A 72089-nucleotide genomic window follows, 5' to 3' on the forward strand; every position below is an offset into this window, starting at 1 on the left:
AACTCGCGATTATTCCCTAAATCGAGAAGGACATTTAAATACCCACGACGCATGAAGAGTTATCTCTAAATATAGATAATGCTACGTAGATGACTTTATTTATAGGACGGGTATGTCCAGCTTGTTATAACAAAACATTTCACATTTTACGTTTATTTCATGCATAGTTTTTCCTAACATAGACTGGAGACCTGCAAGTAGACGTTTTTTCACATCTATGGTCACTGTCGCCATATTGCACGAGAAAAGTTAGAACGATAAAAAACACAATTAATCGCAAGTGCATCTCGCACGCCTTTTTGAAAGATGTACTGTAGACAGTGTGCATCAATATTTTTCAATCTATAAAAATGTGTCCAATAATCACGCTGTTGATGGAATACCCAAGAAATTCCATTGAGTCATTTCAATTTAGTTGTTTCAAGTCAAATCTGAGCCATAATTAACAGAACAATAATGAAACAAAATACGTATGAAAAAATTAAATTATTTAAAATGATAGTACTTTATTTTTTAAAACATCGCCACTAAATAATAACATTAAATATATGTCTTATTAGTTTTAGATCACAATATCAAGGAAAACAATTTAATTCTGCATGCATTTAAAATATTACCCATTAACTTTCTGACATTCTCTCCCTCTCTCTTTCAAGAGAGATGCTACATTGTACTAAAATTTTATATAAGAAAAAAACTATGTGTATATATATCAGCCATTCCCGGATTCGAACCCATTCTCAGGAAAAAGAATTTTTGCACAGAGTCCACACGCTTTACCACTAGACCAGCTCCGAGAGTAAAATATCATGTGCTATTTTATGTGCACATTTTGCATTTCGGATGGATAATAATTTTTATTCGATTTTTTTGATTTTCAAAAAAATGCCTCTTTGAAACAAAAATCAGAAATGGCAGTTTTGAAGAAAAATCTTGTCTCTTAATGCGTATATCAAATTCATTCTGTTTCAAGGAGGCAATTTTTCAGAACAATGGGGATTCCCTATTTGAACAACAAAAAACTTGACTTATTTTACTATGTGACTAATTTACACTTCATTTAATGGCAAATTGGGAGTCGATATGCAGTTTCTAAATATTGTTCTACATTGTGCCGTATATACCGTTGTATCTGAAAAAAATTAAGACCGTTTTCTGTTACTTAAAATTTTTCTTTTAAACTGCTACAACTTTAGGGAAAATAACAAAAGAACTGCAACACCCTCTTTGAAGCCCTTCACCGGTATATGGTGACGTCTCTATATGAGTGAAAAATTCTCTAACGGGACGTAAAACAACATACAATCAATCAGTTTTTGAAAATCAAAATGAATCTGCACTACCTGATGATGATTGTATATAAATGTCACTAATCATGACCCTGTTCTTCTTGGAAATATCTAAGATCACCCGAGTCACTCAGATGACCTATTGCTACCTGTTTTTGTCCGTTGTCGTGCGTCTTGCGGCAGTTGTAAACTTTTAAACATTTTTAGCATCTTCTCAAGAATGGGTGAACCCATTTCAACCAATATATCGGCCGGGAAAGGGAAACAAAAATTATAAATTTCATAATCTCTGCTACTAGGGGCCTGAGGGATGGGGCCAAAAACCATAAAAATCAATGCAATCTTCAAAGTGGGCCTCAAGCAGTCAAACTGTTGGCATGATTATAATAAGCATTGAGCCCTCTACCTAAATTGATGAAATAATTAAAATTCAAGGTTAGCAGTTCGCGCTAGGGTGAGGCTCTTTTGCTCAGAAAGTGAAAATGTATTCATTCTTTGAAAATCTTTTCTCCTCCTGGGAGCTGAACAGACAAACTAAAATCATGGTTCTGAAGACCAAGGGTGTGTCTTCCAAAATTGTGAAATTCATGGATGCAGGGTCAGGGATTTGGAGTTAGGATGGGACTCTTTTGATTATTTAGAGAAATGCATGAATTATATGAAAAATCTTTTCTTCTGGGCATCTAGGAGGCAAACAGAGTTCAAAATTGTAATGAGCTAGGGCGTTTTTATCAGATTTTGTGAAATTCTTGGTCAATGGGTCAAGGGTTCCGCTGCTGGGCAGGCATATTGATCATGTAGGGACATTTGTAATCTGAGATAATGTATTCCCCTTTGCTATTCATCTATGACACTAGTAAATGTAATTGTAATTGAGAGATCAATCGAATGAAAGAATTATACAAGAATTCAAATGTATTATACAAAAAGTGCTTTCGTAGTTTTTAATGGTCATGTAGGCTTTTTAATACCTGTTTATATTTGTACATTAAATGTTTTTTCAAAGACTAAGAGAAGCCAAAGTTACAGGGTGTGTGTTAATTATGAATATATAATGTTATTGTGTTGTTTAGTTTGGTTATTGACTAATGAGAGTGTACTGTCACATACAGGCAAGTCAAACGTTTTACTCTACTAATTTTTGTTGAATACCACGCTATTTAGTTGATCCCTGCTCGTCATATTTCTCTTGTTTTTTGGACATGTATCTTCATCTATCATTTTAATTTGTTTTATTATATACCTATTAAATTGCCATTCTGTGGATCTTTTACAGGGTTGTATTATACTCAGCTGACGATCGATTAAGTCCTTTTGCCTCTTGTTAAGATTTTTCCCCTGTATATTCCCATACAAAACTTTGGATCCCTATTTCCTGAGGATGCTTACATCTTAATATATCTTCAGGAGACGAAAACGAAAATGTTAAAATTTTACAACGACGACAGACAATGGACAAATTTTGATCAGAAAAGCTGACGTGAGCCCATTTTTGCAATCTCAATTGCAAGGTATTTTGATATCTTTCCATCATACAAACGTTTTTGTAAAGGAACAAAGCCTTGACATTGTGAAAATGCATTCAACCGTGAGCTATAAATTATGCTTTCAAAATGCATTGATTATATCATAGATCGATTATATTTTCACTAAATAATATCCGGGCTCCCAGGCTCATTAAGAAATTTCTTAAATAAATAAATAATCTTCTTAGAAAAGATTTTGTTAGGAAATAGGTTCCTTTTGACCTTGGCCTTATTTTATTTTTCTCTCCAGTTCAAATATGACCTACTGAGGGTATTTATATCCTCTGATGAATTTGATGAAAACCTTAAGCACATATCATAGAGATAAAAGTCGATGTGCTTCCACTGCGAGACTGGCATCGTTGTAGAGGTTATCATTCATCAATGTCGGCAAATGAAGGGACGAATAATTGAACAGATAATTTTCTCTGACTCTTTCTGCAGTGCAATATGATGAAAAAACATTTATTCTTGTTATAAGACGTGCAAATTATGTGACAAATATTAAATGATGAATTTTGTTTCAATGTCAAACAACTAACAATCATGTAAAAGTGCCGAACAAATTACCACCAGTATTTCCAATTATTCATAGTGAATAATGACAACAATAAAAAAGATTCCAAAATAAAATTCATTGATTTACAGCATGGTTCGATTATCTTGTCACTTGATAATATCCGGACTCATTCGGAGATTACGTTTCCCATTGAAAACAGTTTCGTTAGAAATTAGATTCCACGGATATTGTATTTTCTATAGATAGTGGTTCCTGTCTTTAGGGTTGTCGTCGGATTCGGACAGTCCCCTGGAGCTTGTCCGGGCGATGGATTTCTGGTAGCTGTACAATTGTTTTTCTAGGGCATAGTTCTCAGCCTGCAGGGCCATAATCTCTCGCCTAAAAAAGATAAGTAAATCAGTACATGTACATACTGTCATTACATTTATACATGTATCTGTGAGTAATACTGATACATGTATAGTATAAATGAGGTTGACTATTGTTTGAAAGAAGATTCATGCAAATGAAGAAACTAATTACTTCAACTAAAAGTTTAAGGAAGTGGGTTACGTGTCTGCAAGACATGTAAAAACTTGATATATTTGAGAAAAAGAGAAATGGGGAAACAAAAGAATTAAGAAGAAAAGAACTGATCGTACATTAAAGACGATTTGCAATTGATTCCATTATGCATTTTGCCGCTTTAAAAATGTGAACTATGTTATGACCCTAATGATAAAGTTCTTTTCTTGATGTTTGTAGTCGTTAAGTAATTGTAGTCCTAAAGTTTTAACATATCATCCGCCGCACGCATTCTTGAAAGATTAAAAATCATAAAAAAAATGCCACTGATTGATTAGAATACGTGGAAATGATTATAATGGATTGTCAGGGGTATGTCCTGTCAACCATTCAAATACGGGTGCAGAAATCACGAAAAAATGTATCAAATTCACTATCTGCAATTTTTTTCTAAAAGAATAGAGTACTTTTCAAAAGGATAAGGTTTTGATGATACCCGGTTCACTGACCAAGTTCGTTTAATCGCAAATTCGAAATTTTCTGGTTACTGCGCATGAATAACCAACTTAGGCCCCGCCCACTCCAGGTGAAAAACACACGAAGGTGAAGGTCGCGACAAGTGCTTGCAGGACACTGATGACTGCTCGAGTCAAGAATGTTTTTATTTAACGAATACATATTGAGAACTTAGCTTTGGCCTGCTGGCGTTTGAATCACGGATACCATGCATGCAACCTGAGACCAAAACAGAAAAAAAAGTCATATTTATAATGACAATCCTGAAAGTATAACGATGACCCACTTAATTTTTATTCCCCCTCCATGAAATGGTGGGGCGTATATTGTTATCCATAATTGTCATTCCGTCATAGTCCGGAATTGGCTATGCTCTCAAATAATGAGTTGATTATTGGTATACATGTACGTCTTTATATTGATGACTCACAGGAAAAGTTCAAGGTTTCATGTTGATTGACCAATTTTAATAAAGTTACTACCCTTCGACATTGCAAATTCTTATTTTTCACTTTTTATATACATGTATATTTATTTTTTCTTATTTTCCCTGGCTTAGTTTTGCTGCTCAGATAATAAACTGATTTCTGATACGTGTCATTATATTGACGACTTACAAATTGACCAAGTTTCACGTCGATTGATCCATATTCAAGAAAGCCTTCCAAAGACTTTGAAAGTTTATAATTTTTCACTGTTATAAGGACTTGTTTTTTGCTGTGCTTAGCTGATTTTTGGTATATCTCTTTATATTGATGACTTTATCACGTTTAAGTTTAAAGTCACTTGACCCATGTTCATGAAAGTTATTGCCCCTTGACGTTGAAACTTTATATTTTTTCACTGTTTTCTATGCTTTTTTCTTATGGTTGTAGATAAGGCCATATTTAAAATAATGTTTGTTTGCCCTCTCCCGACTCAGGGTAAAAATATTGGGTCGGTAGTTAGGTGTGGAATTTTTTTTCCTAGAAAATTTCAAAATACATATTGTCAGGATGACAACATCCAGGAATAAAAAGAAAAAGAAATGATCGTTTCCTGGAGGTTAAAAAAGTTTTTAGTCGCACCCTGATTTTAGGCAGCCGGTCGGAAGAGGGCAAACAAACATTTTTTTAAAGATGGCCTTATTTGCTTTATATTATTGACGCACGCATCAAGTTTGAGTTACCTGTCGATTGACACATTTTCACAAAAGTTATTGCCCTTAGTTTTTGAGAATTATTAATTATTCACTGTTTTCATTTCTTTATTTTTTTTTACGCAGCTCAAGTATGTTGTAGTATAGACAACTTTTTCAAGACAAGAGGCCCCATCGGCGGCATCGCTCACCTGAGCACACTGGCTAGGAAGAAGCAGAAATCAGTTCAGTATTTTGAAAAGTTTTAAGGGGGGCAAACTTAAATTTACACTAGCTCAGGATGCTTCTTTATCAATATTACTAATCATGGCTTTGCTGTTCTTTAACAGAAAAAATTTAAAGATTTTTTCCCCCATGTATTCTGTGTAAAACTATGATTGGTCATTGTGGTCCCACCCTACCAACCGTAAATTTGAACAAATTTGAATCTACACTACCTGTGGATGCTCCTATAATAATATGACTAATCATGGCTTTGCTGTTCTTGAGCAGCAGATTTTTTCAAGATGATTCCTATATATTCTTATGCAAAACTTTGACCCTCTGTTGTGCCCCAACCCCTGGGGGGTCATGATTTAAATAAACTTGATTCCCATTCCCACCCCCTAGGTTCCCATTGATAGATAAGAACCAGTTGTCTCAGTCTTCTTCAGATTTACTACATCGAGAACGTAAGTACATGTCATGGCCGAAGGAACCGGGGGGGGGGGGCACGGGGGGCCGTGCCCCCCCCCAATAATTTTGCCAATATATAGAATACTATAGAAAACTTAGTTACTATATGCTTGTGCCCCCTCAATAAAAACGGCTGATGACCTTTTTTTTTTTGCTTGTCAAGGAATTTTGGTAGTTGATAGTGCCCCCCCCCCCCCCGACTGAAAATGTTTTGCTGTGCCCCTCCCCCCAACTGAAATTGCTTCCTACGGGCCTGCATGTACTTAAAAAAGATTGCATTGATGTCTAGGGAGAAATTTTTTAAAAATAAAAATTCAAATAATAAGAATATCAACTAGATAAAATCTCGTTGCTCGCAACGAGTAGGTCTTCCGTTAGATTTCTGATAAGATCTTGATTAGGAAATTTTGATTGATAAAAGAAAGTAAAAAATCTTTAAATGAAAAAAAAATATTCATGTCAATTCTTCAAAATATGTTTAGCAACACATTAAAGAGTGAAATCTATCAATTTCAAACAACTTCCAGTCTTTTTCATTCACTTCCGGTATGACCGGAAGTGCTCAAAATGACTTTTAACTCCTCACTGAGTGTGGAGGAATCATCCCTCAAAGTTTCGAGGAAAAATGAGCATTTTTTCGACTACTTCCGGTTTGGAAGAAATCACTTCCGGTGGAAATAATATGATTCGAAACAATCTATTTGCCTCTATTATAAACATTTCAAAAGAAAAAAATTGCATATTTTTAAACTACTTTTTAAACAAAAACAAAACAGGTTTCTCAGATCTACGAGTCACAATCTATCATCCCTGAAAGTTTCAAGACTCAATCTCAAACCGTTTTTGAGAACACTCGCGGACAAAATGCCACTTTAAAAATGGAAATTTGGCTGTAACTCGTGACCGGAAGTGACGACGGCAAAATAAAAAAAAAACGCATAAAGTTCAGATGATTTGCCATCATTGCTTCGCGGATTATAAAGCGTAAACTGACCCAAACCAGGTTATACTCGAATAATTTGGCCAAGAATTAGAGTCATTCCTAAAATATACTGAATATTCAACACCTACACATCTGTTATGTATTCAATTTCATTGAATCTTTTGCTATTAGGATGGAATACCTTAACTTCTTTATTGCTGATTCATCGTCCAACTTTTTCATCTACTTCTGAATGATTGACTTTCTCAAAGCTTTGCCTTAAGGAAGCTCTTAACACTAATGAAAAATTGCTTTTTGGACTTTGAGAAAAATGCATCATATAAAGCTGCTCATATTTAGTGTATCTATTTCATTTTCAACATAGGGTGCCTGCCTTATTTCTCCAGGAAAAATGTTAAAAGATGATGAACTATTTGTAAACAGAAATCACTTTTGTTCACTTACAGTGGAAAAATTAATGGAAATAATAAATTCAATTACTTAATCTTGGTCTAGTACAACGTTAAGAATACTTTTATTCATTACAAATTGCGTCATTAACAGCAGATTATAGTTTATTATATTTTTCTTCTAAGGGCAGATCACTCCATCTAAATAAAACTACCTTACAAATAGAACTCTTTAGTTAAATAATTGCAGTGTTTAGAGCTTCCTTAAATACCCTAAGTCTAGCCCATTTCAAGGGTTGTCAGGTCATTCCACTATTTGAAGTCTTCAATGCGTTTTACTCCGATGTCCCTTAACCATTACACATATATATTCATATGTAAACCTTGACCCACTGTTGTGGCTCCGCCTTACCCCCAGGGGTCATGATTTGAACTTTAATCTACACTACCTGAGGATACTTCTTATGAATATGTCTAATAATGGCTTAGCTGTTCTTGAGAAGAAGATTTTTAAAAGATATTTCCTATATATTCCTATAGTAAACTTTGACCCTTCCACCTGTTGTGGCCCTGCCCTACCCCCAAGGGTCATGAATGGAACTTTAATCTACACTACCTGAGGACACTTCTGTATGAATGTGTCTGGTAATGCCTTAGCTGTTCTTGAGAAGAAGATTTTTAAAGATATTTCCTATATATTCCTATGGTAAACTTTGAACCCCCCCCCCCCCCTGTTGTGGCCCTGTTCCACCCCAGGGGTCATGGTTGGAACAAACTTGAATCTACACTACCTGAGAATACTTCCGTAATAATATGACTAATCATGGCTTTGCTGTTCTTGAGAAGAAGATTTTTTTAAAGACATTTCTTATATATTACTATGGTAAGCTTTGAACCCTCTATTGTGGCCCTGCCCCACCCCCAGGGGTCATGGTTGTAACAAACTTGAATCTATGCTACCTGAGGATACTTCTGTAATAATATGACAAATCATGGCTTTGCTGTTCTTGGGAAGAAGATTTTTTACAGATATTTCTTATATATTCCTATGTAAAACTTTGACCCCCTCTTGTGGCCCCGCCCTACCCACGGGGGTTATGATATAAACAAATTTGAATTTAGAGTATGTATTGAAGCTTTCAAGTAAGTTCCATTTTTTCTTGCTAGTGGTTCTTGAGAAGAAGATTTTTAAACGATGCCACCAAATTTTCACGAATTCTTAATTATCTCCCCTTGAAAGAGGGCGCAGCGCTTCCTGTGAACAAACTTGAATCCCCTTCACCCAAGAATGCTTTGTGGCAAGTTTGGTTGAAATTGGCCCAGTGGTTCCTGAGAAGTAGTCGAAAATGTGAAATGTTGACACACGGACGCCGGACACTCTTTGATCAGAAAAGCTCACTTGAGCCTTCGGCTCAGGTGAGCTAAAAACGAAAAGTCACAATATATTATTTTTTTTGTTTCCACCTTTAATATTTCATCTCCTAAGACTTTCTAAACCGATTTGAAATACGTCCTCTATAATCAAAATCTAAAATTCAATTGGAAACCTTAAATTTGCGAACATTCATTTCGATGACCAAGTACATTTTTTTCAGATTCAAAATATTTGTGATTTCTTTCGTTTAAAGGATGCATACATGTACTTGGTCATTGAAATTAATTTGGTCATTGAAATAAATTACTTTTCGGGAAATTTAAGACTTCTATTCGAATTTTTGATTTTGATTGTAAATCAGGTATTCCAAGTTAGTTAAGGAAGGCATATACGGCTATTTTGACATTTGTTCTATTGAACAAAACCTGTGTATGATAATTAGTTTTTTTCTAATAAACTTGTACAACTTATGTCATTAAAGCGGAGCATTGTCGTTGATTAGTCCACAGCTGTGTTTGTCGACTCCCCCACTTTTGAAACCGAAGGGGGATATAGGTTTCCTCTTCGCCTGTCATGTAATCATTTCAACTTCAGATTGAAAATTAATAAACGACGGAAGTACGGGAAGGTTGTGAAGTATGATCAAGTATTTATAGCAGTATTTTTTCCCACCAAATGAAAGGTTAATTATCAGTTATTCTTTATATTTAAGGAAAAGAAAGAATGCAAAATAAATTATTATTCTTAATAATTTAGAAATTTATATTTATTATGTATGACAGAAATCATTATTAACTGATCAATAAATTCAATTAACTTTTCGAAGAACTATTTTCTTAACAATAGCAATTCCCTGGATATTCTTCTTTGGTTGATTTTCATTTGCATATTTGCAGAACATTCAAAGTGATTCATAATTTAACAAACAGTTGATAACAGTTTGCCAAAAACATGTCCATTACTTCAATAATGCAACGAAAATATGCATTATTTGCCACATTCGATTACGAACAGAACTAGAATAGTTGTTTTTTCAATGCAACAAAAGTAGACAGAATGGAAGAAAAAAAATCTGGAAAAAGTACATGTGATCTCTAAGATTTCTGCTGAATGTAATAACTCTTCTAAACAGAAAAGTTACAATTGATTACGTCTTTGAAGCTGGGATCTTAATTAAGGGTTCTCGATGATTAGAGAGAGTACTCTGAACTAAATTGTTACTTTCTGAAATAACTCTCTTCTCATCACTCAATACAGCAAAGACAATCAAAATGCTAAGTGAAAACAGTAAAAGATATGGCGGGAGTAACCAAATTATCGACATTGTTCGTTTTGCTTTTTCAAAGAAATTAGTTTGCCTTTGGAGCGGTTGATTTTAATGTGAATATCGAAAAAAGGAAAACACGTATTGAAGCTTGCTGTACTCCAGGGGACCAGAAAAACAAACAGTGAAGTGTTATTTATCAAAGTTCCACTTGTTTAATAATTCAAAATTTCTGAATTTGTAACGTTAATTACATAAAGTCCTGGATCGCCATAGTAACGATTCCATATCGTGAGACTCTACCTGTTAGGGACTTTACAAGGAAAGTGTGTCTCTAGTAGAAACTGTATATTCCAAGTACGCAAAATATTGTGGTACATTGTGAACGTTTTTAAATTACTCCCTGTATAAAGCTTGCGTATAAGGTGGACCGGTACCATTATGCATACTTTTATTTTTAAACTGCAGATATTCACTAAATTTTTTTTTATCCTCAAGACTTACTGTTTTTTTACTCTTCTTGGAGCATTTAAAACTTTTAAAATATTCTTTTTTTCTTATTGCATCAAATACAATTACTTTTTATTTCTCCTAAGGTATTCTTGTTATATTGTAACAAAAAAAATTTAAAATAATGTATTTATGTTTTATTTTTAAAAGAAAATAAATTTAAAATAGAGAGAAAAAAAGCTACGGAAAAGGGCTAAAAGAACTGAAATTAAAGTTGGAAAAGCCAAGATTAAATTTGGAATGGAATGACCAACTTTAAAGTTGAAAAAGCCTATTTTACCAGTTGTCCCGTCGATTTCAAATACACATCAATTTGACCACTTCACACGTTGATTTCGAATACACGGATGATTGAAATTTGGATACCACACATCATCTCGATTTCAAATATTAGTATATGTACACATGACACTAAGATACTAGCTATCTAACAATTTACTGCAGTTTTGCATTATGATACCAGTTGTAAGGTGAGTATCAAATGCATACATGTAGGCAAATTTCAAACATACAATTTTATTTTTACTTTGGAGTAATTTCAATTTTTACATTTTTTTGCATGTAAAAATACATGTGTTTTAAAGATAATAAAACCTCCATGTACAAACTGTTTTGAAAATTTCTATAGCATATATTATTAAGCATTCTATGTCCTTAAGTTTTGCATTGAGGTACCACTTCAAACTTTCATGTCAAATAGAGTTAGTAAGTTTAATTTCAATGAAAGAGCAACAATAGACAGTGCATGGGCATGGAATCCATGTAATGTAGATCTATACTGAATCTTCTTAAGGTGTCGCCTATTTTTTTTATTCATCGATATAGTAGACATTGTTTTCATGACCCCATCTTCGTTCAATCATTATACAAGTACTCTAATTTGATATACTAATATGACCTAGGTCTGACCTACAACCTCTCTATAACCCACAATGGACAGCACCTAGGGAATATTAGCATAGAGCTCTCGACTGTTTATATAATGTCATCACAATCGTATACGATTCATCAGAACTAATGATTCAATCCAGATTGTTTTAGACGATAGGTCGATAGGGTCTGTGGAGATGTAGTTTGGAAATGGGGACACCCTAGGTCTAATTACGTCAAATCAAACTTTCAGTATGGGAAATTCTGTTTGAATCACAACATTCTTAAAAAAAGATATATACGTTAATCCCTCATTTCTTAAAAAATCGCTTGTCTTTGCAAAAGTAAAAGAATAAAATCCATGCACCCAAATGGAACAATTAATTTAACAAATTTCACTGCATGTAAAGTAATATGTGGGACTCCTTAATCTAATGAAAGTTCTTTTATTGATTTAGAAATCTATTTTAAGGATATTATTTTCAGGTGGTGCATTAAACAAATTGGAATTACAACGTGGTCTTTAATAACGTGCCAAGAAGCTAATATTAGTGTTACGTGAAAAGGTAATTATCATCGAGAAAAAATTTGCAAATGTATTGTAACCTTCTGGTTGGGACACTTCAACAAACAAGAGTTATCCCAGAAATGTAAACAGAGGTTGCATGTAAAATCAAATATCATTGAAAAACAGCCCTATCTGTTACAGACAACTGTTCTTCAAATTTTTGATAAATGAATATGCATAATTCTCTTTCCCTATAGTGAAGTTACTAGTACTTTCATAAAAGTTTATCTAATTTTGTAATACTTTCGTGTATTGCTTCAAGATCTAGAGGTTCTTTAATTTTGTAATCCTACTGAATGATAGTCTGTTAATTGATTTGAAATGGGTTAAAAATTAAAGAAACGTTATATCTGCAAACTTTACATAAAGAAGGGAGTTAAAAAAAAATAAAAGACTAGATCTGCAAAATCAATATGAATACCCCTTACCCCTCCATTATTCAAGTAAAAATTGCAGATTTAGCGTTTCTTAAATATTTTCAGTGATTGTGTTCGAGTTTCTCCCTTTTCTGCCTGGGATTTGCACGGAGCAGTCTTATTTTCGTGCTAATTATACCAGGTAATTATGACAGTGATTGTCAGTGTATGATGCGACGACCAGAAAGCGAGTAAAAATGCATGTCTGGTATTTCAATTAATAATACACGTCCAGTATACCCTGCTCCTAATCAATAGTGTAAGCATGATCGACTTGACATCGAATCCTGGAAACAGGGCTGGGATTTCTTGAACTTCCGCAGGCTCATCAATCTGTTTTATCTCACGAACATACACGATTTGTGTCGGCAGTGGGACTGATTGAAACATTCACCGAAGATGAATATATTGGTTTATATATCGTGTGATATTCCACGTCTCTAGTTATTCAATCCTCTACATTATGTAACAATCAGCTGCATGTATATCAATATTTTACTTGAAGCTTCATCAATAGCATTTTAGCCCCAGATCTTTATTGCTTCATTACTTACATCATTTGGTGTTTGTGTAATCTGCTTACGTCATCTAGGCTGTGGTAAGTGGGCGTGGTCAAGAGATGAGAATCTATCCAATGGATATGGACCGTCACTTTCTGATCCTCTGCAGAGAGAAACTCGCACCGAGGATCTTGAAGCTGAAACATTAAAAATTAATAACATTGTAAATAAAACTGCCACTCACAGATGGCAAAACGTAGTTAGTTAAAGCTGGAAACATTAAATAGAATTCCTTTTCAGTTGTTTGAACCAAGAAATATGGTCAGGTTTAAGACTTTTGAAGTTCAGTTTTAAAGGATGCTTGTAGATCATAAGAGTAGGTGTCATAAAATTAATATCACTAATAAAGTTACGATAAAATTAGACAGCGTTGTTGCTCCATTGTAGCAAACTTTTATCTTGGTAACGTGAATAAACATTGACCAGCCTTTGTGATTCACATTTTAAAGGCTTTAGTAATGCTAAAGCTTTGTTCAAGCCATAGGGATCATGGTATGAATCATAATGATATGAACACAAATAAAACATATTTTAAATTTGTCCAGCAGTAAAAAAAAAACTTGAATATTTTAAATTTGTCCAGCAGTAAAAAAAAAAAAAAGAAGAAAATGAAGACTTTAAATTGTCCAACAGTAAATTTGTTGTTCTGGAGATTTGTTGTTCTGGAGAAGACAGAAAAGGGTCGTCTTGTTCAATGAAACCTAGATGACAAAATTACTACCCAATACCGTAATATTTTCACAATTTTTTAATCATCCTATGTTTTAAAAGATGGATACGCTCTGCCAAAATGTCTAAAATTTGGAGAAAAAGAAGAAAAAAAAGAACGTGGAATGTTTCTTCAATGGGCCAAGTATTTGAGTAAACAAAACTTTATTTTGAAAAAAAAAACGAGCTGTTAGTATTGCTGCTTAATTGTACAAGAAATCATGACTGAGAATAATTTATTGCTGGCTGTAGTCTCTAGGGAATCTACTACTTCATATGTAAGCCAGAAATCAACAGCTATGCTCAGGCAATTGTGCAATAGCAAGTTTGAAGAAACTTTGTAATAATACGTGCCATGTCTCTTATAATATAAGAGTTAAAGTAACTACAGGGAATGGCTCTTAAAATAGGTCTAGATTTAACCAATTATCAAAATTTGAATTTATTTGAGTTTATTCCAAACTAGGAATTAAACAGCAGCGGTTAAATTCAAACACAATTGTTGTATTATGTTTAAACAACTAGGCATATTCAGGTGAAGATGTTTCCATATATGACAAATCATGGTTTTGCTGTTCAGCACTAGGAGATTTTTAAAGATTTTCCCTGTATATTCCTATGTAAAACTTTAATCACCATTTATGGCCCCGCCCTTGCCCCGGGGTCATGGTTTGAACAAACTTGAATGTTTACTATGTTATGAAGCTTACACATAAATATAATTTTTTTCTGGCCCAGTAGTCATTGAGAAGATTTGTAGAAGATACCATTAAATTTTCGCTAATTTCCAATCATCTCCCCTTGCAAGAGGCATGATCCTTCTTTTAAAGAAACTTAAATCCCCCTTCACCCAAGGATGCTTTGTAGCAATTTTGGTTGAAATTGGCTCAGTGGTTCTAGAGTAGAAGTCGAAAATTGTGAAAAGTTTTCAGACGACACACGACGGACGGTTGCTGTATACGTACCTTCGATCAGAAAAGCTCATGAGAGCCTTCGACACAGGTGGGTTAACTAGGTTTGTTGATATCATATACAACTTCTTTTTCAATAAAAATGGAACTCAGAATTTTTCGTATCTTGTAATTAGTTATCTACAAAATTATACTTTGTATGTTAAAAATCACCCTGATTTTTCACGTAGGTACTCTGTGGTTGATATTCAACTCGGATAAATCGACGACGTTTTATAAATTAACAATAGTTACTATCATTCAAATGTCAACTCGACATATCCCAATGAATTCGAAATAAAAGACACTCAGAGTCTGCCATATCTCTATCATATCTGGATGTTTTACTGACAACAGACGATAATAATCTAACTAATAATGCTCTTGCTAGCAAATCCAAACTGTCATTGGGTCGTATTTTGACTGATATATTTCATCGGATCCCTGGTCGACAGGGATTCGTACACCTCCTAGATCCAACCTTTAGAATTTCTAGGGGGATGTTTTTTATGCCTTGTTCTGTTCACAGATTTGTATTGTTTGTAGTTTTGTGATCTGGGATAGATCAGTTCGTTATATTCACCTATTTCAAGAGATTCATTGTGTGACACACTGGATGAATTTATTTTTCCCATCGTCATCCTCCCCTATTTATTTCTAATAGTTATAATATTTTACTACTAAAATGATGTTTATGGTATTAATGTCTTCCAACTAATTTGTTCTGAGAACGATCAATATTTAAACCGAGGCAAGCTGTTGACAAATGAGTTGATGTAGCAGGACTTTCAACAGTCTCGTTTTAAGTCAGCATTTCGCAAATTCTATGGTGGTTATGACGCCCTTGTTTCAAATACAGCCTATCATGAGGTTGAATTTTTACATTTCTTTCATTCAAATTCTTATGCCATTGTTTTATTATACTAATTTTGACTACTTAATACTGTGTTTACATAATCAAGACGGGAGGTTCATCGCGAGCGATACTAGTCGAAAGGAGATGCTTACTCCTCATAGGCACCTGACCCCACCTCTGGTGTTTCCAGTGTTGTATGTTTTTTCCTGTTCATGATTCGTGTTGATTACAGAGCTTCTTAGATTGGTCACTTCTTTTTTCTTCGTCTTTTCATATCGAACAAATACTTGAATGTTAATTTAACCTCTTCAACGTTTAGTTATGGAGTTTTTATTTAGTTCTAAGATATAGAAGCTTACCGTATTATATTATTGTAGTAAGAGACACAGGCATATTAAAGTGAAATAGTCATATACTAAATGCAAGATTACGTGAATTTATTCCTTCAAAAGATTCTTATCCGGACAAGTTCTATATGAAGACACTACGTGAAAGAAATGCACGAATAAGAATTAAGGGTAAAACAATATGTCTCTCTCGACGAAAGAAAGGACATGATTGCCTGAAAGAGTGCAATTGATGCACATAACAAGGACTTCTCGCAGATTAAAACACGCGCCGCATTGGCTTAAACGCGATGAGATTCGACATACGGATCATTTCCCATAATGGGAAAGCAAATTGAATGTTGTAAGAACAAAAGTTTTAGGACCCATGGGTCTTATTACTCATTATACTAAATACGTAGAAATCGGATGCTTAATTCGGGGATAATAGACGGGAGATGTTGTCTCAAATTACCTCCTTACATCCGGGCCCGCCGGGGAGCTGTTATAGTAACGGACGTTGTCACTTGGCAAATAACTTGTTAGCTTTACTGTAAACGGCATAGAGAATACGGAAGACAGGACCTTCAACAATCACAGATTTTGGGCCATTTCCAAAAATCTTTTCTCACTTGTCAAAATAATGCTCAAAATGCAACTATCCCTTCAAAACAATAACCTCTATATAAAATTTATTAAAAGATAAAAAATACTTGCAAACAATCAGTCTCATTAAACTGGAATTAGCTTTCTTTCAGACAATCCGCCGAAAGATGGCTGAAATATTGCCAACTCAGCGCTAAACAGTAATCAATCAATCAATCAGTCAGTTAATGAGACAAATAATTATAATTTAAAATTATAAATTTTGTTGCATGCAAAGGATAAGCAATTTGTTACTGTTCAATCCTATGCTTTATTATAGTTAGTCCAATTCAGACAACAAATATTACGAAAGCTTTAGTTTTCTGTATTTTCTATTACTACAGCTTTAGTTATCCGTGTTTTACGGGACTAAAATTGGCAGTGGCACAAGATGACGGATTTCTACAAAGTCTTTTAACATTTTATCTCAGAGTTTTTAAAACAGTTACAGAATAGCATTCCTTCCATAAATCATCGAAGTTTTTTCCTTGAAATTTTGAAAGCTAATACGGTTTCATTTCTCTCCTTTTATGAACAATTAGCGCCTGCTCATCCTGCAGACAATCGTCGATCCCCCATTATAACCACGCATGAGAACTGCGCATTGTTCAGATCGATTTTATGCAAACCCAAAAGCATCTTCATATTTGACGATATCCAAAAACTAGTTGAAAAGACGCAAGAAATAAAAAAAAATACTTGTTTTAAAATGAAGTCTTTCCACCTTTAAAATACCAGATATGTTAACCTCGTGATCGTATTACATAAACCTAGGAGTCAACGTCTTTAGGGAGCTTGAAGTTTGAGTAAACTTTCTGGTCTATACTTATACCACTGTCCACGTTGTATATCTATGGGAAGTAAGGATTCATGTCTAATAACCATTATTTGGAAACATCAACAAAAGCATTATCATGACACCCATTTTGTACGCATTTTCCTGAGATATGTACACTCGCTCACTTTCAACTTTTTAGTTTAAGACTTTAAGCAACTTAATTGGCTTTTGGCACTTTTTTGTATGAATAAACCCTTATTCCTCTGATTTTTTTCAGCCAAAAATACAAGCACTACTCATTATTGAAATGAATTTTTATCACTGGCTGTGAGGAGATTTATTAATGTAATACATGTGTATTGTATTTCAAAACACAATTTTTAAACTGGATTTTAAGCTCGAGTTTTTTTTCTGGGTTTGATTGAAATCACTGTCTCGCAGGCAGTGGCCTAGTGTACATTTTAGTCTCATTCGTTCGAGTCATTCGAGTGTCTATCTCTCTCTATTCTTAAATATGTATAATAGATTCTGGGAATGAACATACTTGCTGAAGTCGGGAGTAGAGCAAACATGGACCTCTAAAAAACATCAGAGGTGGGATCAGGTGCCATGGAGGAGTGAGCATCCCCTGCCGACCGGTCACATTCGCCATGTGCACCTTGTCATGATCGGGAAAAACGGAAACAATCTGTAGACAATTCAGTGTGTAAATAATGACCAAACAATAAGTATGAAAAACGTCAGTCAGCATTTGACTTAATGATTGTTGTGACTTGATGATAGGTTGTATTTGCTGACAAGGTCATTATGTCGACCATAAAACTTGCGAAATGATGACTTCAAACGAGACTGTTGATATCCTTGTTTCATCAACTTGTTTGCCAATAGCTTGTCTCGTTTTAGAAATTGTTCACAATTAGAGCATGCTCTTGCATATCGAATTAATTGGAAGACAAAAACCCCATATGCAGGTGATAAGGCTAATTGCTACATAAGTAACGGAAGTTGACGATTGAAAAATTAAAGTCATCATGTTTATCATAAAGCTTTGTTGTTAGATTACCATTAATGTCTTTTTCTAATAAAATATCCAAATATGAAACATGTGTCAGACTCTATGGTATCTTTTATTTCAAGCTCACTGTGATATATCGAGTCAACATATAAATGGAAGTAACTATTGTTAATTGATAATACGTTGTTAGATTACCATTAACGTCTTTTTCTAATAAAATATCCAAATATGAAACAGATGTGCCAGACTCTGTGATATCTTTCTTTCAGGCCCACTGTGATATATCGAGTCAACATATGAATGGAAGTAACTATTGTTAACTGATAATGCCGAGTTGAAGGCCACAGCAAGTGTTTTCTTCTTCTCATGTAGAAGTTTTCGAATACATTCTGCTTCATATGAATACAAAAATACGTCTGAGAGTACTTGTGTGCACAGTCAGAATGCTTTTAAACAAAATAATTTTGCAAGTGACCAATGACAAGGTAAGTATATTTACGAGTTCTATTTTTATTGCAAAAGAAGCTGTCTATGATGTCAAAAATCCTGGACTTTTATTTCTCGTGGGGAATGGTCATATAAAGTGTTGAAAAGTCGTACGTTTTGATGTTATTGATTTTGTTAAAATTTTGTGATTTCAAATTTTTAAAAAGTTCCTTTAAGTTCTTAAATGACTATGATTTACACTACTTCTCGAATATACTGTAGTACAGTACTCCCGAAGTTTCTCCTTCACTGCTGTTAATATTTTAGTGAGGAGTAAAGAAAGAGGCTCGGTAGAAGATTTACTGGAACCCGCTATGTATCTCTGTTTTAAAGGATTTTTACTGAGTTTCGAAATCCAGTACAGGTATTGTAATTCAGATTCATTTTGATTGTTGGAAATATTAAAAATATTTACAACTGAAATATGGTTTTAAAGAATTTCCTCCTTAGAAAGGGAGCTTTGGGTATAAGTTGTTTTACCACTTGCAGAATTTAATCCCAGTTCCTCTATAATGAACCTTACAAACAAAGACAATGTTGTTACCTGCTTTGGCAGCGGGGACCAGTACATACTGATCGTGTAATCCATCTAAATCATGATTCACTTCTCCATTCAAAAAAGATAAATTGTTTTCATATTGCCCCTCAATCGCTTAATGCATGAATAAGGGACCATGAGTTAAAACACTTGGAGCTGAGTGTACAATCGCAATCGGTATTACTTAATCAATTAAAGTATTTACATCCGTTAAAGACAAAATACGAAATTATGGTACCATAATACAACACTAGAAAGGCAAAGTATACAGTCGGATCCTCGAGGATATTCGGGATGAACTGTCCCGCTTTTCCATGGACCAAATCGGTGAATACAAAATGATGATAGTGACATATAATTTGAATATAGGATAATACATATATTATGGAATGTCACTAAATTTTTATATTCACACATGGAATAAACCTACGAAAATTTCGTAACACTTCTTTAACGTAAAAAGTTTAAAAATAATAATTAAATTTTAATATACATATCTCGGTTTACATTCCCCGATCATTTCATTCAAAAAGAATATGTATAATTGCTGCCTTTTTACGAACCTACCTCTCTAACCGGGATATTTGTGTGCATTTTGAATCCTTCGTCTAGGTCTTCTTGTACATAATAGCGGCTGAACGGACCGTTACTAGCTTTGATTGTAGGACGGTCAACGTCAATAGATATCACCGCCAAGTCAAAGCTGACAAGCCGGGTGCATTTTCTGGGAACATGTGACACGTCGGTATAGTAGAGTTTGAAGGCCAGATATTTTCCCGAGATGTCAGATTCTAACATCCAGGCCTGCTTATCCCTATCGTACATGTGGACCCGATTGCGGTTCTTGTTTAATACTGGAAGTGCTGCTTCGCTGATAGATACAACAGAAAACATGTTCACACGGACGCGAACCGTAGAGCGGCCCCTGGATAGTATATGTATAGTGGATCCTATAATGTAAGGTTCACCGTTCCCACTTCCGTCCAGCCACTGTTCTATGTTACCTGACTCAAATGCCTGATTTTCACCAATTCTAATGTCATACTGAACCCGACATAAATGGTCAAAGTTAGTGTGCCTGTGAAGTTGAACTGCTACATTTCCCTCCGTGTCTTGGGTGGGTGTGTTCGGATAAAGTGAAATACTCCAATCAAATAATCCAAAACTGAAATAAGGCGTTTCAAGTTTAATGTTACTTGCGTATCGTGCCTGGTAGTCTTTTGGAATTCTGACGAAGCATTCCATCGCTGTAGTTACGTGTCTCAGTTCCAGCTCCACAAGGAAATCTCCAGTTTGTTGTATAAATGTCCTTGTCACTAGGTCCTCTAACGATATAAAAGTTTGGCGCCCTCTGGTGTCGCATTCCTTGGTAAACTCGGACCCTTTTTCGATGAAGGTTTCGTTTTTGGTGAAATGCTCGGTGTTTACCATGGTAAAAGCATAGTCAACTTTGCATACCACGTGAACAGACGCTGTTTGGAGCCGCAGAAACGCACCCAAGTGCCGCTCACTCTTCACAAAACTTGCAGTCCATTTTTGATAGCCATAGATAAAGTCTTTCGAAAAAGAAGAGGGAGCATTCTCTTTAATTAGCTTTGCTGGGAGCTGAAAAGTGAAGACTTCTGTATTGAATCTGTCGGGCAGTTTCACTATTCGGAATAACTTTGCCATTATCTGTAAAATTGAAAAATAATTGTCAGATTGGATTGTCTTTTAGAAATACATACTAAAAGAAGTTAAAAAGCTGTATGCGAACAATATGTTTTTCCATTTTCACTAAATCGGAAGTGATAAAAGAATTAGAAAGACTATATAAACAATACGTTATGGTTCACGCTTTGTTTGTAAGGTTCATCTCACAACTGTATATTAGAAGAACATGGTTTTAATTCTTCATCTGGAAATCAGCTTATCCTCAAAGTCACCTCGTCAGGATGAAATTCTTCAAAATCACATTTCAGTCTTTTAAACTTTTTAACATTCCAGTCAACAAAAATGAATTTGATCTGCCCTACCTTAAATTTTAATTGCTGTGAAGGGGAAACTTCACAGAGATATTCAAGAAGCGATGTAAATAAAATTTGGATTTTCAAAAACTCAAAAGAACTTCTAGAAAATTTAAAATAAAAAAAAAAACTTTTCAGAAGCCAGCAACATCAAAACCTATGCCTTTTCGAAACTTTATACAACCATTCCTCACGATAAATTAAAACCTAGACTCTGATATCATAGACAAATGCTTTTTCAATAAAAATAGAACTCGGAAATTTTTTTATCTTGTGATTGGTCATATACAAAATTACTTTGTATAAAATCACTCTGATTCTACACATAAGTAATCTGAGGTTGAGACTTAAATTCCTTATTGACAATATCTATGTACTCTTTGAAAACCTGGTCTTCCAACAATTTGTTGGAATTCCCATGAGCCCTAATCAGCTCCTTTATTAGCCGACCTGTTTTTATATTCCGATGAAGCAGAATTTATTCAAAGAACTTTTACATGAGAAGAAGAAAACATTTGCTGTGGACTTCAACAGTTATTTCCATTCATTTGTCGACTCGATATACCCAGTGAACTCGAAATAAAGGACATCAAAAAATATACCACATCTGTTCCATATTTTGATGTTTTACTGACTATAGACGATAAGAGCCAATTAATAACTAAACAGTACCACAATCGAGGCTACTTTAGCTTTTTTATCGCCAACTTTCCTTATTTATGTAGTAATATTCCAATAATTCTTGCATTTAGTGTTTATGTTTCCCAACTTTCTCAATACTCAAGAGGATGCTCTGAAAACAATCAATTTTTAAACCAAGCTAGGACAGGCTACTTACAAATAAGTTGATCCTATAGGGATTTCATCAACCTTGTTGAAAGTTAGCTTTTTAAAAATTCTATGGTCGTTAGCAAATACAACCTATCCATTGGTCGTATTTTGACTGAAACATCTCATACCAATTTATAGGCCTTTGTTTTAATATTCACTTTCACAACGGAATATTCCATCTCCTTCATTAATACATGGGCCTCACGGTGGCTGTGACCGGTCAATAGGGGATGCTTACAACTCTTAAGCACCTGATCCCACCTCTTGGATTTCAGGGGTGAGTGTTTTATGCCCTGTTCGCAGATTTATATCGTTTGTAGGATTGTTGAGATCGATAACTGTTCGTTATCTTCATCTTTTTCAATTTAACATTTTAGGCAGTAAAATTCCTTAAATATTAGAGTTTAATCGTTTCTTCCTATTACTTATCTTCCACTGATAGACAAAAATGAAAGGCCATTGAACCTATTTAAACTTCTGACGTTACACATTTCTCATAAGGCACTCTCCTTTTGTCTTGATGTTACGAGGATAAAGAGGGTGTTGCAGTTCTTTTGTTATTTTCCCTAAAGTTGTAACAGATTAAAAGAAAAATTTTAAGTGACAGAAAACGGTCTTAAATTTTTTCAGATACAACGGTATATACAGTAAAATGTAGAACAATATTTAGAAACTGCATATCGACTTCCAATCTGCCAAATGAGGTGTAAATTAGTCACATAGCAAAATATAAGTTTTTCAAATAGGGAATCCCCGCTGTTCTGAAAAATTGCCTCCTTGAAACAGAATGAATTTGATATACGCATATAGAGACAGGAATTTTCTTCAAAACTACCATTTCCGATTTTTGTTTCAAAGAGGCATATTTTTGAAAATCACAAAAATCGAATAAAAATTATTATCCATCCGAAATGCAAAATGTGCACATAAAATAGCCCAATATTCTTCGCTGTCGGAGCTGGTCTAGTGGTATAACGTATGGACTCTGTGTAAAGATTCTTTTACCTGAGAATGGGTTCGAATCCTGGACTGGCTGGTACATATTTTTTTTTTCTTATATAATGGAAGTACAAAGTAACATCTCTCTTTAGAGATTCAATATTTAATTATTAAGTGGCGATGTCTTAAAAAAATAAAGTACTATCATTTAAAATTTTTTTTATATATGCATTTCGTTTCATTATTGTTCTGTTAACTAGTGGTTCAGATTTGACTTGAAACAACTAAAATGAAATGACTAAATGGAATTTCTTGGATATTGCATCAACAGCGTGATTATTGGATACATTTTCATATATTGAAAAATATTAATACGCTGTCTACAGTACATCTTTCAAAATGATGTGCGAGGTGCACTTGCCATTAATTGTGCTTTTTATCGTTCTAACTTTTCTCGTGAAAGATGGCGACAGTGACCATAGATGTGGAAAAAAGACTTACTCAGGTCGCCAGTCTATGTTAGGAAAAAAAAATTGCATGAAATAAACGTAAATTGTGAAATGTTTTGTTATAACAAGCTGGACATACCCGTCGTATAAATAAAGTCATCTACGTCGTATTATCTATATTTAGAGATAACTCTTCATGCGTCGTGGGTATTTAAATGTCCTTCTCGATATGGGGAATAATCACGAGTTCCTGCAACAGCCTCTTTATATTCTTTTAAGAAGAGAAAGGGAATAAAGCAACAGCCGCAACCAAAAACAATTTTTGCGAAAAGTGTGACATATTGCACTTCTTTAAGCATTAAAGAAACAAAATACGCTTCATTTTAACGTTGGGAAATCTCTCGTTAAAAGCATTCAGAATACTCCCTTAGAGACTATATGTTGTTGAAAAATTGAAGCCATGAATACCAAGATTAGCTTGAAAAATGAAAATGATGCGTATTCTCCTACAGCATTAAAATTTAATTTTGTCTTTTATCTGAAGTTTTTTGTTGCTATTTTCCAATAATTTCTATAATGAAAATTTATATCATCTTTACCCACATCAACAAAATGAACGTTTAAAGATAGAAACTAGTCAGATGCCCCATGATCCTCATATATGATGCCCAGTACAGATTCAATTCTCATCGAATCTCATGCTCGTTAATGTGCTGTAGTGTTACAATTAATAGAGCCTTTAATTGAGCCTCAATTGATCAGGACAACAATGAATTAAAACATTTATGTTCATTGGAACATCATATTATTAATTTGTATGCATCATCAGGATCAATGATGTCGATTTACGCTTGAATACGAGTTAGGTAGGGCCTAGCTCGAGTTCTTCCTAATCAATAGGTGTTGTTTTAATCCTAAGGTCCCTTTGGAACCATTGATATCAGGGAATGCACCATGGACGGTGGATAATTTCTAGTTTGTGCAGAGCTGTCCGTGTTGGGCATTACCATGTCTGGAATATCAATTTTAGGATTCCAAGAAGAAACGTCTGACACAGAACAGATATCTCATGATATTTGTTGTTCTTTATAATCTCAAAAGTGAAATCGGTAACAAACATGTTCTTTGTGGTCTCAAACAGTGAGATCGGTAAAACCTTTTTGCAGGATAACGTATGCAAACAGAGGAGACTGATAAAAAAAATAGTAGGCTAAATAAACAAAATACAACAAAATTGCAATTTTTACGCTTAAATGCGTAATAAAGTTTGATATTTCTATTCATATTTTCTCTCATTTAATCTTTATCATTTCTGATTTATGTAACACTATAAGAATAAACAGAAAAAGCTTTAGTAGCACTATTCAAATGTATAATTAAAGTGCCATCTTTTTATGTGTTCAGAGTATTATGTACCAACATGCAAAATCCAAAGGTTAATTGTGAGCAGATTTAGCACGTGATACACAGCATTAGTTGTCCCATTATTTTTTTTCCAGGAATGAATGTCGAATTTAATTTTCAATTGTTTTGAAATTGATGCCAAAAATCCATATCTTTAATAAAATTTTGTGATTCCCAAAGGGATAAAATTTGAATTCAGGATGAAAGAAGTATAGAGTTTTCAAAATAATAAAATAAATTTAAAATGTCCCACAGTTAAGCATATCTGATTTTACTTTGATACTGTCTGATTACAAAGATTTTTCATCGTTAAACTTTTGCAGTTCAAGAACAGTTTTGCTTTCTTTGTAATGTGTGTATTCCATTTTTGTAATATTTAAACTTAGAATATTTAACTCAGTATGTTCTTACAAACAACAGTGTATGGAGTTAGAAGATACGAGAGAGAGAGAGAGAGAGAGAGAGAGAGAGAGAGAGAGAGAGAGAGAGAAAGAGAGAGAGAGCGCATACGTTTGATAAACTTAAATTTATTCTAAGATGAAGCGCCTGATACCTACTGTTGTGTTTCGTTGCAGATGACTGTATGAGCAGTTCGTTGGTACAAGGCTTTATTTGATTTTCAATTAAATTCACTATAATATTTAAACTCTTCTTTTATCCATGAATCGCACATCAGGTTCATCCTGCAATATATCGAAACTGACAGAAGAAATCGACATTCTTAAAAGTCAGTCGTAACACATACAACAGCAAAGAATTCTTCAAAAGAGGTGATTGCAAACAATGGAAAATTAGTAAAAACTTTCAAAAGCTTTCAGGAATCTCTCAAGTATGATCCCACTGTACTCCGATCAATTCCTCTACTCACTGCATTTATATACAGTCTAATATCGATTAGAAAGTCGATATATCCCGCATAATCTACTGGGGGAAATTTTTGAAGCTATCAACTGTTTAATTATTAACCAAACGGCTTAAAGTCAACACACACTTGACTTTAAGTATCATCAATTGAGAATATATAAGAAAAAAATAAACATATCTATACCTTACTCTGTGATCTATAAAACGTGTCAATATATAGAATTATGTGATACTGATGTATAAAACTAAGTATACTCTGAAATAGTAATTACAGCCATGGGACACTCTATGTCTTCATAGGAGAATACGAGGACAGATTAACCGGTAATACAGACAAAAGCGTATTTATTGTCAATATGCCAGTGTCTTTCTCACAAGGAGTAATCGAGGGGAGTGAGAGGCTGTCAAGGGCTTCGATAGAATTTCTTTTATCCGATTATGCAATAAATAGTTGTTTCATGACACAAACACAAAATCAAGGCATATTTGATGAAAATACTTTGGGAAAAATCACTCCATGTTGAAAAGTTAATTTTGGTGCAACAAGGATTGCAACAATTCTAAGTAAAACTCATATCCCTACTTTAAATGTTTTCAAGACTATGTTAGATCACAGAGATTCCAAAGAATAAAAAAAAGAATGCTATTTCTACCTTTGAATATATTTTATACACATTTAATCAAATATGCCATGTATATCGTGTATAATAAAATGTAGAATGTACACATTTCAGAAAATAGAGGTAATCAGAAGCATCCAAGTCGAAACATGACTGGTGGCATGCGAAATACATGTTAACATGCAACATGAAAGTACAATTTTAGCTACTTGGGAATGAATGGAACTGCTTTCGGTAAAGGTTTTGAACTGAGGTTTAGAAAGCCATTGTACGATTTTGAAATATATTAGTTCAACATTAAATGAAATAACGTCTCTTGATTCTAAATTTCTTTAATTTTTCAAGGACAGGTACATATTTTTAACAACATAGCTGTTTTCCTAGACAGCATTTAGCAAATTATAACTGCATAGTTCACAATAACTTGAAATATAGGACTTTGTTCCAAGATCTTTTCTTTGTGCTCAGTTTGATGAGTCACCACAATCTATTTCAGCCTATTGTACTGAAGGAGTGGCAGTCTAGGAGTTTGAAATCGTTATACCATATTTTAAATAAGGAAAAATAAAAAGGAGAAATATTCTACTGATTATAAATTAGTGTGTTATGAATGACATCGGTGCATTTTTTTTATGCAGAATATCCTTACATTGTAAAAAGCACTGAAATCTAAACATCGCAGATTTTTTTTAATTTTAGAAAGAAACCAATAGCAAAATAAGATATCTCTCGTATTTAATGTTAAACCATTATATAATTTTAACTTTCTTGAAAGAGATGAAACATCAGAGGTGGGATCAGATGCCTAAGGGAAGTAAGCAACCCCCTGTCGACCGGCTACATCCGCGGTGGGACCTCTATAGATCAGGTAAAGTGGGTAGTCATTAATCAAAATAAGTATAAAAGCTTAACTAACATATCAGTAAAATTAGGACTCAGCAGTAGGTTGCTTTGGCAAATAGATCATTGTAATGTCCATAAAACTGGCACAATATTGACTTCAAACGACATTGGTAAAGGCCACGTAAAATCAAAATTTTTGTCAGTAGCCTACCTCGGTTTAAAAATTGATCAAACTCAAAACATATTCTTCCGTATCGAATCAGATGTACCGATTCAGATGAATCGTTTGAGGGGCAATATGAAAACCATCTATCCTTCTGTCTTCAATAATTCAGAAGTAAAAAAAAGAATTGGATAGATTACACGATCAGTATATACTGGTGTCCCAGCTGACAAAGCAGGTAACAACATTATCTATGTTTGAAAGGCTCATAATTTTAATTGTATTTTAAAGGAAGTGAGATTTAATTCTGCAAGAGGTAATCCAACTTATACCCACAGCTCCCTTTCTTAGGAGGAAATTCTTTAAACTCATATGTCAGTTTTAAATATTTTTTGATATTCCCCACAATAAAAATGAATTTGAATTACCATACCTTTACTGAATGCCTAAACTTCATAAAAATCCTTACAAAGATTCATAGCGGTTCCTGTAAATGTTCTAACTTTTGTTTCCTACTCCCCACAAAAATATTAACAGCAGTGAATGAGAATGAATACTTTACAAATAAATTCGAGAAGTAGTGTTGTGGATACTCAAAAAATCCAGGGAACTGTTAGAAAATTTGAAATTACAAACTTTTACCAAAATCAATAACATTAAAATGTACGACTTTTCAATACTTAAACATTCGTTCCCCACGATAATTTTTGACATCATAGACAGCTGCTTTTTCCATAAAAATGAAAGTCATATATATTTTTACCTTGTCATTGGTCATTTGCAAAATTATTTTGATAAAAAACATTCTTATTGTATACCAAGTACTCTGAAGAGATATCAAAGAGATTATTGAATTTCTGATAGACAATATCTATGTAGTTTTGGAGATCAGGTCTTCCAACAATCTGTTGGAATTCCCATGGGTACCAATTGCATCCCGTTATTAGCAGACCTATTTTTGTATTCGTATGAAGCAGAATTTATTCATAAAATATACATGAGTGGAAGAAAACACTTGCTTTGGCCTTCAAATCGACCGCTCACGGTAGCCTAGTGGTAGGGCGTTCGCTTTGTGATCGTATGGCCGGTGTACGCTTCTCGTTCGCCTCGCCGCGTCAAACCTAAGATGTAAATATAGGTAGTGACTGTTCCTTCGCTAAGCACCCGGCACTAGATGAGACCTTAAAAACCGAGGTGAATTTGAAGCCCTTCACAGGTATATGGTGGCCTCTCTATCTGAATAAAAAAAAATTCTCGAATGGGACGTAAAACAATATACAATCAATCAATCAGTTAATCAAATCGACAACGTATTGTCAATTAACAATAATGCATTCTATTCAAATGTCAACTTGATATATCCCAGTGAACTTGAAATAAAAGATACCAAAGAGTCCGACACATCTGTTTCATATTTGGATATTTTACTTGAAAAAGACGTTAATGGAAATCTAACAACAAAATTTCATGATAAACGTAAACTTCCTTTACTTATGTAGCAATATACCCTTATCACCTGCATCTGGGGTTTTTGTCTCCCAGTTGATTCGATACGCAAGAGCATACTCCATGTATTAACAATTTCTAAAACGAGGGAATCTATTGACAAACAAGTTGTTGAAACAAGGATATCAACAGTCTCGTTAAAAAACATCATTTGGCAGGTTCTATGGTTGATACAATGACCTTGTAAGCAAATACAATCTATCATTAAGTCAAATGCTGGCTGAAGTCTTTCATACTACTGAAACGTCTACGGATTTTTTTCCGTTTTTTTGATCACGACAAAGAGCACACGGCGGGAGTGACTTGTCGACAGGGGATGCATACTCCTCCAAGGCACCTGATCCCACCCCTGATGTATTTTAAGAAGTCTGTGTTTGCTCTGCTCCGGATTTCTGTTGCTGTTTGTTATTTCCATATTTCATGGGAGACATAGAACCATTTGCAGGTGATAATATTACTGCATTGATATGAGAAATTGACGCTTAAAAAGTTTTTCGTGTGTTTTTCATGTGTCGTATAGTTTAGTGTCAGTTAGCACTACCATTTATATTTTATTTAAAAAATATATACATGAAAGCGACGTGGTAGACTTTGTTTGTCTTTTATTTTGAGTTTTTTGGAAAATATGAAATCGAAATATGAACGAAAATAAATATTGCTCATTGATATAAAACCTCATGTAGAAGTTTGAATGAATTCTTCACAGAAATAGTGAATCACAAAATTTTTTTTCAAAGAAGATGGGCGTGTTTGGCGTGTGATCTGCAGGAATAAGGCGTACGAAACATTTATAGTTTAAATGTCTACGATTTGGTCGGCTGACCACAGCTGGACACACTTTACAAAGTTACGCACATGGGAAAATGTTACATTTAGTTTGAAATACTGGGTCGAATTTAATATATCAGTCCGCTTATAATGTATATATTAAAGTGTCAGTAGGTTGGAAAAATTGCTTTCACTTTCGGTGCAACAGAACCATAATTTATCTAATTGAAAATAAATCAGTACATAAAATTAAACTGACAAAAGAATTGATTGTTTGTACTAAAAAAAATATTAACGCTCCATGCAAGGATGGAACCAAAAATATTTCTTTTTTAATGCACTGGACGGGTTACGCATACTACTGAGCTATCACCACTCCACACACTTTATGGTTTTTTAAAGCGACAATAAAGCACCGCATTTACACATTGGAATTTTTTTTGGAAAAAGTTCATTTTTTATTGTCTCTGGGTCTTCCCTCCATTTTTTTTTTTTACAAATGTTTGTTCGTTTCTTTGAATTTAAATGCACACAAATAACGTTTCAAAATCATGGAGAGATGACCCAGAGGTAGCAAATTTTTAGAAAAACGTTTTTGAAAATGTAACATTTTGTACCAAATAACTCATCTAGCCAATTTTCAAGTTCTTTTTTAGCAAATCAAAATACAATATCGGGAAAATATTTCCATTTCCTATTTCACAGGAACCCGTTACATCAAAAGAATGATAAAATTTTATGTGACAGATCAATGAAATTTTCACTTTTCAAGTGCGCCCAGATTCCTGCCGAATGCCAATCAAAAGCGCCCTCGTTCTTTAATTTTCATTAAATAAGAAGTTTTCTTTGGTACAAATAAGTTTGGTCTTTAATTTATCCAGGAAATGGTTTTATAACGGGATTTACGATCGTTCGTTTGGATTTTAGATAAAATACTCAATTTCAAAATCAAAATTTCTGAAGAATTCAGATATGATTCACACCACTTTTTGAATATGTTGTACCACAGTACGTCAGCTTTCTCCTTCAGAGTAGTTAATTTTTTTTTTGTGATGAGTAAAGCAATGATAGAGGTTTGTTAAAAGTTTTACTGAAACCTGCAATGTATCGTTGTAAGGATTTTCATGAAAATTTATGGAATCCAGTATTTGTATGTTGATATAGTTTTTGGAGAAGAATGAAATATATGGAGATAACGAACATTATTCAAAAAGAATTAAAGTGATGTGTGATTATTTTCAAATTTCCTAATATTCCTGATTTCCTATTATTCAGTTGTTGACCCGGAAAGTACATGATAAAGTACGTGTAAGTACAATTCATGAAGGCAATAACTTAAATATTACTATAAATAAATCTCATAAAAATCATATTTCCTTGATTTGCAAAGGAAAGTAGATACTCAAAATGCGGATCAAATGATCTGATTTTTATCAGATTGCAATACTTTTTTCAAATTTGAGTTCCATATGTTAATTTCAATGTATTCAAAAATAATTATTTTGTCCTGTACTTACAAACATATAGATTTTTAATTTTTTTTTCAAAGCAGGATGTTTTTTACTCTCTTATCTGAATCTGATTTTTCAAAAGAGTTGTTGCTCTTATTTCATACTATCCACGCTAAAGACAAACGCAAACAGAAAGAACTATTATTCTCTACAACGTTTCAGAAGTAGGGATACAAATGTACATCACAGTGCATTTATATCATGCATAAATGCTGTTCATAACAGATAATTAAAGAATATCATTTTTTCTGCTGAATTTCGACTTTTCATTTAGAAATATGGATTGTTTAATTTGTACTATCAAGTGGGTAATTACAAAACAACTCATCAGGATATTTATTTCCTCTGTGAGGATCTGAATACATATCTCATTCCTGATTTAAAAAAAAAATCTTAATTTCATTGAGGTATAAAAGGATGTTGTGATTTAAGAAAGAGTTCTTCTAGTCTGAATAGGGAGATCTAGGAATTCGTACCGTGTGTCTTTTGTTTAAAACGATAAAAGATAAACAGGGACGTGGTATTGTTTTTTTTTTTTCAAAGTAAACGGTTAGGGTGGGGTTGGGATTAGGGTAGGGTGGGACAGCCAGAAACTGAGACCCCCCCCCCCCACCACCACCACCACGCACAGACACAAATAAAACTGCAAAAATCCAACCCTTATTTCGTGGGGTGAAGAGGATTATCTCTTTTCTACAGAAAAGGATTGAAAGATTGAGAGGCGAGGACAACCGGCCTATATTTAAATGAAAATTTCCATTCTTTCTTCATAACTTTAAAGTTTACAGGTTATCCGTAATTACTGTATCATTTTGCGTTCATGAAATTTACATTTAATGCATTTTGCGTTCATGAAATTTGCATTTAATGCACATTTCCTCATAGCAATTTCTAATGATACAATTATCACTGGGCAGTAGCTAATATAATGCTCCAAAATTTTATGATTGAAAACACCCATTTGTAAATCATAGGAAATCTATCCAATTCAGCATAAATAGCTGCATTACATTAACTCCTAGTATTTGCTTACAAAATCGATGTGAAGTAATAAATAGAGGGAGTGGAGGGGACCCTGTTCACGACCCACTTAATTCTGTGCCACTCATTCGGTAATTCTTTTCGTTTTTTCTATTCAATTTTAAACTCACATTGTGTAAAATAACACAAACGAATATAGAAGTACAAAATCAAATAAAATACATGAGACAAAAGTATACACTTTGCACCTTTTTGGAAGGGTAACTCTATTAATTATTTTAATTATTTTAATGAATTTACTCAGATTATTAAGAACAGATGCCATTTTACATGGAAATAGATATATAATAATAATAAAAAATTAAAAGCACTTTGTTGTGTTACATATGTTGATGGTATGTACAATTTTCTACATTCGTTAAAAGCTTGACATTTCATGAAAAAATGGTACTCGTCTTTAATATCATTTTCACATAAAGTACAGAGTTTTTTCTTTATTTAAAGGTACATTGTTCCATCTACCTGTCTCAATTGGTAATTCATAATTACTAGTTCTAAATATTACTAATGTTAATTTAGTATTCTTTGATACATTGGTATCTAAGTTGTTTCTAAACGTAGAAATACTATTGGTGAACAAATGATAAATTCTGCCTTTACTGCATGTATATGTAGTACAATCTGAAGTCCATGTCTGCTGAAATCAAGTACTGTTTGCTTAAATACAGTCAACAACCTTTTTTTCATGTGATCTACAAAGCCCCATATCTCGCAATCATAGAGAAGAAAGGGGATTAACATTTTACCAAACACATCAATATTACAGTCAATAGACAGATTCAGTTCTAGGGATTTTTTAATTATGGCATAACTCTGGTTGCATGCTCTTTGTACAACTTATTTCCTTGTACTTTAAAAGGAAGCGGGTATTGAGAAAAACACTCCTAAATATTGAAATTCCTTTACAATTTCAATTTCATTATTATTATTATACAAAACAGCTACGTTTGAAGACTGTCTTCAATTAACAGAAAGTTTAGTTTTATCAACATTTGTATGTAATTTCCATTTTTTCACAATATTTTTGAACGCAATTTAGTTGACATTAAAGGCCATCCTTAGTTTCAGACATCAATACAGTATCATCCGCATACAACATTATCATAATTCTTAAATAAACATCTTATTGTTATTGTTCAATTTCTTTAGACAGGCAGTTCAGTCTAATAACGTTTTCTTGCTTTAAAAATATTCTAAATCATATCAATAAATGCAAAAAGGATAAGAGATAAATTTTCCCACTGAAAACATTCAGTTAAAAAATGATCTAGATCTATAGTGATTACAAGTAGTTTTTTTCCCACAGCCCTTCTCGCTATACTTTATTAAATGCAGCCTTAAAATCAATGGAGGCACAAAACATTTTCTTTCTCCTTAGTAAAGACAGTTCTATCAATGAATAAAATACGAAAATGTTGTCAACAGTAGGACAACTTGTCCTAAAAATCACTCTAGGTCTCCTTGATAAAGTCAACATTACCTGCAGTTAGTCATCTAGCTCCACAATACAGACGTAAATGCTTGTCCAAGACAACTTAGCAATGTTTTGTGGATCGCCGGTATAACTATACCTTTTTTCTTATAGATTGGTTTCATATTCCCAACTAACCATGCCTCTGGGACAACACCAGTATCCAATAATAAATTAAATAGTGTTTCTTACCGGGATATCATGATATTAATAGATGACTAATGTACTCATTAACGACAATTTCGGGCTCTGGCGATCTATATTATTCTTAATTGTCTTCACCTCTTTCAAATTTCATCTGAGTTAATTGAATCATTGATATAAGAACTATCTTGAAACGAATCATGAAAATGCATATCTAATTCGTTTGTATTAACATTCTGAAAATCATTAAAATTGTGATTGCCACATGTACATCACGCCATATCTATGCACATGGATCAAACCTCTGATGTTTTTAGAGGTCCGCGTTAACTATGCTCTAAATTTGTATTGTTTCAAAGGACTTTTGAGCTTGATTACTATTCGTTATCTTCGTACTTCATCTAAAACCAGTTCTCAGATATTAAAGAATCACTTCCCGCCAATTCCAGCCCCCTCTCTCTCTCTAGATACTAAAGATCACTCACTCATGTATACGTCATTTATAAGACCGCAACTTGAATACGCTTCAGTGGTATGGGGATGCTGTCAATATAGTGATAACGACAAGTTAGAAAAACTGCAACTTTATGCTGCTAGAATTGTAACAGGGTTAACAACTATAGCTTCTAAAGATTCACTATACTTTGAAACGGGATGGGAACCTCTTAGTTGTAGAAGACAAGAAGCTAGAATAAAAACTATGTTCAAGATTCATAATAATTTAGTGCCTGAATACTTAATGGACATACTTCCAGATATGCGCTGTAACACATCTATATACTCTACAAGAAATTCTCAAAATTATGATATTCCAAAATGTCGATTACAAACCTATAAGTCTACATTTATTCCGACAGTAGTTAATGAATGGAACTCAATTCCACTCGAAATTCGAAATATACAGTCAATGTCAAAATTCAAATCTAAAATTAGTACTAAAAAATCTGCTCCACCATCATACTTTGATTACGGTAACAGACGACTAAATGTTCTGCAAACCAGACTACGGCATAATTGCGTATTGAATAGCGACCTTTATAGATGCAATTTAATATCAAGTCCTTTATGCTCCTGTGGTAAAGTTGAGGATACATATCATTATTTTTTTGTATGTCCAAAGTATGAGAAAGCCAGAAAAGAATTCTTAAATAAATTTTTACAATTTGACAAGATCCACATTCTAGATACTCATGTCTTATTATGGGGGGTAGATTCATTGAATGCTGCAGAAAATGAACGTCTCTTTTCTTTTGTTCAATCATTTATTAAACATTCTGGTAGATTTCCTTGTTAGCATTAACTAATGTATCAGTAAATGCATTGGTACAAAATTAAGTGTATCTATATATCAGCAAAATGCATCGTTTTGTAAACTTTTGCAATTATTGTATACTTTAAAACTTCATGTTTAACTGTGACGATTGAAATGTGTAATTTACATGAAGGGAGAGGGCGTAATAAGTTTTCAGAACTTGTGCCCAATCCCATTGTATTTATTAATTACAATAAAATATGTTCAAACCAACTAAAGATATATCTCTCTCTGTGTGTGTACCATGCAACCCCACCAAGTAGTACGAGAAATAACGGAATAATCCATTCTGCACATACCTGACATGGAATACTACATTTAAAAAAAGGGGTGTTAAGGTTCATAATTACAACAACATAAAGCGTTAGTAAAGTATTGCGCACCTCTATATGAATGAGAGAATGAATGAATAAAATGATTAATGAGAAGAATATACACCACTTAAAATAAATATCCTAAAAATAAATAGTACAGCTACCACATAGACTGTCTGACCTTTACTGAAGTTTTCCCTTTTAAATGAACTGAGTCATTATATACTATTTAAATACCTTACTGGGCATTGTGACACATTTTTTACACTCCTAGAGATAATAGGTTCTATATTTAAAGCTTATTCATGTCAGATCATATTGTAAAATTATTTTGAACATATTATGACCATATACATACATGTAATGATGATCTCCCTTCTCTTTTAAGTGATCTTTCTCGTGGATAAATGACTTAATTCTCAGCAGTAAAAAAACACTTCTTATTTAAACAAGAATGAATTTAATACAGAAATAATTTGATTTATGGAAAATATTTACTGATATATTCTCTAAATATTCAGTAGAAATTGAAATATAAATAGCGCAATTGATAAAGCTAATAATAATTTATTAGCATTTATATAAACAAGAACATGTATCTCTCTGTGTGGTCCGCTTGAGAATGGTTATCGTCCCGTCTTAGGACTGCCCATTCCATACTATGACCACCTTTTCTTTAATTATATTGACAACATATATAACCTAATATAATTGACATGTAATTTCCTTCCCTTTTGCTTTCTTCCTTTTAAAAAAAAAATGCAAATAGTAATGTAGGTGAATTCTTTTGACGGTATTTATCTATATTGAGGGGTAAACAAGGTTTTCACAATGGTGGTGGTGGTGGTGTGGAGGGGTGGTAATTTTTTGTCTTCATTTATTTTTAATTCAAAGCAGTCTTTGACGATATACTCTGAAAGCTTGCAAAACCTATTTACAATGTGTTTATCTTCTACAAAATAAAAAAAAAAACCCTTATCGGAAAAAGTCTCAAGCAGATAAATAAATATTTGACAAATCTTCAATCATTAAATACTGAAAAACTGAGAGCTTAATTTACAAAAACAAATCCGTCACCTAGCACTGATTATTGAAGATAAGGAATTCATTTTCGATGAATTTATTTTATCTTCAACGTTTTAATGGGATAACATCCTCTTTATCGCTCTCTCAGGGGAAGGGGTGGGGCGCATGTACATGTGTTCTGCCACCCTCTTAAATTCGTGTCTGCATTATATACTTTAAAATCTATTCATTCTTATCCATTTGATAGAGTAAATTTTTTTTCATTTTTACATGAGGCAAGGATAGAGTATGTTTTAAAAAAAAAAAAGAAGTAAAATTGATCTTTTTTGTACTTCCAAGGTGAACATTCTACGTACTATAGTTATTCAAATGCTGAGAAAATAAATCATATCCGGGTTTTTGAAGACATGTATCCTGATATTTAATGAGCTGTTAAATAGGAAACATTACTCCTAAGTATAGGAAGCAAGTAAAGTAAAAAAGTGAAGTGGTTCACGTAAAGATGGGAAAAGAAGTTGAAATTAACTGGTAGGCACTTCATCTTACGAATACAGGAAGATATTTTTTTACTACTAAACTACCAAACACTAAATATTTACAGTGTTACATGTTTAATTTGAAGTTTATAAACAGTTGTGAAGAAAGAAATCCGGAGCGCTATGAATTGCGTCCGGTCTATCGGGTGTACTCTAGTATTTGGTAGTTTAGTAGTAGTGCTATTTGTTTTTGTTTCTCTGTTTCCTTTGTTTTATGACTTCTTAAATTTTTTCTTTGTCCTGAGGAAGGGACAGGTCGTCCCGAAAATTGAAAATTTGACAATTTTTATTGTTCGTGTCGTTGGTCATTTTAGTGCTTTATATATATATATATATATATATATATATATATATATATATATATATATATATATATATATATATATATATATATATATATATATATATATATATATATATATATATATATATATAATACATTTGATTGATTGCATCAATGGATCCAAATGATCAATTCCACTCATTGAAAAACTCTTCAATAATATCGGAATGAATTATCACAAACATATTTAAAATTGACTTCTTTTTGGTTTTTCTTTCCCACAAAAAAAAACGCAAGGACTTTTTATATACTTTATTGAGAAGTTAACAGAAAACAATTTACTACGTAGATAATACTGGCATCAAATTCAAATAAATAAGTAAATAAGAGGTTTCCCTGAGAGCGATCTGAAAATAAAGAAAACATATTGCCTTAAAAATAAAATATATGAAACAAGTCACGATATAAATATAAATCCAATCTTTACATATAAACAGATGTTGACAATTTCTACCATGGAAACCGCCATTTCTATATTATAACTACTAACCTATTTACGTCCGTAGTTTTTACATCCGTTAGGTCCACATCCACTACCCCCATGGCCACCTCTGATTATTCCTCCGGAACCTCCTGGAATAATGCCACCAGCATGACCACCACTAATACCGCCATGACTACCGGACTGCCAGGAGGACTGGTGGCTCCACTGACTTCTGCCGCCGATGTGACCACTAGGAATTCCTCTACCTCCAATGATTCCACCAATTCCTCCTCCGATTCCTCCCCCTATTCCTCCACCTCCGATTTTTCCACCTCTGTATCCCGCTGTCAAAGTAGATATAATTATACAAATCAATTGTGTAAGGCTTTCTTGAATAAAAAACGCCTGAATGTTGGAAAACTTTGAAAAGAAATTTGGTTCCAAATTAAAATTTAGAACAATCTACGATGAATAAGAAATTACTTGGAAAGGCTATGAAGTACGGAAGCCTGTTGAGGCCAGTTCAGAGAAAGAAATATTTTTTATTGCGTTTAAAGGCAATAATTATTGCGTTTAAACGCAAAAGATTGCGTTTAATTGCAATAATCATTGTGTTTAAATGCAAAAGATTGCGATTAAATGCAATCTTTTGCGTTTAAACGCAATACTTTTGCGATTAAAGCAATACTTTTTTTACGTTTAAACGCAATAATATTTTTGCGTTTAAACGCAATAATTTTTGCGATTAAACGCAATGCTTTTGCGATTAAACGCAATGCTTTTGCGATTAAACGCAATAATCCTTACTTATGAGGATTTAGTCAAAGCTTATAATTACATGTACTAGGATCCGACCTTTAAGAAGATCCGATTTGTTCTGTGTCTTTTTGCAAAATTTTCCAGTTTTTGAAAATTGTAGTAAAACAATGGCATCCTAACAACCTGAATGTCTTAAATGTATTAGACCCCAACACTCTTAATGAAGTCTCTGATCAATTGCTTACGTATATCACAACTTATAGAGAATGTTTCAGTGGTACATGTATTAATAGCACTTGTCAATTTGGTATATGTAGTACACATCGATCAATCTTTTTTCATTTGATTTTGATTTTGATCTCATATAAATTTATCACATATATTCTTGTGTTTACTGTATGCAACCATAGGAGGGGTTATGAATGTACATTTAAATCTAAATACTTCATTATGTTGTACGTAATTCCAACATTTCCTCAGTCCTTTCCTAAAATCCCTTTATACATGGATTAAACTTGTGACCGCAACGTAGGTGACAGTTTTTTTTTAACAGAGCAACTGACCAAAACTTCATTAAGAATGTAGAGAATAATAAGCTTAAGACATGTTTCGTTCTTAGGTTGCCTTTGTTTTTACAACCCGACATTTTTTTCTCCTCTTTAAATTCTTATTAGTGATTTATCCTTTCAGAGAGTGTTTGTTCGGAGAAACCGATTCTATAAAGCTAGACAATGCACAATTTTCTAATAAGTAAAAAAAAGAAGAAGAAAGGAATAAAAGATATAAGAATGCGTGGGTCCATTGTACTCTGCAAGGTTTGATACAAATGACTGCCTTTAAACACAAAGATTATTGCCTTTGAACGCAAAGATTATTGCGTTTAAAGGCAAAAGTATTGCGTTTAAAGGCAAAAATTATTGCGCTTAATCGCACAAGTATTGCGTTTAATCGCAAAAGTATTGCGTTTAATCGCAATATTATTGCGTTTAAACGCAAAAACTATTGCGTTTAATCGCAAAATTGTTGCGTTTGATCGCAAAAATATTATTGCGTTTAAACGCAAAAACTATTGCGTTTAATCGCAAAGTTATTGCGTTTAAACGCAAAAGATTGCTTTTAATCGCAATCTTTTGCGATTAAACGCAAAGTGTTTTGCGTTTAAACGCAATATACATTGCGATTAAACGCAATCTTTTGCGTTTAAACGCAATAGTTTTTGCTTTTAAACGCAATAAAATATTTCTTTCTCTGAACTGGCCTCAACGGGCTTCGGTACAATTTCAATCTGAATAAAAATAAACTATTTTAGACTAGATTAAAAGTTTATACAGTTACTGTAATGTTGTTTGTAAAAAAGAAAAAGAAAAAAAAAAAGAGAAAAAAAAAAGAAACATAAAAGGACGGGAAATTTTATTTTCGAAAGTACCAGTTAAAGTATAGTAATGTTTGATAAGTGATTCCCAATAATTCGAAGAACTGAACATGTAATTCTATCAGTATCGTTTTAATGAGAGAGAGAGAGAGACTTACGTCGATATCCGCTACAGTAGATTGTGGAGACACAGACCCCCAGGAGAAGAAGAGCTCGGATCATGGCTGTTGATACGTTGAAGTCAAGAACAACTGTGCTTTAAACACCTTAGTTTGGGGATATTTATACTGTTTGTTGGAATGCAAATTGTAATGAATTTTACTTAATGTACCTTTAGTACATTTTAACATTTTATTCAAATTATATACTTTTAAAAAAAAAATAAACATGTGAATGCATGCAATTTCCTTTACTTTTGATTTTAGAAAACGTAATTAATAAACTTTTCGAGAACTTATTATTCAAAATTGAATTTTGAATTGTTCTCAATTAACAGCAAATATTTACATAATTACAAAATCGATTATCATCTGAATTTAACAAACTTTTTTGTCTTTTAGTGTAAGGTATTATACTGGTCACACAGATTTTTTTCTCTTTCTTGATACAATCTAAATTAGTACATCATTTTTACTTTGGAAATTTATGTATTGTTTCAACAGAACAGTTTTCAAATAATGCATAGTTATAATCATATTTATTTCTGAAAATACGTTGGCTCAAATCATTTACATGTATTATAAAGGAAATAAAGGAAAAATTTTCTTTATACATTTCAGTTTTCTTAAAAATAAGGCCTCGGATTTGAATGTTACAATTTAGAATCTCTTTTGTTTCATCTAGACCCATTCTTGTCTCTTCCATACCACAGGGTACTTAGCCTGAGCAGGATTGCATGTACATACCCATAATTAAGATGTATTTTTCCAAAGTATAGATATTTACGAATTTCGTTTTAATTTAATGAAAAATACGAGACATTTTTAACAATAAGCTATGATTTAAGCAACCTCGGATATGTAGTATAGGATGTGTATATATCTGTACTTATAAAACTTGATCTCGCACTTATTTCTATATGTTTCAAAAAGAATCTAGACTGCGCTTTGAAACTTTTGAAATATGTCCATATATGGAAATTTGAAATATGTCTATTTTTCTGTTCCATCGCTTCAAGCCTGGTCTTTAAAAGGACATCTCTTATACAGTAGTACCCTTACTCTTATGATCAATCCTGGGAAGATAAATCAGTCCTTTCTTTATACATATGGGCCACGGTAGCCTAGTGGTAGGGCGCTCGCTTCGTGATCGGGAGGCCCGGGTTCGATTGTCGTGCGCCGCGCTGCGTCAAACCTAAGACGTAAACATAAGTAGTGACTGTTCCTTCGCCAAGCGCCCAGAACTAGAAGTGAAAGTCACGGGTCTTTCGGATAAGACCTTAAAAACAGAGGTTCCGTGTCACGGCAAGCGTTGGCACGAAAAAGAACCCTCACTGCTCAATGGCCCTGAGTCCCGAGTATAAGTCTTAATTTGAAGCCATTCACCAGTATACGGTGACGCCTTTATTTGAGTGAAAATTTTTTCGAATGGGACGTTAAACAACATACAATCAATCTTTATACATATGTCAATTTCTTTTACCCAAGTACTCCTACGAAATATAGCACAGTTGGAAATTAGTATAAAGAATGATTGAGGGTGTACAACGATACCCTGCAGCCATTTGTGAAACTAAGAAAAAATGTTAAAAAAACTCCCATGATCCGTTTGTTAACTTCATCTTTCAAAATATTTATATAAACGATAAAGCCTGTAGTAATTAAATTATCTTGCAAAATTTCATATAGTTTTAGCCCCTTTTAATTTAGATTAAAACTCCATTTATTCTGCTAGAGATAATTACAGACAACTCGGAAGTACAGCCTTTGTCACTCACACCTCCATTTCGTTTTTGACAGTGTCCGATGGTGTTTTACACGGCGTCCGCTTAAAAAGTGCATTACGACAGATCAACTTCTGACTTTAAGTGCACAAAACATGGACAAAAATTATACACAAAATCAAGTACTTAATTAGTGCAAATATCTCCATACCACTGAATACATTATTATTCATTTAAACAATAAGAATGATTTATTATATGTATTATTCAAAGTATTTTTTTTTATCATAAACATCAATGAAACATTCTGTTGCTTTCATTTATCAAAAGGAGACGAGACATATCTTTTTCAGTTTAATCAATAAAATTGAAAGAGATAACGAAAAGCGATCATTCTCAAAAATCCTTTTAAACAATACAAATTAATGTATAAACAGAGCCAACACGGACCTCTGGAACAGGTGGGATCAGGCGTCGTGGAGATGTGAGCATCCCGCCTTATATTACTTATCATAACGGAAAAATTCTGTAAACAATTCAGTTTGAAAATATTGACCTAACAGATTGTATGAATGACGTTAGTTTGCATTCGATTTAATGACTTAAACAAGGTCATTGTATAGATAAAATATTTTGCAAAACAAGATTTTTTATATTCTTATTTCATTAACGTATGTGTATCTGACTCGAAATTAGAAATTTTCGTGCGTAAATTTTTCAGATGAAAAACAAACAAACAAACAAAAAAAACAAACAAACAAACAAACAAAAAAAAAAAAAAAAAAAAAAAAACAAACAAACAAAAAAAAAAAAAAAAAAAAAAAAAAAAAACAAACAAACAAACAAACAAACAAGAACCTCTGAAAAATAACTCTGTAACTTGGGAATGACTATCATCTTCTTTTTTTAACACTACATTATATATTTTATGAAAAAAATTCCTAGATTCAATGTTCTTGTATTTTAAGTTCTCCTGAATTTAACAATTTTTAAAAAGAGAATCTTTTTCTTATAATAACCATATGAAATGTTTGTCTACTGGATATCTGGCACATCTGTTTCATATTTGGATGTTTTACTGACCATTTTTTTTAAACCGAGACAGGCTAGATAAATAAGTTGATGTTACAAGGATTTCAACAAACTTGTTTAAAGTCAGCATGGTCGTTATAATGACATTGTTAGCAAATAAAACCTATCATTTGGTCGTATTTTTACTAACATATTTCATACCAATTGTTCGACCTTTGTTTTATATTAAATTCGACAACAGACTCCAGGGATTATGAATTTCACAACCTTGGCTGAGAGCTGATTTCATATTATTTTCATGTGGCTAGATTATCTGCAAAGCTTCAAGATGTAAAAGAGACATTATAAAGATATAGACGCTCATTTCCATCACATGATTAATGTAGCATCACAATGGGGGCTGAGCATCACCATGGGGGCTGAACGTCATTCCAAATTAAAACTTGCATATTGTTTTTCCTCTTTTTTGATAGTTATAAAGAATGAATTTCAATACTAGTATATGACTCACTTTTCAAATTCCAGCTTCCCGACATTAACATTGAATAAGAGTTATGAATTTAACAATTATGGACGAGAGTTCGGTCATTGCTTCATCATAAATATGTACACTGTTAGCTAACAACATTTACCAGAGGAATAGAGAAGATTTTCAAAGATTAAATTCATTTTCAAAATAAGACTAACTTATCCCCTTCATTTAAACATATTTCTTTTACAAAAGACTGAGGTATAGAAAGTGATGATAAAAAAATATTGATTGATTTTTATTTTTATTGTTCAACGCCAAGTCGGCAATATTCCAGCCATATTTCGGCGGTGTAAAGTGAATTGAAAGCATTAGAATCACAGACAAGGAATTGCAACCATTAAAATTACAGACAAGCAGACAAACGTATAATGTGCAACTAAGACTTTATTTTTAATCTGTAAAATATTGTTTATAAAACAATACTAAATGTAAAAATATGATATTAACATGCACAGTGCACACCATTCTTTCACGCTAAATATAGCCTATTAGAGCACTCATGCCTTCCTTCTTTGCGTTTGACAGTGCCTGACGTTGTTTTACACGATGTTAAGTTCAGGAACGCATTACGGCAGATCATAAACTGACAATTATTGCACAAAACCTAACTGACCTTTCATTTAAAAAACATGATCAAAACTTCATTATAAAGAACTTCAAGCCATTCCCGTGCAGTTTTCTTAAATAGTTATGTCAGAGTAGGGACTTAACCTATTCTTGCATTGGCAACAGATGTATCATCACTCACCATAGAGCTTGACACATCTGTTTCATATTTGGATGTTTTACCAGAGAAAAAAAACATTGATAGCAAGAATCAAACATTATGATGAATGGGATGACTTAAACTTTTCTCTCGCCAACTTCCCTTTATATGTAGCAATATACCATTAACACTTGCATATAGAGTTTTTGTCACCCATTTGGTTCGAATTCGATACTTACGAACAATATTCAAAACGAGGTAAGCAATTGAAAAACAAGTTGATGATACAAAGATATCAACAATTTCATTTAAAGTCAACATATTTTTCTCACTAAATTGTCTACGGAATTCTCCGTCGACCTGATCAATACTTAGGGCTCACGGCGGCTGTGACCGGTCGACAGAGGACGTTTGCTCCTCTAGGCACCTGATCCCACCTCTGGTGTTTCCAGGGGTCCGTGTTGTAGTCCTGTTTACGATTAGTTTTGGTTACTGTATTCATGAGATTGATCACTGTAGCTATCTCGACTTTTTACATTAAATTAATTTTTGAGAAACCTCACTGTTCAATATCTTCACATTTTATACAAATAAAAACTTAAAAGATATGTTTTATTGAATACTATTCATCATATATATTATTTAAATAACTTATTGTTCTTCTTTATTAGCCGAACTGTTTTTATATTCAAATGAAGCAGGATTTGTTCAAAAACGTCTTCACGAGAAGAAAAAAAACACTTGTTGTGGTCCTAAACTGGACATTCAGATATATCGACGACGTTTATCAATTAACAATAGTTTCGTCCATTCATATTTCGTCTCGATATATCTCAGAGAACTCCAACTAAAAGATACCACAATGTCTGTTCCGTCTGTTTCATATTTGGGTGTTTTACTGACTTAAGCCGGTAACGGCTGAATAACAACTAAACTGTATGACAAACGAAATGACTTCAGCTTTTCATCGTCAACTTTCCTTATCTATGTAGTTAATTTCCGCTATTACCTGTCTATGGTGTTTATGTTTAAGTGTTTTCAATACTAAAAAACATGCTCTGAGAACGGTCAAATTTGAAATCGAGACAGGCTACTGACAAATAAATTGATGTTACAGGGATTTCATCTTCCTCGTTTGAAGTTAACATTTCGTAAATTTTATTGTCGTTATGATGATATTGTTGCAAATATAACAGGGGAAGCTTTATATTCCTGTTGTCTTTAAATTATAGGTAATTATAATTTAAAGGTAAACTATAAGTTCTGAGAAACCACTTTCTACTGTGTTTTGTGTCTGTGTGAGCATGTGAATCTAAAGATATCAATACATGTATTGCAAATTAACAAAATTGTATACAGAACGAGCCATTTTATTTTGGTTGAAAAGGTATTTAGTACAAAGAATCTTTATTTTATTTTTATTTCAGTATACTTGGATAAACAAGGAATCCTTTTTATGAATGTGTAAAATTCATATTCAGTTTTTGTTAGAAAACTAAATAATCTCATAGTATTTTGTTTTTACATACACAATAATGAATCAAATATGGAGATAACGAATAGTAATCAAACTCAAAGTCCATAGAAAAATACAAATCTGGAGCAGAGCAAACACGAATCTCTAAAAACGTCAGATGTAGAATCAGGTACCACGGAGAAGTAAGCATCCCCTCCCGACCGGTCACATTCGCCGTGTGATCCTTGACATGATCGGGAAAACGGAAAAATCAGTAGACACTGTCTTTACATTGGGCTTTTCTCTACGACCACCTAGTGTGTTTAGCTTCAGATTTATGGTCAATTAAAAGTTCAATACATTGTACATGTATATTCTTTATTCATTTTCAATCTGAAATGCCTTAAGAATGATCTATGTAAACGGCAATTTGATACAAACTTTATAACCATAGTTTACAAATAGGATAATGTAATCTTAATCTCACTCAACAAAGTAAACTTTCCTAATTGATAGCAAGATGTTTAAGATTTTGACTTTGTGAATCTAAGATAATAGCATTCAACAGAATTAAAATGTTGTATAGGCATTAGCATAAGGAACATTATATATATATATATATATATATATATATATATATATATATATATATATATATATATATATATATATATATATATATATATATATATATATATATAATACCCGATCTTCATCAGTGGAAACTATAAATTTTCCTAAGTAATCTATGATTAATTACTTATGAAACTGTCATACACGGCCATCAAATGTACACTGCATGCATAATTTAGTATCTTAAAATACAAAGCACACATAATGGATGTTTATTTAACACATTCATTACATGGTCTGCCGCAGTTAAATATCCAATCTGCATTTATAACATCTGTTTTCTAATTCAATGCTAATTGTATAGCTAACAATTCATTTTCCTTTTTGATAAAAAGGCTAAAGATGCAATGATATTCGTTTTTTAAATAATAATAATAATCAATGATTAATGGATCGATATTATCTTGATAATAGACGAACTTCACATTCGTAAGAGTTATCTCCCATTGTCAGCGTAACGCTCATTTTTCTCTTTTTAACCTTTGTAACTTACCTAGAAATATTTTCAACCTTTAAACGCTATCGGACAATTTTGATCCGTTTCTGTATTGCCATAGTATGGGTCAACATAAGAAAAAACATAACAAACATATTCATATACATTTCATTTGTAAGACATTGCCGCATAAAGTGGGTAATGGTATAGAGTCTTACGCCGGTTGACCCCAGATTCATCATTGACCCCGCAAAGGGAAATAACTTTGCTATATTTTCAATTTCTTGTAATAATTTCTCTCCTTCCATGGTGAGATACTATATAAAACATTATTTCAGTTTAAAAATCCTTTGAGATAAACATCTTGAATCGAAAAAAAATATTTACAACGTATACGCAGGTAGGTTAAGGCTTCCCGTAGAATATGACAGTGCACTCTGTGCCTTCACGTCTCTGAACTACCAAAATATGACGTCATAATGGAAAATGACGTCAGGTCACTGCAAACTCTAGGCGTTATGACGGGGAGAGTGTCATGAACTTTACACTTTATTTCAAACTGCATGTAAAATGCTAGATAGCTATTGCAAAATTCACGGGTCGTTAAAGGTATTTTAAGGCTTATAAGTCCGAATATTTTAAAAATACACCGCTTACCTACCCTTGATTAAAATTCATCATGTTCAAAATGCTTATGAAAAATATACTTTTGAAATTTACTCTGTTTTATACCCGTGGTTGGAGGTAGAATTTATTTTGTGTGTATAAAAGAGTCTGGCGCAGGTGATAAATGAGGTTTAATCTGAGAATTTTTGTGGAAATATGTAAGAAGAGGTTGTTCTCTAACTGAATCTTGCTTGGGAAAAATGTGTGTTGGCTTTGTTTTAAGGGTGCCGACTGGGGTTTTATTGTGTGAAAACTACTATAGAGAAACTCTTTAATTTTATACCCTATATACCTTACATTGGCTTCAGTATACATGCCAAGTTTAGTGAAAATCTACCGTCTGGTTATTTTTCAGGGACAGTCTCAAAATACAGGTACATTTACTACAGGATTACATGTATGTAGGAAAATACCATTTTTTCGCACTTCGGAGCAAATTATACAAATACTACTATAGACTTTTTACTCAAATTTTATTATTTGATAAAAAATAATAACAATGATTACTATATTCTCAATTTCCTATGTTTAAAATTTCAGGAGCATATATTTTATACTTTTTATTTTATGGCATAATTAATGACCCCGCTTAAAGAACTTCGGTTTTTCATAACGTCAAAAACACACTATTACGACGTCTTTCTACCCATCATTTGAAAAATCGTTAAAAAATCAGTTATTTAAAAACGTAATTAGATTTTTTGACTTCATATTTCCAAAATTTGTTATTCTTTTTTATAAATTATGTAAAAATAGTTGCTTTAAAAGAGTAAATACGCTTTATTTTACTATGCTGCGCGAAGTATTGCGCAATGAAAACCCCAGTCGGCCCCCTTAATACAGATTACGATATTGTGTGGAAAATACCCTCAAATTTGTAGGTAAGTTGAATTTCTCAGGAAATATTTTGTACCCAAGTAATACTATGACTTTTCCCAAGCACATTTCGGATACACAAGGATACAATGAGTTTATTTATATAACAAAATGTTAATAATTATTGTGTTAATCAGCTGCGCCGAAGCGATTTATATGAAACACTTCAAAAAATTATAAATGACCGTCACGTGATCAACAAAGTCATGTGATATCATAACAAATATGCTAATATATAACCGAGGAAACCCTTCATATAAATTGGAAGTACAAAAGTTCAATACTTATAAATTAAAACCAAAACCGACCTCACAATGACATATTATGTTTTGAGCGCATTTTAAAGCTTCGGGAAGTTATAACATAGCTGCGTATTATCAAATCTTTTCATTTCCATTACATTGACCTATCCCAACTACAATAAAAAAGATGTAAGATTTGAATATTTTGTATTTTCCATTTCGCAATTTTGACAGAAGAGCAAAATATTGAAAAAATGATATAACCAAGAAAATTACTCATCATGTTCTAGGCAGAGAAAGAAATTGTGTATGTTTTTCACATTTAAACCTGCGTATATTCAAAAATAAAGTTTTTTCAAGCCCACATAATCATCTGTGATTTAGTTAATTGAATATAAATTTAAAACAATTTCAAACCCGCGTCAAAATGCATGATTAGTTTCATAGATAAAAGAGTGTTTTATTCTCAGATCACTTTTCTTTAATGTGAAAAAAAAACAATACAAATTTTCAGTTTCATTTATTTGTAATATGGGTTGTAACACTTCAATAAATATCGATTTTGTATAATCACGTGGACAAAAGGCTGAATTTATGATTATAATCTGGAATCGTCAGAAATCTAAACGAAAAAGGGAAAACAAATTTACTGGTATACATTTTAAATCTAGATTATTTAAGTAACTAAAAATCAACAAATCTTTATATTGACTTACCTATTTACGTCCGTAGTTTTTACATCCGTAAGGTCCACATCCACTTTCCCCATGGCCACCTTTAATTATTCCTTCAATTCCTCCTGAACCTCTCCCAATAATGCCTCCAGTTTGACCAGCACCAATACCGTCATGACTACCTGACTGCCAGGAAGACTGGTGGCTCCACTGACTGCTGCTGCCGATGTGACCACTAGGAATTCTTCCACTTCCAATGATTCCATCAATTCCACCCCCGATTCCCCCGCTTTCAACGTGACCACTTCCGATTTTTCCACCTCCGTGTCCATTGCCTGTGATATCACCGGCTGTTAAAGGAAGAACGATATCTGTACGTAATCACTGAAGAGAGAGAGAGAGAGAGAGAGAGAGAGAGAGAGAGAGAGACTTACGTCGATATCCGCTACAGCAGATTGTGGAGACGCAGACTCCCAGGAGAAGAAGAGATCGGATCATGGTTGTTGGTTTTGATAAAATCAAAAGTAACTGTGTTCTCAACATACTGACTTCGCAATATTTATACTGTTTTGGCAAGCATATTGTAATTAATTTGTTAAATTTGGTGCATTTTCAGAGTTCTAATTTATTCAAAATAAAATTTATATTATAATCGTGCGAATACATTCAATTTCCTTACGTGAATTCTGAAAACTCAAGTATTTACATCGATAAAAATTGAAACAAAAATTTTTTATGGTTATATTGCTTACCCATCATTTTTTGGGCATTGAATCGAGATAAGCAACTTTTATTTGCATTGTCAAAGAAAAACGTGTACATCGGTTGTAACAATTTGAATTTATATTTTATTTCAATCATTACGTTTGTATTTAGGCTAAAGAAACTTGTGGGAGATTACCACATGTCAGGAAATTTTTATGTTGTTTGATCTTTAGAAGACACGTAAAGAAATTCCTCCAATATTCATTGAAAAATGGAGATCCCTTTCTTTTCCAGATATTTCAATTTTAACAAAGTGAAATACAAAAAAAAAAAAAAAAAAAAAAAAAAAAAAAAAAAAAAAAAAAAAAAAAATGCATGCTTTCCCAAGTAATCACCGAAAGAATATTATGTATGTAAATCATATAATCATAAATCATATATATACTAATTTTGATGCACCAGATGCGCATTTCGACAAATCATGTTTCTTTAGCATCTTTCTTGTTTTTTTCTAACATAAAATATGTTGTTGTTAAATCTTAGACTTCATTTCAGATGGAAATGACAGGTTTCAATGTTTATTTATTTTTTTTTTTTGCTAGCTTGTGAAAAACCTCAAAACATATTATCTTATTAACCACAACAGGTACTTTTTCTAGTCGTTTTTTGGGGGATCAGACATTATCATATTTTACGTAACTTATAATCAGAGCTTTTGAGTCTGATCCCCTTCTTCTGTGTTTTAAAAATTGTTTACATTTTTACCGTCATTTAAATAAATGACATAATTCATCTCTATGAAAGTATTTTATTTGTTTTATACAAATTAAGCAAAAACTAGCTGCAATGAGCTTGCTTAGCATAAGAAAACACAAAATTATCATTCTTGGCTCTCCATTTGTGCATTCATCAATGAAACATGGAGATAACGAACAGTATTCAAGCTCTAAGTCCATACAAACAATGCAAATTGCAGATTGCAGAGCAAACATGGACCTCCAAAAACTATCAGTTACTTCTGAATAAAATTTTTTTGATAGATATAGGAGGATTTCAAATGTTTACAACTTAACAATCAACACATATATACATACAGACAGACAAATGACTGACTTTTCTGGGAAATACATAACTCTAATTCTGTGATCCTATGATTCAAAATGAAATAAACTTACTTAGGTAATATACATTATTTTTCAAAATAAAGATTATCGAGAGCAAACGGAAACCGAAGAATTATTATGCATCTTCAGTGATTTTTGGTAACCTAACAACAAAGTTTATGATAAATTTGATGACTTCAATATTTTAATCGTCAACTTCCCTTACTTAAGTAGCAATATAGCCTTATCACCTCCATATGGTTTTTTTTGTCTCCCCAGATAATTCGATACTCAAGAGCATGCGCTACGCATGAAAAATTTCTGAAACGAGGTAAGCTATTGACAAACAAGTTGATGAAACAAGGATCTCAACAGTCATCATTCTGCAAGTTTTATGGTCGATACAGTAACTTATCATTAAGTCAAATGCTGACTGACATTTTTCATACTAATTGAAAGGCCATTATTCACACATTGAATTGTCTATGGATTTTTCCGTTTTTCCCGATCATGACAAGGAGCACACGGCTGGTATGACCGGTTGGCAGGGGATGTTCACTCCTCCATGGTACCTGATCCCATCTCTGATGTTTTGGAGGTCCGTGTTTGCTCTGCTCCCCATTTGTATTGTCTAAATGGACTTTGAGCTTGAATACAGTTCGTTATCTCCATATTTCACTCAGAATCATATTATATCATCAGGTTTTTTTAAATGATAAATGTTTCCTGCTGAGATGACACAAGTAAAGCTGAAGCTTGATTGTCTCTCACACCTTCATTCTTTGTGTTTGACAGTGTCCAAAGGTGTTTTACGCGATGTTGATTTCGTGAAGTGTTATGACAGCGGATGACGAAAGTGAAGTTAGCAAAATAAATGATGAATCAAAAAACCGGATAAAAATTCCATTAGTACTAAGGACTTCACCACGCCATAACTTCCATCGTTTTTCAGTAATTGACTAGTAAGATACTGAGAGTGTCATAATCACATTACTTGGGTCTTGAATACCACTTTATCTACGAAAAAATTACATACAACTTGCACGAGACAGAAATAGTGCCTTTTATTTTTACAATATTAATTATACTTTATACAATGAATATAAGTAATTCTCTTTTCAATTTTTTATAACAAAAATTCCATGTCTTTGTAAAAAAAAAGGTAATATTTTCATATTTTCAAAATTCTTTGAGCTAGGGGGTATCTATGTTAAAGTTATGAAATCAATATTCCGGCCACTAATTGTCAAATAATTAAAAAAAAAAAAAGCTAGATGCTGTCATAAGACATAAATACCCACACTAAGGCGTTTGCTTCTAATGGTATCTCCTTCGAATTTGGGTAACCAGGGAAGAAGCCACAATAATTGTATAATTTAAATCAATGATAAAATGCTCAGGTAAACATGCTGACAATTGGCCGCTTATGTAAATATTTCATACACTAGATTTAAGACAAAATTTGATGATGTAAATTCTGTTAAAAATTGAATATTCATCAGATTTGTGAAATAAAGGAGGGGTGGTTATATTTTGGCCCATAATTGTAACTTGTTGAATTTAATGTCAATACAACAAATGTTATTATTTTCAATTAGTGCATAGCGTTTCGATGAACTTAAAAAAATCAGATGCCAAAATAACAATTTTTTGAAATGAATATTATTCTTTTATTTAAATCACTGTTATGTTTTGCATGAATTATAATAATAATAATAATAATAATAATAATAAAAAAAACAAAACAAATCAAGTACTTTGTTAAAACACTAGATCATTTGAACTTTTAATATTATTTTACCCAAAGTATATGAGCCACAAGAGCATTGAAGTGTTTTTATCTTTGTACCGTAAAATCCTTTTGAAAGAAAAAGTTTTATATCTGCAAACTAAATTATTCCCATCCTTATTTTCTGTAACCTTTCAAAATACAAAGAAACACTTTAAAACAAGACAAGTCACAAAATTATTTAATAGAAGAATACTTTCAATGAGGTGAAAATCAATTCAAAGCATGAACTGTTATATTAAAAAAGTATTGACACTCAAACCATTAAGTACCTAAATTTGAGCTTCTTACATTTTCCCTAGCTGCTGGGTGTAACATACATTTCTTAAAGGACAACAAATGTATTCCTGAAAGATTGCTTATTTATAACTATTTTCAATATATCTTTCAACTATATAGAGATATATTTATTGGTAGTGTTTGGAAAAAAAAAGAGTTTGTGCATCTTTGAATATTTTTAACCTATTTAATACTGCATTTCTTTCAAGAATAAGTTCGGTGAAATACACTATTGCTTGATACTAAAATGTATTTGAATGAAATGTAAATGTGATGAATGACAATCATGCTACAAAATCCAACTAAACTACACAAAATCAGGGCAAAGATGCAGGAATAGGTGCCATGGATGAGTAAGCATCCCCTGTTAATAGTTCATACACATCATTAACCCGTTTTCGATAACAGATAAGCTGGATATCCAGTAGACATTTCAGAAGAAAAAAAAATAATAAAAATCGTTTTTCTCATGCTCATGCTTATCAAATCACTTCAAGACATAAACACCACATACAGATAATAAACGTGTAACTAAGGGCAGTCGATAATTTTCACCTTTTATATCGTAAAGTTTAGTTGGTAATTTACCATCAATGTATTTCTCTATTAAAACATCTATAGATATGAAACAGATGTGGCAGCTACTGTGGCAGGAGGATAATTGGTGTGTTCATTTCTTTCTTTTTTTTTTTTAGCAACTTTCCTTATTTATGTAGTAATATTCCGCTATCACCTGCATATGTAGCTGCAATAATGTAGCCCTCTTCGAGTTTTTGGGGAGAGAGCTACAACTCCTTATGATCTCCGTAATGGTGCAAGTGCGGGAGTGATTAAATACCGCACAGATTTCGGCTCAAATTATAAGTAAGCAGGTATTTTATTAACATATCTGAACTCATGAAATGTAGTTATACAAGACATGAATTGATCCAAAAATGTACAGAACAATCCGTATATCGGTTATTTTTCGTGTATGTCAACATAACAACTTGAATTTATCCGCCATGTTTACTGACCTTGATCGATTTTATTTTGGGACAACCAATGAGAATTCGGGATGTACGGGAGTGGATCGTATAGGATGTCCCTTATTTCAAGCATAAGTATCACTGTTTATGAAAAAAATATCATATGGAATGCTTTTATTTATCGATGTTTAGTGATATCACACAACACAAACATTTATCAACACCGACACTTACTTTATCAAGCGATTCTAAATATCAAGAGCAAGTCTCAGTACATCACGCGAGAACTGTCGTGGCTGCTGAGGAGAATGACTGTTAAACACTTTTACTTGGTTTTCGAGTATAAAGGGCTTTGATATTGACAGTGAATAAAAATTCCGTCTCATTGGAAGTAAGTTGAATGCAAAACAATTTATTTTGCCTGCAGTCGCCCGTATCTAAAAATATATTTGCACCATTACGGAGATGCAGTGGAATTGTAGCCCTCTCCTGAAAATATCAGATTAAAAAAAAATCGGAGAGGCCGGGCTATATTATTGCAGCTACTGCATATACTTCTCCTAACTTATCTGATACTCAAAGTTTCTAGTACGACCAATTTTTAAACCGAGAAAAGCTACTGACAGATAGGTAGATGTTACAGGGATTTCAACAACCTCGTTAAGAAGTCACAATTTCGTAGATTCTATGGTCATTATAATGACCTTGTTAGCAAATGCAACCTATCATTGGGTCGTATTTTGACCGACTTGTTTCATACCAATTGTTAGGCCTTTATTTTTATATTGAATTTGACTATGGAATGTTCCGTCTACCTGATCAATACATAGGGCTCATGGCGAGTTTGACCGGTCAACAGGGGATGCTTAATGCTCTTAGGCACGTGATCCCACCTCTGGAATTTCCAGGGGTCCGTGTTTTATGCTCTCTTCACAGAATTTAATTTTTATAGATTTTTTGAGATCAATCAGTGTTTGTTATCTTCATCTTTTTCATTGGAGATATAAACACTAAATGCAGGTGAAAGTAGAATATTACTATAAATAGGGAAAAGTTAGATTAGAGGGATACGACAATATCCTCTGCTTTTTGAAACAGTTCTGTTTCATAAAAATATAGGTAGGCCGATGAAGGAATACAATAAGTGCCACCTGGAATTTAAAAAGATTTTTGGAAGATCTGGCCCCAGGATCGTGAAGCATTTTAAGCTTCAGTCAAAAATGTATATTGCGCTAAAATGATTTAGAAATCAAGCAGACCAAAATTAAAATGATTTTAGATTTGCATTTATAGACCACCGTTTTACGCAAATTAAGAGTTTCAGTTAAGTAGTAATAAACATTTTATAGATGATTAAAATTTTGACTTAATTCTAAGTCTGTTTCATGATCTCTGGGCCTGATCTCCAAAGACTTCATAGATGGACTCATCATCTTCTCAATATCAGTTTTAGGGTATTTCTGAGTAGAATCAGAATGAATTTAAGGTAATTTTGTACAGGACTAATCACAAGATATGAAACTTTTCGAGATCCATTTATATTGAAGAAACAGTTAGCTATGGTATCAAAAGCCTGGTCTACGATATATTACTGGTATTGTTATTTAGAATGATTTATTTTGCCGTCAGTTGATGTTATATTTTTTATTTATTGAATTGCAACAGACTTGTCATGCATAATACAGTAAAGGGAATGTTGCTGGTTCTCTTATGAAAGATGAATATACTACAGGTTAGCGATGGTGGGTAAAAATGATTTTTTTTTCTTCAAAATTATCTACAATGTCTGTAGAAAAAAAATATGAACCGCAAATCAAAATAATTCAATCGGGCGAAATTACATGCAGTGCAAGTCCAAGGTTTTAAAACTTTAATTATATGAAAATCATTTCTAATACAAATCAAAGCTCGGAGATTTAATTTAATTTTATTTATTTGATACAAACTGGTCAGTTGACATTAAAACAGTCACATAGTAGCTGAACAAGTCAAATAAATAAATAAGTAAATAAATAAACAAATAAATAGATCTATAGTTGTTTTTTCCCAATTGTAATCTGAAAAAGAAAATGGTAAAAATCATTTTAAAAAATGCGAAGAAATGTTAGCAGAAATGTGCTTAAAATTGTGACGCAAAATGTTTTGCTTTGAATATTGACCAAAAATTGAAATATTCTTCTTTAACATATTTTAAATCATCTCGTAACGTACCTATTTACGTCCGTAGTTTTTACATCCGTGAGGTCCACATCCACTACCCCCATGACCACCTCTGATTATTCCTCCAATTCCTCCGGAACCTCCTGGGATAATGCCCCTAGGATGACCACCACCAATATCGCCATGACTACCGGAATGCCAGGAGGACTGGTGGCTCCACTGACTGCTGCCGCCGATGTGACCACTAGGAATTCCTCCACCTCTAATGATTCCATCAATTCCTCCACCTATTCCTCCACCTATTCCCCCACCCCCAATATGACCTCCTCCGATTCTTCCACCGCCTCTGATAACACCAGCTGTAAAAGAGAAATTAATGTATTTTTATGAAATAAGGAGATAACGAACAGTATTTAAGCTCAAAGTCCATTTAAACAATTCAAATGGGAAGCAGAGCAAACACGTATATCCAAAAATATCAGAGGTGGGATCAGGTGCCATGGAGGAGTGAGCATCCCCTGCCGACCGGTCATGTTATGTACAAATGCAAAGCACTATTCCTTCAAATTAAGTTCAATTGATGCTTGCAAACAAGTATGTTTTTAACATTTACTTTGAAATATAACGAGAGAGAGAGAGAGAGAGAGAGAGAGAGACTTACGTCGGTATCCGCTACAATAGATTGAGGAGACACAAACTCCCAGGAGAAGAAGAGCTCGGATCATGGCTGTTGATTCGTTGAAGTTAAGAACAACTGTGCTTTTAACACAATAATTTTGGGGTATTTATACTTTTTGTTCATATGTAAATCTAAATATATATCGTAAGTTTTCGGTGCATTTTCAGTACATTTTCTTTCAATAAGAGGACAATTAGTCAAACTAACACATTAATCAGTACAAATTTGTTTTTCAGAAAATGTATTTGTTGACTACAGGAAATTCGTTTATTGAAAATTAAATTTTAACTTTTGTACGATCAACTCCGAATATATGCATATTTGTAATTAAATTTCTTGACATCGTGTCATATGAGTGCATATTGTACTGTAGTCATACTTTTATAGAATTATACAATGAACAACACATAGAACTTTTACAATCATGTTTTAATTTCAATAGTTAATTATTTTTTATACATAAAATGTAAGTTTTGGCTGATTTTTAATCATTTTAAGATAGTTTATTCAGAATGAAAATATATGGATTAAAGTAATAATTTTTGTAAAAATCACATTTCAATAACAATTTTCCATATCATTTGTCATACTCTTTTCCTTAAAGAATCTCAATCTTTTCAAAATAAATAAATAAATAAATAAATAAATAAATAAATAAATAAATAAAACTCCGAAAATGTCTCTTAATTTTGTGAAACACTAATTAGAAAATATATATATTAATAATTTTCACATTACATGTTAGAAGGATGAACAAAACATTTAATGCATCTTAGGTATCTATCGTAAGCGTAAAGTTTTAACAGATTTCTTTTCCTTGGCGTGTGGCGCATACTGTGTTAATGACAGGTAAACACTTGACAGTAAGTACACAAAACCTTAACTTAATTGACAACCTCCGTCAAGTACCTAATGAGGTCCCGACGAATCTTCTTTAAACAGTTACCTGTCTTCAATAGTCAACTATGCATATATAAATGTATAATAGTTTGAACTCCGGAGAGATTAGGTGGATTTTATTCATAATAAAATAATTTTTATCATATTTTATCAATTTAATCTACATTACCATTGACTCTATTCAATAAAGAATTTCATGTAAAACTGAAATTGAAAGAAGTAAAGAAGTAAATAGAAATCAGTTAAACGATATTTTTTTACCACTGATTTTATATCATTTAATAATAAAATCCTTATACTCTGTATTTGAACTTAGTGAATGGATGTCTCTCTGCATGAAAATTTGCAAAACGTTAACGTTCACAAACATAAATATTGTGGTTCTATTCTCTTTGGATTTGTAAAAGTATACAGGTAGGCTATGCTTTCAATGTGAAAATAGTACGGCATGAGTATTTCAAATGGAATCTATATAATTATTTATTTCTGATATTGATTATGAAAAATTAAAAGTACTAGGAAATGTAGAAATTTTATTGTTTGTTTTCCGCCGCTAAACGCTCTAATTTATTTGAAACCTTGAAAACAATCTGTTCTGTAACTTCATTTCCTTATGTAGAAGAATTTTTGCGAAATTTGAAAATAATCAGAATCGGAATATATAACTTAATACGGTAAACATAGTTATTTTTACGGGGTATAATCTTGCGATTTTCATGTAACAAAGCGTTTGGGTTATTTTTGTAGAAGCTTAAGAAATTACAAAAGGTGTTGGTCTGATCATTAGTACGGTATGTTTTTTAAATCGTTCGCGTGGTGATAGATTTTGCGAAACTCTACTCATCGTAAAATAGCAAAAAATTCTCCCACACAATCATTTCAAAGTTTACAGTATCAGGCATATCTTTGATTTGCTTGAAATCTACTGCCCAGACCAATATTTAACATTTAACGTGTTATTTTTATTTTGAAAATCATATATGCTCATACATCTAATTGTTTTTTATTTATTTAAATAAAAAAATGAGAAATTTAAGCAAGTATATACAGTAAGCTAAGTGATTAACGAATTACTTTTCAATTTATTACTGTGATTTGTCATCACCTGACCGTGAAGGTGAGGCGTTAGGGACATGGCTTGGTTGTAATATGGATTTCATACAGTTCATACCTGCATAAATAATCATTTTATTAAAATCTTAAAATCTGAAATACATAAAGCTGCTTTATCAATATATCAGATGCAATGTGATTGACATGTCCCTGTTATTGATGAAATATATGGAGATAACGAACAGTATTCAAGCTCAAAAGTCCATTAAACAATACAAAATAGGAGCAGAGCAAACACGGACCTCTAAACATCAGAGGTGGGATCAGGTGCCATGGAGGAATGAGCATCCCCTGCCGACCGGTCACACCCGCCGTGCGCTCCTTGTCATGTTCGGGAAATAACGGGAATATCCGTCGACAATTCAGTGTGTAAATAATGGGCTAACAATTAGTATGAAAAACGTCAGTCAGCATTTGACTCAATGATAAATTGTATTTGCTGACAAGGTCATTGTATCGACCATAGAACTTACGAAATGATGACTTCAAACGAGACAGCTGATATACTTGTTTCATCAACTTGTTTGTCAATAATTTACCTCGTTTTAGAAATGGTACATACGTAGAGCATGCTCTTGCGTATCGAATCAACTGAGAGATATATAACCCGTATGCAGGTGATGAAGGTATATTGCTGCATAAGTAAGGGAAGTTGACGATTGAAAAGTTAAAGTCATCACGTTTATCATAAAGCTTGGTTGTTAGGTTACCATTAACGTCTTTTTCAAGTAAAATATCCAAATATGAAACAGATGTGTCAGACTCTGTGGTATCTTTTATCTCAAGCTCACCTGGATATATCGTATCGACATAAGAATGGAAATAGCTATTGTTAATTGACAATATATCGTCGATATATCTAAATGTGGAGTTGAAGGCCACAGCAAATGTTTTCTTCTTTTCACGCACAAGATTTTGGACAAATTCTGCTTCATATTTAATTTGTGCAATTCATTTTATGGAGTCTGGAGATATTCTCTTTATGTTGCACATGTTAAAACTAAATAAATTCAGACCCCCCCCCCCAAAAAAAAAAAAAAATTCAAAGAGAGATGATGTTTTACATTTATTCATAGAACTAGGAATAAACATGTGGAATCAAACTGCTGATCAACTTTCTTCCTGAAACAAATAAAAAAAATATGTATTCATTAATTAAACAGAGTGTTATGCTTTATTTTCAAATGACGGCATATATCTTATATATCTTTACCCCCTCTCCATTCAAAAATTAAGCAGATGGATACTAGTAATATATAATAGTATTTGACATACAGTTTAAATAAAATATGGAGATAACGAACAGTAATCAAATTAAAAAGTCCTTTGAAACAAAACAAATCGGGAGCAGAGCAAACACGGGCCCTTAAAAAAACCTCAGAGGTGGGATCAGGTGCCCCTGTCGACCAGTCACACCTGCCGTGTACTCTTTGTCGTGATTGGGCAAACGGAAATCCGTAGACAATACGGTGTTTAAAAATGGACTAATCAACTAAATTAAAATAACATAAGATTTGTAATTTTAAAATTAGTACGAATGGATTTTTGAGCTTGATCACTTTTCGGTATCTTCATATTTCATTTTTTACTTACGCTACTGCTATTGAAATTTTCTACTACTTTTGTGGCATCAGTAACATGATTTTGCTTGGCGAATTACAGCAAAATCCAATAAGTATACAAGTATCATGTTTTGAATCTCTCACAGAATACAATTTAACGAAAATGCATGTAATTGAATTAAATTTATTTTTTTTCTCTTATTGGAGTTACATTCACATTAATGTTTACATATATTAGACAATTTATTTATTTCACTTAATCAAACAAATCATGTTTGTCCAAGACGTACACACATTTGGAGTATTTACCTGATATATTTATATCTCTCCTTTCTGTCTCGCTCTCCAGTTTATCCTGGATATCCATGCTCGGGGCGTCCTCCTAATCGAACACTTCCTCCGCGTACCTGAGGCCGAGAAGGGGGATCAACATGACATGCAGGGGGTATGCATCCTGGGTTCGGCCTTGGGTAAGGGTTTGGTTGTGGGTAAGGATTACGTCGTGGGTAAGGATTTGGTTGTTGGTCAGGGATGGGGTCAACATGCCAACCACAGTTAGGAAGTCCATTGTTACAGTTCGAACGACCTATATTTCATGTGATAACGATATTCATAAACCAATGTACATAGATTTGATTTGATTTTTAAAACTCAAAAATAGCAGCTAATATTTGATCATAAGACATATGGTTATTGGACACATTTTGATACATAGTAGTAGTATGAATGCACAACATTGAAACCCTAATTCATCATATCTTTTTTAATGAGCACGACCAAAATATCTAATCGTTGACTATATTTTACTGTCAAAAACGATGAATATGATATCATATAGTTAGTACTCTGAAACTTTGATTTATACTCAGTCTTTGATTTAACGATTTAACTAGTGAATATTCTTTTTCGCTACATTTTTTAATCTTTGGATTTTTGAAATAAATATCTCAAGAAATTGACCAAAAAATATGAAATATGTAAGAATAGTGTTTGAACATATCAATTCTGCCTTTTATTGATAAAATATAAATGATAATTGAATAAATCATGTCACTTTTTAAAATTCTTGATATATAGACATGTACTACTTTGCCAGAACAAAAGCTCGAGCTTTCATTAAATGGAACTACGCATCTCTGTTTTCCTTTTGCTCACATTAATGATTCTAGTATAGTGTTGTTTATTGTAGTAATTTAAAGATTGAACAAACAACTAAAATCTCAAAATAACGTCTTTAGAGATTAAAGAAGAAGATAATTTAAATTGATAGAAAGATATTTCATATCGATGATAAAATAAAGTTTGTCAGGATGTTTATTTACGTACACACGTGTCTAAAACCCCAAAATGAATGACCATTTTGAATTTTTCTCTTGCTATCTGTTGAACATATTACTGATTTAAATCTTACCTCAATAAATTTGACAAATTACAACGGACTGAAGGCATAGAATTCCTAAGGCTAGAATGGTCAAAGTTCTTTGAGCCATGGTCGAAATTTTGACAGGATATGAAATACCCTACGCTTTTATACTATTTTGATAGGAACTGATTAAAAATTACTAAAATGTTAGAAATCAGTAGAACATAATTAAACAAGTACAAAACGATATAGTTGGGAACGATATTTATGGGTTTTATGTCATTTTATGAATAAAATTATCATTTCATTTTATCAAACACAGATCAGAATAATTTTAACAAACTTTTAGTTCTGACTGTTTTAATCTTTTTAAATATCAACTAGTCAGTATGAAAGAAAAAATATGGCAGTAACATTATAAATAAGTGAAATTTTTATTGAAAGTAGTCAAAAATATCAATTTTTAAAATAATTCTAAACAAAGCAGATTTTATTCCTTGAAATTCTTAACTAAAACTATTTTATTTTCATTCAAAGGGTAATTGTTTATTCAAAATTATTATTACGAATCGCTGATTCTATTTATTCTTATAAGGACACACAGATTGTATATACAATAGTAATGTTACCTTTTTGTGTTTGGTTAAAGTGCGTACATCGTATAATTCAGCTTAAACATGGAAACTGTCATCTGTTTACCAGCTCATGAAATGTCTCTTAAATATTTTTATAGTTAAAAGAAGATAAGTTTGTGGTAATAGTTCGATATACACATAAATAGAATTTTGATATTTATCATCCTTCCGTAAAGTTGTATTAATTGTTTTAATACCGTATAAGGACAACTGTTTTTCTAGCTACAGTTTCTATATGCACATGTGTGATTATTTCCGCACTTTTCTTTCCTTTTTGACATATTTTGTATTTATTTTATTGTTGATTATTTTGTAAATATCCATCAGATCAATGAAAATGATTACTGAAGCTATGATAGGACACTATACCGCATTTTTATCCTTTCATCCTCATTCAGAATCAGTAAGACCGATATACATTTTTTTTACGTTTTAGATACTTTATACTTAAGAGCAGAATGAAAAATATTTTGTTCTTTGCATAGCATCATTAAGCTCATAAATAAACCTGTTTATATGTAAGAAATATTTGAATACACCGTACTATGTTTCACATTTATATATCTCTGCACCATACTAGGAGTCATCTTTATACGCATCTTCGAGATTAATATTAAATAAATCAAAGAGAAAGAAAGAAAGTGAAATTTCTAAATCTTGTATTTTTTTCGCATATAACAATATTCTGGTCCAAGAACAAAGTAAATCATTGATTAAACAGCCATCATCGGCTTTCCAGGGACACCACCATAATTATCGATGTGATGACTGTAGCAACAACTTGTTACCCCCGTCGCGGCCATCTTCCCCCTCTCCAGCCATCGTCCCAGTTGTTGTTCCATCCGTTGTTCCAGCCATTGTTGTCCCAGCCATTGTTGTTCCAGCCATTGTTCCAATTATTGTCCCAACCTCCACGCCAACCTGTGGAATTTAAACGTTTTAAACTGCTTTAGAAAATATTTAAACGGTAAATACAACTTATCTTTCTTCCAAGACAAAAGTCCTTTTTGAGACATACTGTAAGGTTTATTAAACCTTAAATGCACAAAATTAATTGGATATGGTAGATTCCTATAAAATTCATCTTAATCAATGGTAAATGTTCATTAGATATTTAGAAGTCCAATAATAAATAATGTTCGTGAAATATTTAAAAACTGTCCTAAACTCTTACCTCGGCGTTGTGCAACAGTCACACCAATACAGAAGAGTAGAAATGCTAAACACAGAAGTCTCAACATGGCTGCAATAAAGACTGACGATACCTATACCTGCATCATATTTATAGTAGACCAGATGGAACATGCAACAATTAGGTTTCTTCTTGTCATTTTTTATTTTTGTCATATTTCTGTCTAACAGCATGTTTACAAATATTTTTATGTACTTTCAGAGATCAATTATGTCAAATCTTTTGAAAAGAAAGTCGCAGTTATGTTTCTGTTGACTTCTTTTTTTGGAGACAAGGATAAGTGATACAATTATGATTAAATTTATATTTACACAAACATAAAAATATTAAAGGTCCAACCACCAGTTTTTATTTCCTTATTTGCTTTTTTATTGTTGTGTATTGGGACACAAGTAAGTACAACACGTGTTCATGGAACCATGGAACTACTTTAATAATGAAGAACACGTAATAGCAAAAAACCAATAACGTATACATAACATATTTCCGGAATACATGGACATAACATTCCTCCCTCTTAAGTTTTAAAGTAAGATATATCCCTTTACATTGTTTTCTCTCATATAATGGTAAGTCTCGGAAATAAATGACAACATACAAATGTAAATATACATTTAAGAACAAAGGTATGAGCAACATATGTACAAATGAGAAACTTTTGTTTCCCTGTGATACCATGAGGATTATTATGCCTCAATCTGCACTAGTATCACATTTCACTTCAATGTTAAACATAATCATCAAGATGTTTGGGTGGTTTCCTGACACGACTCGGATATCTTGGTTCAGGAGCAGCTTGAGTAGATGGCATGGCTGGGTAATCATTGGATGGATGCAAAGGATGTGGTTCTATATTGGACGTGGGTGAGTTCTGTTTCGCGATGTTTGGCTTCACTGGTTGCTGACTCACAGCTGCGTTACTAGGTTGAATATGCAAGTTTTCCTGAATCGGCACATTTGAAGAACGCAACTGATCAGCGTGACGTCTCCACGTGACTCCTGGTGTTACTTCTACAGAATATGATACAGGTCCAGTCTGAGCTGTTACAGTTCCGGAAGTCCACTGACAATGATTCTTTCGGTAGTCACGAACAGCAACAGAATCTCCTGGTTCGAATTTACGCAACACACTTTTTCTTCTTTCACGCACTTCACACTGTTTCTGCTCTACCTTCCTCCTGACATCTGGTTTCATGAGGTCTAAACGAGATGGTAAGTTTCTGCCCATGAATAATTTTGCTGGACTTTCATTTGTTGTACACTGTGGAGCATTACGGTAAGCCATAAGAAAATTGCTTAGTTTCTTCACCACACTACCACTTTTCCTTTTTACTCGACTTGAGACTCATCTTGAATGACTGTACAAATCTTTCTGCTAAACCGTTAGTACTGGGGTGATAGGGTGCTGAGGTTATGTGTTTTATACCATTTCCTCTGGTAAATTTGGTAAACTCCTCTGATGTGAATTGAGGTCCATTGTCGCTTACAATTTGTGATGGAAGGCCATTACGTGCAAAAACAGTACGTAATACATCTATGGTCTGGGAAGATGTGGTGGTTTTCATAGGTATCACCTCTGGCCACTTAGAGTAAGCGTCAAGAATGACTAGAAACATTGAATTGAGAAACGGACCAGCAAAGTCAATATGGATCCTTTCCCATGGTCTAGATGACCATTCCCAGGGGTGAATAGGTGAGGCTGGCGGTGCATGTTTTACAGTCTGGCATCCAGCACAGCTCTCTGTCAAAAGTTCTATATCCCGATCTATCCCTGGCCACCAAGCATGACTTCTTGCTAAGGTTTTCATTTTAACCACACCAATGTGGCCTTGATGTAGCTCATCCAAAACTTGACTACGCAGTGACGGTTGAATCACAACACGGATTCCCCATAATAGACAGTTCTGGTGAATAGTAAGTTCACTACGGCGTGTAAAGTATGGGTCCATCTCCTTTGATTCTGAATTTACACACCAACCTCTGGAAACATGTTCATAAACTTTGGACAAGAGATAATCACGCTTTGTTTCATGTTGGATTGCTTCGGGTTTTATGGGTAGATGTTCCAGTTGACTGACATGCTACATCTCCACTTCTGCTTCCTCTTCATTGTCCACTAATCGGCTACCCTCATACGTGACAGGTAAGCGTGACAAACTGTCGGCATTTCCATGTTTCTTTGTATTTCTGTAAACTATATCATAGTTGTATCCAGCTAGGAAAAGGGCGTACCTTTGCAGCCTAGCTGCTGTTGTATTTGCGATCCCCTTCTTTGGACCAAATATAGAGATGAGTGGTTCATGGTCTGTAATAAGACGAAAATGTCTTTCGTAAACATAAGTGTTGAAACGTTTTACTCCCCATATAATTCCTAGAGCTTCCTTCTCTATCTGTGAGTAGTTTTTCTCAGATGTGCTAAGTGAGCGGGATGCATAAGCAATTGGTCTTTCTTCACCATTGGGCATAATGTGGCTCAAAACAGCTCCAAGGCCATAAGGAGAGGCGTTTGTCGTAAGACATAAGGGTAGGTTTGGATCATAATGGGTAAGTACTTCATCTGATGTGATGAGTTTTTTAACAGTCTTAAAGGCCTCCTTACAGTCTTTTGTCCAACACCACTTGCAGTCCTTCTCCAGTAAGTTGTACAGTGGGTGAAGCACTGTAGATAAATTGGGAATGAAACGTGCATAGTAGTTCACAATCCCCAAGAATGAACGAAGCTCGGACACATTAGTAGGCTGTGGTGCATTTACAACTGCGTCTATCTTCTTCTGTGTCTTTTGTAAACCATTACGGTCAATTTCATGCCCACAGAAAGATACTTTATCCTTGAAAAATTGGCACTTGTCCAAGTTTACTCTGAGTCCATATTCTGCCAATCTGCCAAGCACAGCATCTAAATTTCGTAAATGCTCTGCTTCATCTTTGCCTGTGATGATCATATCGTCAATAATGCACTTCACTCCAGGAAGTCCTTGAAGCACCATATCCATCGAACGCTGCCAGATTGCTGGCGCAGATGCAACACCATACACTAGGCGATTGTAACGATATAAGCCCTTTTCTGTGTTGATGGTCAATAAGGGACGCGAATCCTCTTCTACCTCCATCTGTAGGTAGGCATGTTTTAAATCCACTTTTGAGAATTGTTGTCCTCCAGATAAAGCAGCAAATATATCTTCAATTCTTGGAAGAGGGTACTGGTCAACTTCTAATACTGGGTTAAGAGTCACCTTGAAATCTCCACACACACGAACTGAACCATCCTTCTTAGTGACTGGTACAATGGGCGTTGCCCATTCACTACAGTTGCACTTCTCCAGTACACCATCTTTGACTAACTTCTCTAGTTCTATGTCAACTTTAGGTTTTAGTGCATAAGGCACCTGTCTGGCTTTCACAAACTTAGGTTTTGTATTGGGTTTGACATTCAACTTTGCCTTAATTCCCTTTAATGTGCCAAAATTGTCCTCGAATATACTCGAATGTTTATCTAACACAGTTTTGAGGTTTTTTTCTGTTTTACAAGTTACAAGTGCTTTTATTTCTGGCCAGTTCAATTAATCTGTTTCAGCCAATCCCGACCAAATAGTGTAACTCCAGCTTTTTCCACAACATAAAGATTAAGATTCTTGCACTGGTCCTGGTATCTCACACTGACTTCTGCGATACCCACAGGCTTTATTCTTTCTCCTGTGTAAGTCCTTAGCAAAATATCACTAGGTTTCATCTTGACATTTGGAAATTTCTCCTTGAATATTTTCTCAGGAATTACAGATACTGCGGCCCCTGTATCCAATTCCATTTCTAGACTAACACTGTTTACTATGGGTGTGATCCTTATCACATCGTCTGATCTGCTCATGGAGTTAATATCCATCTCCAAAGTCTTAATGTAGATCTGGTCACCATCACTATCTGAACTGTCATTTATCATGTGGATACTCATCTTATTTTTCTTCTGGCTGCGACATGCATGTTTGGAGTGACCCTTCTTGTGACACTTGAAACACTCCTTGTCTCTGTAATAACAGCTTTGTGGATGGTGGTCACCATTGCACTGGAAACATGATTTTCCTCCCTTGGGGGTATATTTCCCTGATGTCCCACAATAGCCTTGATATTTCTTTTTAGTATGCAGTTTATGTACACTTGCACTAGGACTGTGCTTAGATTGTAGTTCTGTGGCATCCCGGGCTGCTGTCTCCATTGCAACGGCCATATCCGTAGCAGAAGTAAAGGTTAGTTCCGCCTCAGATAGAAGTTTCTTTTGTATATGCTCACTGCGTAAGCCACAAACAAGTCTGTCTCGTAACATATCATCCAGAATAGCCTCATCAAATAAGCAATGTTCAGATAACTTTCTCAGAGCTGCTACATAATTAAGAATAGTCTCACCTTCTGCTTGTTCCCTCTTATGAAAGCGAAAACGTTCAGCTATGACTAGCGGCTTTGGACATAGATGCTTTCGTAGTGTCGCTACTAAGTCGCCATACGATACCTCTGAAGGTTTCTTCGGTCTCGTGAGCCCTCGCAGCAGTGAATAAGTGTTTCCACCAATCAGTGTAAGTAAAACGGGTACTTTCTTGTCTGTCTTAACTTCATTACAAATAAAGTATTGTTCAAGGCGTTCATGATACGAATCCAAGGACTCAACTGCACTATCAAATGGTTCCAATCGGCCTATTTTTCCTGCCATGACCGTGAAAGCACGTGGACGGTACACAGAACAAATTCGGTACACAATCCGAACAGTTACTTGCACAATCCTCGTCGCCAATGTTGTGTATTGGGACACAAGTAAGTACAACACGTGTTCATGGAACCATGGAACTACTTTAATAATGAAGAACACGTAATAGTAAAAAAACCAATAACGTATACATAACATATTTCCGGAATACATGGACATAACATTTATAAAGATGAAAATTCGGATTGAACTAGATCCTGGACTTTCTCTGATCTGATTGATGGTCTATCGTGGTTTTTATTTTCCTGATAGCAGTTGGTCACATGCACGTATGTTGTAATTACAGATGACATTGCGATACAGTTTAATGCAGTTTAAACGTAATTTCTTTTCATAAACTGGATAGAACTAGAGCCATAAAAAGACATTAAAAAGACCACGTATGAAGCAAAAATATTTCCCTTAAATACTTGGATATACATGTACTTAGTGAAATAAATTTGTATCACTGTTTGTAATATTCAACTTTTACTTTTTAACATCCCTAGAATCAAATATTCAAAATATCCGTTTGAAAGATCATCTTTTCAATAAGGCCTTTGTAAATTTACTGCATGCATTGGTTTTTAATTTGCACTCCTAAACTTTTTATATCTTAACTAACTAAAATTGGACCTAATTAAGTGGGTAGCAATTTATTATGATGATAAAATATTTTCATTAACTGCTGTGATTTTTTTCATGGTATTTTTCTTTTTTAAAGTCTATAACACGATGCTCTGAATAAAAAAAAAATATCAGAACACAATTTATTTTGTTTTACTCAAAATTCTGAGTCCGTGAACTGGGCAAATGGAGCTGACGTACGAAATGAAAATTTCTTTTCTTCTGTGGATAAGGAAACTAGTATCAAGCTTTGATATTTGACCTTAGACACCATGTAACATCAGATAGGCAGGTTAAATTTTTCTGTGAAATATTCAATAACTTCTAGCACTAGAATTCAAGCGCAATCTATATTTGTTTTAATTGACCCAAATTATGAACACCCGGGAGATTAGACATTGGTTTTGGTCATGAAAAAGCAGAAATGTGAATGCAAGTATTTGAAGTGGCAAATCAAACAAAGTGAATTAGGAAGTGAAATATTTCAACTCAGCGACAGATACCATAAATTAGAATCCCTCAGGTATGACTTTGTTCGTGGATATTACCAAAAAAGCGTTTTCAAGTAAACCTAATGATGTAAAGTAAAAAGTTAGCATCAACCGTGGATTCACATAGATGGACCCTTCAACAGTTTAACTCAACAGCCAAAAAGCCCATATAACTAAAGAATAATTTTAATGTATTTTCTATACATATTAGAAAAGCAATTTCTATTATTTTTTGCAGCTCTATTCTTTGTAATATGATTGAGATTCATTTTTCTAATACACGTAGATATCATTCAGACAAAAACTTTAATAAAACAGTTAAAATGACTCATACATTTCTTAATTACAGTTGTGTACTGCCATTTCTCAACAGCTTTGTCAGTACAACAATATGGGAACAAATTATTAGTGTATGCAGATATGTATTGAAAACAATGGTTAATTATGTAGCTACTACAATATCCCTGAACCAATCCAAGATTCGAAAGTAGATCACCTACGTAGGCACATTCATCTAATGTTTGAAATGTCAAAAATTTTCATTTATTGATGGATAAATATGAAATATGGGTTCCTATATTCTAAAGTCAATAAAAAGAACATTGAATTCCAATGAATAGTTTCAAATAATGGCCTGAAAAGACAAAACAGTTAGAAATATATATGTGAAATATCAAGTCATGTCTGTTTTCCTAGATCAGGGCATGACAAAATTTAAAATCAATGCCCCCAGTGATGATTTAAATTAAATGACAGCTTACTACATTGTAACTGCGCAAACACAAAATTCTATGTACTTATTTCTAGTTCAAAAACTACAAAATAAATAATTTCCTAAAGATATGGTCTTAATTAACATAATAAATATACAAGTACAACATCTGAGAAAGTTCACGAGAAGGTGTAATGAAATAAAAGTTGTGCTAATCATTTAATATATGAAAGTGACTTCTATATTTTTGATTATACGAAAATGGTTTTAAAAGTGATTTTCAGATTTCAAACTCAGTTTTTTAATAATGATATTGATTTTATTTAGGGAAAACACAACTTATTTGAAAAATTTGCCTTAGAAAAAGAATTAGTTGGGCAATCTTATTTTTAATTTGTTGAAAATTTGATATGTTAATATGTTGAAAATATATACTGTAAAAGTGAAAAGTTTGACGAGGAGGAAACATTGACGAATTTGACGAATAGCTATAACACGTAAAAGTTTATTTCGCCAAATTTTTTCTCATTATCGTTCATCGATCTTTTTCATTATCGTTCATCTATCAATATAAGTGTAGCACATCTCGATCCCGAACAGAAATTATTAACATACATGTATAGAATTTTTTTAACAAGATGTGTTTGTGAAACACTGATGCAACCGTATGGCAGCTTATGGTGAAGGTTAAAGTTTCTCAAATGCAAATCAAACTCCAAGGTCAAGGTCAAAAGATAAAAAAAGTTTCTACCCAAAGAAAGGACTTGTGTTAATGGATATATCTGTTAAATATAAAAGCCCAAGCATCAACCATTCAAAAGTTATGGTCAAGGCTAATGTTTTCTAAAAGTAAGTCAAACTCCAAGGTCAAGGTTAAAAAGTCAAGATTAATGGTACGCTTGGGAAGACCTTGTCATAAGAAATACACATGCAAAATATGAAAGTCCTAGCACCATCTGATATGGCGAAGGTTAAAGTTTTTCAAAAGTAGATCAAACTCAAAGGTCAAGGTCAAAAGGTCAAAATTGTTGGTATCCAAAGGAAGGTCTTGTAACAAGGAATATTCCAATGAAATTTAAATGCCCTAGTACTAACTGTTAAAAAGTTTTTGCCAAGGTTAAATTTTTTAAAATTAAAGTAAATAGTTATGCTGGATACATCAATATTGGTGATGTAAATATAGTTGAAAATGATGACCAGAAAGCATCTTTAAAAGGTCCAAATCAAGGAAGGCACAGTCTCTTAAAGAAGGAAACAGAAGTTCATTTCTATTATGATTGTTATCGAAAAGTAATGCCAAACGATAGGCAAAATATAAAAGACCTCGATATTTTGTCAGAATAAATAAAGACTTTTATATGTGTATTAAATAAGAATCGTATAAGACAATTAAAAAGCTAAAACGTTAATCATCTATCCTTCAGTTTTTATGAACTGGAGTTAAACACCATTAGAAAGACTACAGGAATCATATATTATGGCTCCAACTGACAAAGTCTTTAACAATAAAATGTTTGTATGGTCATTATTACAAATGTATTTTTAAATCTACATTTACTCATCCGACTTATTCTCAGAATGTCTCTTTCCATTCTACAAAATCAGATTTCAGTTTTAAATACTCACTGGATTCTAACGCTTCAGTAAAAATCCTTGCAAAGATACATTGCAAGATCTAGAAAATATTCCACAAAACCCTATTTTCCTCCTCACAAAAATATTAAATGCAACGAAGGATCAACAGACGTTCTGTGTAACATGATATTCAAGTAAGGGTGCAAACCAAATATAGATTCCAATTAACTTCGAAAAACTTTAAGAAAATTTCAATTCTCAAAATTTCCCCCAAATCAATGGCATTAAAAAGCATAACTTCTCTAAGCTTTATTCAACCATTCCTCATGATGTATTAACGACAAGACTTTTTGGCACA

At 33.1% G+C, this 72089-nt stretch overlaps 5 protein-coding genes across 5 annotated transcripts; all 5 read right to left on the reverse strand.

Annotated features, from left to right (window-relative positions):
• Positions 1 to 3293: 3293 nt before the first annotated feature.
• Positions 3294 to 25747, reverse strand: LOC133196572 (uncharacterized). Its single transcript, XM_061332440.1, has 4 exons — positions 25552 to 25747; positions 19933 to 21039; positions 13058 to 13200; positions 3294 to 3713 (listed from the first exon to the last, which is right to left on the reverse strand). The coding sequence occupies exons 2-4, from the start codon at positions 21034 to 21036 to the stop codon at positions 3572 to 3574; spliced, it is 1389 nt and encodes a 462-aa protein (XP_061188424.1). The 5' UTR covers positions 21037 to 21039; positions 25552 to 25747; the 3' UTR covers positions 3294 to 3571.
• An 11946-nt stretch (positions 25748 to 37693) lies between these two features.
• Positions 37694 to 40250, reverse strand: LOC133196573 (uncharacterized). The gene is made up of 3 exons (XM_061332441.1): positions 40170 to 40250; positions 37947 to 38224; positions 37694 to 37803 (listed from the first exon to the last, which is right to left on the reverse strand). The coding sequence occupies exons 1-2, from the start codon at positions 40231 to 40233 to the stop codon at positions 37947 to 37949; spliced, it is 342 nt and encodes a 113-aa protein (XP_061188425.1). The 5' UTR covers positions 40234 to 40250; the 3' UTR covers positions 37694 to 37803.
• Positions 40251 to 55905: 15655 nt separating this feature from the next.
• LOC133196574 (uncharacterized) lies at positions 55906 to 56881 on the reverse strand. Its single transcript, XM_061332443.1, has 3 exons — positions 56812 to 56881; positions 56202 to 56509; positions 55906 to 56047 (listed from the first exon to the last, which is right to left on the reverse strand). Exons 1-2 carry the CDS (start codon positions 56873 to 56875, stop codon positions 56202 to 56204), a joined length of 372 nt encoding a protein of 123 aa, XP_061188427.1. The 5' UTR covers positions 56876 to 56881; the 3' UTR covers positions 55906 to 56047.
• Positions 56882 to 60754: 3873 nt separating this feature from the next.
• On the reverse strand, positions 60755 to 63290 carry LOC133196964 (procyclic form-specific polypeptide-like). Its single transcript, XM_061332807.1, has 2 exons — positions 63191 to 63290; positions 60755 to 60990 (listed from the first exon to the last, which is right to left on the reverse strand). Exons 1-2 carry the CDS (start codon positions 63288 to 63290, stop codon positions 60755 to 60757), a joined length of 336 nt encoding a protein of 111 aa, XP_061188791.1.
• Positions 63291 to 64907: 1617 nt separating this feature from the next.
• On the reverse strand, positions 64908 to 65543 carry LOC133196965 (uncharacterized protein K02A2.6-like). The gene has a single exon (XM_061332808.1). It carries the CDS (start codon positions 65541 to 65543, stop codon positions 64908 to 64910), a length of 636 nt encoding a protein of 211 aa, XP_061188792.1.
• Between the last annotated feature and the right edge of the window lie 6546 nt (positions 65544 to 72089).

Source organism: Saccostrea echinata, unplaced genomic scaffold (assembly GCF_033153115.1).
Source record: "Saccostrea echinata isolate AGI-Se365-2 ecotype Australia unplaced genomic scaffold, CSIRO_AGI_Sech_v1 ptg000030l, whole genome shotgun sequence".
Lineage (NCBI taxonomy): Eukaryota > Metazoa > Mollusca > Bivalvia > Ostreida > Ostreidae > Saccostrea > Saccostrea echinata.

Coding starts and splice junctions, on each gene's coding strand:
- LOC133196572 (XM_061332440.1), bottom strand. CDS start 21,036: ATGGCAAAGTTATTCCGAATAGTGAAACTGCCCGACAGATTCAATACA. Junction 13,201..19,932: donor CAAATATCCCGGTTAGAGAG/GTAGGTTCGTAA, acceptor TTAATGTTTCAG/CTTCAAGATCCTCGGTGCGA. Junction 3,714..13,057: donor TTACACAAACACCAAATGAT/GTAAGTAATGAA, acceptor TATCTTTTTTAG/GCGAGAGATTATGGCCCTGC.
- LOC133196573 (XM_061332441.1), bottom strand. CDS start 40,233: ATGATCCGAGCTCTTCTTCTCCTGGGGGTCTGTGTCTCCACAATCTAC. Junction 38,225..40,169: donor CTACTGTAGCGGATATCGAC/GTAAGTCTCTCT, acceptor CTACTTTGACAG/CGGGATACAGAGGTGGAAAA.
- LOC133196574 (XM_061332443.1), bottom strand. CDS start 56,875: ATGATCCGAGCTCTTCTTCTCCTGGGAGTTTGTGTCTCCTCAATCTAT. Junction 56,510..56,811: donor CTATTGTAGCGGATACCGAC/GTAAGTCTCTCT, acceptor TCTCTTTTACAG/CTGGTGTTATCAGAGGCGGT.
- LOC133196964 (XM_061332807.1), bottom strand. CDS start 63,290: ATGGCTGGAACAACAATGGCTGGGACAACAATGGCTGGAACAACGGAT. Junction 60,991..63,190: donor GGAAGATGGCCGCGACGGGG/GTAACAAGTTGT, acceptor CATGAAATATAG/GTCGTTCGAACTGTAACAAT.
- LOC133196965 (XM_061332808.1), bottom strand. CDS start 65,543: ATGGACCCATACTTTACACGCCGTAGTGAACTTACTATTCACCAGAAC.